This window comes from Gymnogyps californianus, chromosome 2 (assembly GCF_018139145.2).
Source record: "Gymnogyps californianus isolate 813 chromosome 2, ASM1813914v2, whole genome shotgun sequence".
NCBI classification, from domain to species: Eukaryota; Metazoa; Chordata; class Aves; order Accipitriformes; family Cathartidae; genus Gymnogyps; species Gymnogyps californianus.
Genome location: NC_059472.1, coordinates 139,753,175 through 139,825,263, shown reverse-complemented (window position 1 = coordinate 139,825,263; position 72,089 = coordinate 139,753,175). Strand labels below are relative to the sequence as shown.

Here is a 72,089-nt window from a genome sequence, read left to right as displayed (position 1 = left end):
AAAACATATCCCCATTTTAGCATAATATGAAACTTGATTTTCCACTTTCTTTACTACTTTGGGGAGCATATTTTACACAAATGAAAGCCTAATGAGCTGTTCCTAGTCAAAGGGAAATATTTTGTCAAAATTGCAAATATCCAAAGAATGTTATTTAGTCAGTCAGCAGCACCTTCAGAGATTTCCTGAGGAGTTTCAGTCTGCTTGAATATCTATTTAGAAATTAAATTGAAATTTTTCTTACCACCATTTCTATAGCAGAAATAAGTTGCAAAATCATTGCAGAAAAATATCTTTCCCTTGAAATTAACAATATTGCTTTCCAATTTTCAGCCATTGCTGATATGAGGTAACCACTTTTCAAAAAGTCCAGGCATTTTAGGTAGGATTTTATTTCACTGGAAAGTCTGATGGATCTTTTAAAAACTAATTTTGTATGATCACTCGTTAATTATTCTGAATGTTGTAGAAATCACAAATTCTGACAAATTTTTCAGGTCATGTAAACCATACATGTTTCTTGACCTGAAATTAAATATTTTGCTTCAGCTTCGAGTGTTTCTTTAAGGTCTTTGGTTTTGTATAAAGGAAATGAAAGAAATTTTGTAACCACAGAATTAAAATGTGTTGTAAAACATCAGCCTGGACTTTTTAGACTTCCATACTATTTTGTCTTTTTTTTTCAGTATGGACAGTTGAAGATAAAAACGTCTCAAATCAAGTCATGGAATATTTTTGAGTAACCAAATTTACGGTTTTTGTTAAAAGACAACTTTGGCTGAAAAAAAGTAATCAGAACCTACTTTGTTGTTTAAATCAAGCGCTGGCAAATGTAGCGTAAGCCCCTACAGCAGATAGGCACTTAGAAAAATTCTTCTCATCAGCTGAAATTTTAGTCAACCTCTTTTGTCTTGTTTGAAGGTTCTACCCACGACCATCAGACACAATCTGGTTGGTAAGCTTCATTAACATGGTCTTTGCAGCTTGCCTTATTTTAGCCACCTAAAATCCAGGTCTCAAGTCTTGGCCAGCGCCCTCAGCCTCCATTGCAGAGGTGGAGAAAGATGGATGTGTCTCGAGGAGGGATCACTCTCTCCTAGGAGAGGCATCATGAGACAGCTGTGTGGCTACATACCTGAGCTATTGCTTCTACCAAGAATACTGTCAAACTCAAGTAGTTAGGACGCAAGTGAATACTAATATAAGCACTGCAAGCTGTATTGATTTGACTTGTCAGGAGCCCTTTCCAGACCATCTATAACACAGTCTGAGTATTTAGCACTGTAACTGCATGTAATCCGGGAGATCTGGATCTGAGAACCAGCAGATAAAGACAGTTTTGCTCTGTGTGCGCATACGCCATGAGTTTAATGTTTGACTCTTCAAACTCGTAGGTAACCAGAGCATCCCCTGGCACGGCTGCCACTCCAAGCACTATGGATGGGTATTCAAAGAAGGGACAAGTGTAGCATGGTCCCAGGAGAAGCTGAAGTCAGAGTGCTCCAAACAGAAGTGACACCACTCCTTTTTAATAATGAAGGTAATTAAGCCTCAGACACCATAGTAAAGGTCATGGCAAATTCATTGCCATCAGCAAATCAAGTCAAAAGTGTTTTGGAGTCAGGCTGCTCCCATTGGTGCCAGAGGAGGTTTACCATGGCCTTCCCCAGAAGCCAAGTCAGGTCAGCGCCGAGCCTTTGCAAATTCTCAGCTTACCATGATGTGCTCTAGCTTAGTCACTGGATGGGGCAGGGATAGGAGCCACCAGCTGAAGTTTTGTGTCTGAGCACTGCAGCAGATGAGGCTGGCTGCTTGCTCTTGCAGCATGATACTTCACCCTTTGCTATGTCCTCTGCAGCACTTGGCTTTAAAGAGGACTTTTAGAAGTATTTAGAAATAGTTTTGGTTATGAGATAGCTTAGCAAAGCCTATGTCACAGACTTAATAAGGTAAATGCAAAATATTACCGAAGCTTGGGAGGTCTGTGTTTTACTCAGCTAGCCAGTTCATCTCCCTGGTGGGTTGGCCCCAGCCAGCAGATAAGCACCCATGCTGCCGCTCACTCACTCCCCCCACCCAGTGGGACGGTGGGAGAAATAGGAAGAACAAAAGCAAGAAAACTCCTGGGTCGAGATAAAGGCAGTTTAATAGGTGAAGGAAAGAGGAAAAAACAGTAAGCAAAGCAAAGGCAACCACTCACCACCTCCCACAGGCAGATCAATATTCAGCCAGTTGCTGAACATAGGCCACCTTGGAAGCCAGGTCCCCACCTCTCCTTCTTCTTCTGCCTCAAGTTTTGTTGCTGAGCATGATGTTACATGGTAGGGAGGTGAACAGCTGCAAAACACAGATCCTTCCTCAAAGAGTGTGGGAATTTCTAGGCACTTGTAACCATTACAAAGTAGAAAAAAATAGATACAGGGACAGATTTGTCCTACCTGTGATGCCTAGAGAGTCCTTTCTTTAGGATGATATTACAGACACGGGGATGTGGGTTTCCTTAAGGAGGATAACTGGATGAGAAGTGTTTTGTTTGTCCTTCTGTCAAAAGAGAAATGACTGTTTATTTAAACAATGCAATGAACCTTCCTATTCCGTTTCAGAAGAAACCTGGAGTTGCGACTACTTAAAAACCACTTTCTGCAACACAAAGCACCATTCCACTCACAGAGATATTTATAGAGGAAATTAGCACAACTTCTTGATAAATCTGTTGGATTAAAAAGTGATGCGGCTGGCAAACGCAGTTTCCCTTTTAAGCCGTTTGAGCATTTCTGTCATAACAAACATTGTCCCCAAATTGTGGCACCCTTTCCTCTCACAAATTTTTGAGTGGTGCTAGAACACACTCTGATATGATTCCCTTTCATTTCTGACACCGTTATGTCATTTTATGGATTTGCGCTGACAGCATTTCATTTCGACATCATTATAGCATCTCAACTGACTTTCCACACTGAGCACACCAAGAGAGTTTTGTGATGATACTATACTAAGAACAGTTAGAATGCAAAATAACCCTGCTGAAGAGTAATTATTATGCATGAACATGATCAGGTTTTCTTGCTTAAATTTTCAGCTGTTGCAAAGTTCGGTATTTTCTTTCTTTAAAAAATGGCCAAGAGATTCAAGGTCTAGGGAAATCTACCCTGAGGCTGGAGGATGTAGAGCCTGGTGGGTGCACAGCCTGCCGTTATGGCTAGCAAAGGTGGGCACAGCACTCACCAGGAGTCAGTCCATCATCTTCGGCCCCTCGCAAGTCAAGTGCCTGAGCTGGGCAGTGAGGTGCCTAGGTGCCTCAACTCCCATCACAGGCAGCAGAAGGAACCAAAGGGGGTTTGACCCATCAGTGTTAGACCCACCTCTTAAGACGTGATGAGATTTTGTTGGGACATGGTGGTCCCAACTGCAGAGGGAGCCTGGAGAAGTTAATTAGCCTCGCTGCCTAACTTTTAAACAGGTAAAGTTAGGAGAGTCTAGTTCCACCCAAAGGGGTAAGGAAAGGCAACTGGAGAAAAATACCATGGTAGGAAAAAAAACCCCAAACCCAACACATCTCTTTTTATGCCTCTCAGTGCTATGTCTTATAGATTGATGGCTGTGCAAGCCGAGGTGTGCAGTGAGTGAGCTGCCTCTCTGGTGTGCAGAGGAATCCCAGGTGACAAGTCTAAGCCAGGTGCCTCTCTGAGGCCTCTGTGATGAGGGGGAATCGATCCCCCTGGAGATGCTCTTGCAGTGACATCCACGCAGGCCAGTGGTGTGGCCACCCCAGGATCACACATCTCTCTGGCTGCTGTGGAGGGTGGCTCTGGGTCCCTAAAGCCTGCTGCAAAACCTCCACCTGCACCCGACTGTTCCCATGCTCAGATCTGCTCTAAGCAAGGAAAGATACTCAAGCTTATGCACAATTACATTAAAAATTAAAGAATATTAAGGTAGTGGCAGCTCCAAATACAGCAAACCTTGGATTTATCAAAATGTACAATATTCAAAAAGTCTTCATTCACCTCCCTTATAGAAGTGTGTTCTAACACAGGCTCTAATTACATCATCAACCACTTTTTTTTTTTTTAATTGGAACATTTGTGTTGGCAAGGATATCCAAGGCATGCTTAGGAAGTGAGATAGGTCAGTATTTTTACTGTCATTTTTAAATTAGTGATCCTCTCCCTTAGCTACTGCATTTGGTACAAGTAGAGTCAGTCATTTCTTCATGATCTTTTGCAGGCGTGGGAATTTTCTAGTCTCTGTAGTATGTAAGTGCCTTACTAACCTTGATAACATTTTTCCTCAGGTGAAACGAGATAATGAATAGCATTACCTCCCCTGTTTGAGATGGAAAAATGAGACAGAGGAGACTTGCTGCAGTCCAGATTAAAGTCAGCTCTTTGGGCTCCCACATCCACCCCACCAGCGTACACGCCACTGTCTCCACCTGTGTGTGGATGTCCTCAGGCAGATAGAAAAACAGGGCTCTCTTTTCTTCTCCTTTACATTTTGTGTGTGTTTGACAGCGTCACACTGTAATGAAGTAGTAGCTTGCCTGAAAATAGCATGTACCTGAAAGCAGAGAAGTTCCTGATGTGCTTTTAGTCAGTTAAATCCTCAGTTAAATGTGCCAGCAAGCCCTGGCTCTGTGGGACAGGGAGCAGGAGTAAGAGGAATCAGATGGGGAAGCACTGAACTGGGAATACAGCTTTTCGAGACAGTGGCTGCATGTTTCTTATTTTATATTTATGGCTCAGCTGATGCAGATCAAAAAAGGTACCTGAGGGCAATTCTAAATTATCTTATTCCAATGAGAAATCCTGGGTAAATGTGAAAGTCTGGAAGCATAGCACTGGAAGCTCAGCAGCCCGAGCCCAGCCTCAGTTGAGTAGCGCAGTTTCCTCTGTGTGCTTCGGAGAGCGAGCAGCAGTAGGATGTATGACATGAGTGTGGAGTCTTGTGTGGGAAATGGGTATGTCACCTGTAGCCGGACTCATTAATAGTGTTAGGCTTATATTTTGTCACACAATTATTTTTTTTTATAAGGGATGACATTGGAATATTATTAAAGACAAGTTCTGCACTGCGGATGGCTCCTGTATTTGCAAGTGAGTTTATCTGTAAAACAGCAGGTGATGCTGCTGTGATCCTTAAACATGCCTCATGCGTCTTACAGCCCAGAGGAAACCGATGCCCCACGGGGCATCCTTCTGCTCATCCAGTGGGAAGGTTTGGTGGTCTAGACAGCCAAAGGGGTCCTCAGTTACAAGGTCTCTCTACCTACAGCATATGCCTCATATCTGAACTTGGAAACAGCCACAGTTCCCATCCATAGCTGTGGATGCCCCATCCCTGGAAGTGTTCAATGTAAGGTTGGACAGGGCTTTGAGCAACCTGATGTAGTGAAAGATGTCCCTGCCAATAGCAGGAGGTTGGAGGTGATGATCTTTAAAGGTCCCTTCCAACCCAAACCATTCTGTGATTCCTCTCTGTGCAAAAGTCTTCCAGGCCAGAAAGGGGCTTTGGTGTTTCCATGAGCAAGCAAGAGGACGAGCCACTTTCCTTGTAGCTCCCATAGGCATTGCAAGGGAAGAACATCATTTATCACAGCATCATCTCAGGTTATTCCTGAGCTAGTTAAGCTTAAGGAGAGAGATACTTGTGAGATGGAGCTCGTCCTTTCAAATCCAAGCCCGCGCCTTTCAGCTGCCTCACCCCAACACAGATGTGCTGCGCCCAGCCTCCAGAAAACCTGATTCATGGCTTCATCCACAGCCCATTGCCAGCAAGCAAAAGATTTCCATTGACTTCACTCAGTTTTGTGGCCGGCCCCTGGGACTCAAAACACATTGCAAAAGGCCAGTTCTCTGCTGAATCTGTCAAGGGTCTTCTGTGTTGTTAGAGCCAGTGGAGCCTCAGTGGTTGCTGCCAGCGAGGTCTGGCGCGGATGTCGCAAGCTGACTTCACCCTCCGTTCATCTTGTGCTTCTTCTTTAGCTTGGGAAATGAGCTGTAATTGAGAATGCAGCTTTTTAGATATCAAAGCTCATTTACATTCATTAGGTTTATGAAATGATGGTTAAAAATAAAACCTAAAATGATGTATCTTGAGTTTTTGCTGATAAAAAATACGTCAGATTTTCTGGAAAACCCTACCTCTGGGATGACTGCCAAGTGTTTGCTTCTCTATTGCTACCATATTTTGACCTCAAATGGAACTTTCTAATTACATCACAAATATTATTATATCATGCAAATTAGGAAGCTGTTAACATAGTCCATGATAAAATAGCTGAAAAATAACAGGCTGCAGCCACTTTTCATTACACTCTGAAGGTCTAAAAAGTTCTGAAGTATAAATCCTCAATTCTGCCTCTTCAAGTATTGAAAAGCAGATTACCTCACAGCAAAGCAAGCTGGTTACTTAAAGAAGCTAGCTAATCCATGAGACATTATTTCTGTCCTCTTCTGTTGGCATCTTTTGTAATAGTTTATTAACAATGATTTGTGTCCTGTTGAGTAAGCTGTGTTTGTATAACACCATTGGCACTATATTAGCTGAGACCTAGGGTATTCCGGCTAGTTAGTCACAGCTATCAAATGCTTGGAACTTAATTTTCACTCTTTTCTGGCTAAGCATCTTTAACAAATATTTTGCTGCAGGGTAGAAAAAGTCCTAAATAGTCAACAGCATTGTTTGCAGGACTGGATATGCATTTGCAGCCAGATGAATATGTTTGATGTGCTCTTGCGGTGGAAACACAATGACATCTACTGGCCAATGCAGATGGCTGTAGAAGTGTTTACAGGAGGATTATATGCAGAAAACAGCGCAGATTCAACTCTGAGAGGAAAGGGGATGTCATCCTTCTGAAAGGAGGGATGATAAATCAGAAGAACATCCACAGATATCTCAAGTAATACAATAGAAGTTGCAAAACAGAAAATATAAGGTATTTTACTTATGTACCACTTGTTTATTGTTAGTTGAAAAACAAACAAGCAAAACACTGGCCAAATCCTCTGATGGTGCAAAGCTTCGCTATTGTCTTCAGTACTGGCTGTCAGATGAAAATAGGAGTTAAAGCAACTTACACTGGGTGTAACCAGCTGAAATCCACAAACAAGATCCAAAATGCAAACACGTGCCTCCTTTGCTCTTGAAAGAGAGATACATCTAAGCAGGAGTTTCTGATATCCTAAAATGACACAGTCCTGATTTCTGCACCGCACTGCTATTAGTGCATTTTTCTCTTAACATGATGCAATCTCTATAAGTCTTGTGCAGAAAATTATACCTAATCAACCCCAAACGCATGGTGCTCCAGCAGTAAGGTATTTCTCTTGCAGATAGTGTTATTAAAAATAAATAAAGGAGGCAATCAAAACATGTCTGTTTCTGAAAATGTGAATGCTAACGATAGCAAAGAGAATAAATTTCCTACCAGCTCACACTTCTTATGTTCAAAGTGTATCATTTTGAAATCCCTTGTCTTCCATCAGCTCTGCTCCTATAATTTTTAGTTCTGTTGCCTCAACAAGATGATGCAGTTCAGCAGAACCAGCACCTCCAAAAATCATCATACTTGCTTTCTAAAATGGGTAGGCTGTGCCAATTTACTCAGTGAGTGGCACTGGGTTGGAAATGTTACACAGCTACGGTATCAGCGTAGCATCCAGAAGTGGAATATGCTGTGCTGAAAGGACGGCTTTGGCTCCAGTTCATGAAAGCAAATCAATCCAGAGCTGAGGGCTACAGCACGGACTAGATCCAGTCCAGGGTTGTACAGGCTTTTAGGTGGTGAGAAGAACATCTAGGCTGTCCAAAAACATTGTGCATGGAAGCAAGAGCAGCAAATATGAGCAATGCGTTGATATAAAGCTCTGCATTAAAGGCGGTCACCCTAATCCATGGAGACCTGAGTACCGTTGCGCATTGATTTTAGCGGGAGTGAAGAATGTGCTCAAAGTGAAGCATCATCTTGTAGGCTCTGTTTATAACATCAGCAAGCAGTCCAAAGCTCTGTACCATTTTGTGTGTTACTCCCTCACTTAGATCTCATCCCTTAGAGAGGAGAAGAGGGAATGTGAGCAAAGGGGTAGGGATTTGACCCTAATGTCACAACCCCACTGCTCAACAATGGGCTTTTCACAGTGCTGTTTGCAAGGAAGAAAAGAAAAGGGGAGGAGGGGAGAGGGAGGAGACAGAAGGAGAAAAGGCAAAACACAGAAAAGAAAAAAATGGTAAGGTGTTACTAGTTCAGTCTGTGATTATACAGATCTAAAAATTGTCTTCCTCATAGCAATAAAACAGAAATCTGTGAGGAAAATGATCTGACAGTCAAAATATTACGGAAAGTTCTTACCAGACCATATACAGCAGATGTATCCTTCTGTACATCGGATCTAGACATCCCCTGCAGGGGATGCAGGGATGCTAGCAATGGGACAACTGTGGGCTGGATTTCCCTCTTCAAATAATTTCAGAGCATCAGAATTGGCATTTGATTCCTGACTGGCAGCATTCAGGATGCAGTACAAAACAGGAATGTGTATATCTGTGACGCTGCTTGTTTGGATATGACATCCTGGGTTTTGGTTCTGAATGGCTATATTGTATTGAGGAAAAAAAAAATCAAGAGCCAGAAAATGTCTTCCATATTTTCTGATATGTGTAACTTCTTTAAATAGAGCTATTATGGATGTGAACTTTCATGTTAAACACAGTGACACCTAATAATGAATAAAAAATAAATCAGATGCAGATTTCTGGGCTGCTGTCCTACGTTACCACGCCATCCATGACTTCTGCAAGTGGTCGTGTATGTTAGTGATTTTCTTACTGCAGTAACCAACCAAGATGCAGCCTGAAAACTATAAGCGTGACACTTGTGTCCCTGTTTAGTGCTAATATAAACCTTCTGCCTTTTACACTGGCAGGTGGGTGCACATGTGCATGTGTCCATGGGTGCGTTCCACAATAATTCTGGGTAATAATCAAACACTCTGCAGAGTCCCCCTAGTTATTCTCTTCCCTAGTTTGACTTTTACTTACATTTCCCATGTACTTGGTTACATAGGAACTGTTAGGAAAAAATATTTGTTCAGATAATAAAGGGTGGGTTTTTTTTCATCCAAACCCCAAAAATCTGCTGAATCTCTTGACCAGCAAGAAGACAGTCAGTGGTAACCTTCGCTCACCCTCCGAAAAGCATTGCATTGCCTGGGTTATTTGTTTAAAGGGGCACTGTGACGTCAAACTGGGACCTAAAGATAGTAATTGTAAACACATTTTTTTTTAACAAACCGAAGACTCGTGGAGGTATTTCTATGTTTATCATTTCCAGTGGATACAGGGGATTTTGGTGTATCTTTATTACAAATAAACATCTTCCACTCAGCCAATGCATCCCAGACAATGCAGCCTTATGCTCGTGCATGGGAGTCAGGGAGAGAAAATGATGAGAAATTCATTACTTAAATCTGAAACAAATAAACCCATTTTGTTTGTCCGAGTTGGGAGAATGAGGAAATACAGAGAGGCAGTTAAATACTTGAAAAATATTCATGAAGTCTCAGAAAATAAAGGTGGGAGTGTTAAGCACCCTGGTTAAAAACACAGATGGAAGAACATTTGTCCTCAGGTGTGCCAGATCACTGCTACTGCCAGTTAAACAGCGTGGGGAGGGGCCTTTTACATCATTTTCTGTTTTCTTGTTTTCAATATGGAGGTCTGCTTGCATATGTGGATGCATAAAGATGTGTCTTCTTCACATACATGTGTAGAGAGAAACCAGAGAGCTTTGCATGCACAGAGCTGTAGGCTCCATCCGGACACACTTCAGGAGCGAGCCGGTGTTATTCATCTTTGGGTGCTCACTTTGAGACATCCTGGAAGAACCCGCTTTTTGGGAGCACAGAGCCTGTGCCATCCTTAGGACACTTAATTCAGACCCTAGAAGTGATGAACGCTTTGTTTCCAGCTGTAGAGTATTGTCTGTCAAGCCTAAAGACAGAACTCCTCCGGGACAAGCAAAACTGGACACGGGAACTCCCCGGGTGAGGGGCGAAGCCAGGAGAGGGAGGTGAGGCTGCTGAGGCTGCTCTGCTCTTGCCTTGACCTCTTGTTGGCCCTGGGTAAATCTCTTCATTTTCTTTAGCAAGCAGGCAAAAAGGAGACACCTACTGAGGAAGGGATGATTACTAGGTAGTGAATGAGCGAACTGTGGAATGGGTAAACACCATAGCCATGCTAATTATTCTTAGCAGTTTTTAGTCCTCATCTCCTTTTAAACATGCTTTTTCGCCCTGTGGCAACACTCAGCTGCCTTCCTCTGGTCCTGCAGTGTGGCACAGTGCTGAGATTTGACTTACCACCATCTGGAGGTGAGATGGATGGAATACAAAACTTCTGTTTTGCTAAATGACCAAACACAAACAGCCGTCTTTGACCCCTTCCCATCCTTCTCCACCCTGAAAACACCAACCAGAGAACGGAATAGGATGCATATAAAATATCCTTAAACTTGTGAGCATCTCCCGGTAGGTGGTGTTCGTATGACTTTTGAATGTTTCAGCATATCTTTAGTTCTCTTTGATTCTTCTGAGGTTATATGGGTGGTTACTGGCAGAATTATACAAATACAGTCTTCACAGCTCAGCAATCCTTGGATCCAGATTTGGAGTTCAATGTGGGTGGCATAGGAGTAAATGCCAATAAGAAGGCTACGACAGGGTTGTTACTTACAGAAACTAAATGACTCAGTATAGAGCCTTTGCAAGCTGCAATTAAAGAGCCAGAAGAATATTTTGTAACTACTAAAGTGTAAGGGGGAAACCTCATTTTTTTGTAATGCTGTTTTATTTTCCCTCTTCAATGAATGTTTTAATCTTGCCTTAAGACATATTTCTGTTACTCAACGTCAATCAGAGACAATCAGTATCTTTCAAGTCTTTTGCTGCTAGGGGTATTTGCAACTCTGCTGCGGGAACATCTTTCAGTTCATTTTAGGGTTAAGACTTCAAACCTCAATAACTGCATGTTCCCTTTGTCAAGAGAGCCTCTGCAGTGTATATAGAAAGATTTTACTAAATTTCCCATAGACTTTACATTGGTTTTGTATGGGTAACTTATCACACGATGATGAGGTATTGTCCAAAAAGTTTTAAATAAAAGCCATCACGTTGACACAGTGTGAATTAATACAAAGTTGTGCAAACCTCAAAGACAATATGAGCTATTGGCTAAAGCACTGAATTGAGACCCAGGAATGTCTTAAGTTATTGTCCTGTCTCTGCCACTGTCTTACTGAATGCTGGCTTTGCAGGATGTCTCAGTTTCTCAAGTTTTCCATCTGTTGAATGGGGATGTAGTAGTCACAGGCAATCTCGATGTAGCTGAAGGCACATTTTGAAATGCAAGCATGCAAAGCAATCGGTGAGTGTCAAGTACACATGTGGAGGGTACAGTTTATATTGTGGGAAGTACTGGGATGAGTTACCAGAAAGAAAAAAAAGTCACCATATTAAAACCCTTAAAAAATCTGATTACAAAGTAAAACAGGCAAATACGGTTTTGGTACAATACTTCAGACCGCTACAATAACAAAACAGTTTTGTGTGCACTCGTGCATGTGTGTGTATGTGTGTCTGGGCATACATATGTGTGCTTGGAGGGGCATGTGGGTGTATGTATATGTATATACATTTATATAAAAATAGGTATACGCATATATATATGCACACACTACTGGTGTGGCATACCTGTGGCATATCTATTAGTTTTCTTGTACAACAGCACATGTATCATACAGGCAATAGCTGAGCAGGAATCGAAAGCGTTTACTGACAGCAAGAAAAGTGATTTGTTTTCTAGGATCAGAAAAGCAATTTTTGACTTTGTTTTCCTCTTTTCAGTAAATCAGTAGTGTTAAATATTTCTAAACTGTCTGTTTACCATATTTCAGTAATGTCATTTGGTAAGCTGAAGAGCTGAGCTCAGGATCAGACCGATATATACACATATTTCGCAGGATTCATACCTTCAGATTTCACTGAGCTGTTCATGAAAAAACAAGAATCAAAAATTGCTATAAGCAGTTTCCACAGAGAGGGAGGAATGACCCCAAATTTGCACCGTGAACTGTCCTGCAATCATTGTCATGACTGAGTTTTCAAGACAATCATCATATCCCAGTGGATTTCAGAGCATATTAAATGTAGTCCTTCCTGGGAAGGTTGAAAAGAAGGGTTATTATCTGAAGACCTGCTAGACCAACTGACTTCAGACCTGCATGGATAATGTTGCCCCTGGCTCTGACAAGGTATAATAATTTTCAAAACACGTCGGAGATGCCTGTGGATTTTAGAGCACTTTGAAATCCAGGTCTTAAATGAGAAGTTTTGCACCCAGGGCATAACTTTGAAAACAGAGTGCAGGAAGACAGCAAATGAGTCACAGCAAAGCCCTCTGGAAGTTGTGAAGAGCACAATTTTGATATATGAAGCTGAACAACAGAAAGGATACAATTCTTGTCCTTTTGAAGAATTTCTGAAGTATTGATCCCCTCCAGTACAGCTCATGGTATGCTTGTGCTCCTCCATGCATAAAAAATAAAAAATGATCCCTTGAAGACAGTATGACTTGCCAGATATTAATGCTGGGATATTTTTTAAAGGTGGGCTCCATTTCTTAAACATCCTGACATTTGAAATACAGACTGTACCCTAGACCTGGATGGGATTTTCCAATTTCTCAACATGACGCAGCAAATGTTTGAATTTTAGAGCTCACAGAAAAATCAGCTGTCCTACAGAATGCTGTTTTCACCATAAACTCCAGAAGTACATCATTGCACCATTAAACACTTTGCTTTCAAGACTCATTGTCAAGGATTTTAAAATATACATTATTTTTTCTACCCTATTAATTAGTATAAAATATTATAATTTATATATGGTGAAAAAAACCAAAATAGGAGAATAAACGACGCTATGGCACTTCGTAGTTGCTATCTCCCATCAGTGGAAAGTCTCCAACATTTTTCTTTTGAAGAGACTGTGACCATCCTACTATATCTGACACGTTAGACCGAAACAGTTGATAATTCTGTTCCTACAGCTTGCTTTTGCAATTGAAGGGCTTTGTGCTTTCTACAGCACCTGGAGCTGCTACTGCTCCATAGCATACAAGAACAAATTATCATTCAACATCTCAGTGTAAAATCAAATCTCAAAGAAGTAAAAAACCAAATGCCACTTTCACAAATCAGCAAGGAGTTTGTGATTGCTAACTTACTTGTTTTTCAGTTCAAAAATTACTCTTGTGGCACCTTGTAAATAACTTTTGTTTTGGTTTAGGAGAAGTGCAAAGCCATAATTCACAAAGCAAACAGCAATAAACTCATTATTAAAAACCATATTTCACAGATGTGATCATTTCAATACTAAGAAATGCAGCATGTCTTTTGATCACTACCCATCCTGCCTTCAGGTGGTTTGGGAAGGGGGCGGAGGGAGGAATTGATGAACAGTGATAGCACTGTTGGATGAAACGGGTTTAAGGAACCTCGAGTATTTATGTTAAAGCTACCTTTTTCTCATGTGGTATCCTATAGTTCCATCCTGAATCTCAACCATTAATACATGATGTTATATCAAGAAACCACAAAGGAAAATCCTGACTACCAAGAAATGTAACCCCAAATATTACCAGATCCAGTGAATTATAAACCCAGGATGAGTAACCATCCACATACCCCCCAGCCTGCAGTGCGGTGCTGAATTTCAGGGTAGGGAACACAACAAACAGACACAAACACTTACAGAGCTACACAGTTTCATGTTGGATTTGTTTTCCTGATTGATTACAACATCAGAAACTGGATAGAGAGATGCTGTCCTGGTTTCGGCTGGGACAGAGTTAACTCTCTTCTTAGTAGCTGGTACAGTGCTGTGTTTTGGATTTAGTGTGAGAATGATGTTGATAACACTCTGATGTTTTAGTTGTTGCTAAGTAGTGCTTATCTTAAGTTAAGGATTTTTCAGTTTCCCATGTTCTGCCAGGTGTGCAAGAAGCTGGGAGGGAGCATGGCCAGGACAGCTGACCCGAACTAGCCAAAGGGGTATTCCATACCATAGAACGTCATGCTCAGTATATAAACATGGGGGAGTTGGCTGGGAGGCGCAGATCGCTGCTCGGGCATCGGTCAGCGGGTGGTGAGCAATTGCATTGTGCATCACTTGTCTTTTCTTGGGTTTTATTTCTCTCTTTTTGTTATATTCCTTTTCATTACAATTATTATTATTATAATATTATTATTATTCTTAGTTAGTAGTATATTTTATTTTACTTTAGTTATTAAACTCTTCTTATCTCAACCCACAAATTTTACCTTTTTTTTTTCCTCCTCCCCATCCCACTGGGAGCGGTGAGGGGGAAGTGGCTGCATGGTGCCTAGCTGTTGGCTGGGGTTGAACCACGACAGATACCTATCCAGCGCTTCACATCAAAGGTGATGCCAAGTGTTTTAATGCAAGGCCAGTTAAGTATTCCAGTACTTGGCCAGTATGTTAAATTGTCCTGGACAGACTGGATGCATTCAGAGGGCTATCAAAGGGCTAGGAAGACTCTGAGATGGGAAATGTGCTTTGCTGATAGCATATTGTTTATGCCAAAACGATGAATGACGTTGGATTACGTGTGCTTCATTTTAAACAGCAGACAATGATCTGGATTTGTGAAACGCTAACAGTTTTATAGGAAAGCCTTGAACCTGAGAATCCATAGCCTCTGAGGAAGGTAAAAGGAGAAATCCAAACACCCTTAAAGGATGACAAAATTCATGTTTGGCTTCAAATTTTGTGGCTCAGCTCTGATTTCTGCTCTGAAGTGTGCAGCACAGTCTGGGCGCTCACAGCTGCACCTCCCATGATCAGTGCAGTCAACTGCTTCGTTTGTCTCCCAGTGGGAGGGTATGGGCTCTCACACCGGTATGACCCACAGGGCTCATGCTTCACTTGTGGCATGTAGTCTGTCATGGATAAATCTTAAAAAAACAAGAAAGGATTTCCAATTGATCTGTGATTGGTTTACTTGGTGGAGGGAGGGAGAAAGAGAAAGCATAGTCTTCTTCCCAGTCCCCTTTGCCACAGTATTGCTGCCAAAACTGAAGCAGCCACGCAGAGAGCTGAGGAAACTTTTAAAACTTAATTAGGGAAGAAAGCAAACAAAATAATACTATGGTGTGTTTACTTAGAGCTGCAATGCTGCCAGAGAAACCACATAGCTTGCATTTGTAAGCTATGCTTTTCATATAAAACATATTTAATTAAAACAGGAGACAGGACAACAAACTTTCTTCTAACTTCATTTAGACACATGTTTATGTTGTGTTTTAAATTCCCCTTGGGTTAATGTGAAGCTGGGCTAAAAGCTTAGAAGTGATGTAGCCTAGCTAGTTTTATTCCCTGAGTTTAGACTTCGGGGCCCGATGGCGTGTCATCTGGAGCTCCCAGGATCCATGGACACTGTTGTTCAGAAGGGGCTCACTTGTGCTCCCCTCCTGATGCTCCAAGGCTGAGATATGGTTTTGCATTCACACACATATGGTGTTTTCTACAGCTTTTTAAAATACTAATTTATTTAGTTTGGCCATCTTCTCCCTTGTTCTGTTTTCCCCCTCTGTTACAACCATCAACATAACAATTTCTGTGCTCTTTTTGTGTTCTTCTGGAAGGAATATTAATGGATTTGTGGAAGCATCTTTGCATGGCTTTAAGTTTTACAATGACTTACTAAGTAGACCAGGAAAACAAAGCTTTACCCATGAATGGCACACACTTTGTATTATATTTGAAAATACAAAACATGCTCTTTCAAACTGTACTTATGTGAATTAACAGGAGAATATTGCATCTTCTATAGAATTTTAATGTGGTTGAACAGAACAGCACATGTGGCAGAGTAACCAAGTAGATTAGTAGGGTATTTACCAAAAAGATTGTTCATAAAAGGGGAAGACACACAGTGATTCTAAATATTGACATTTGCAATTTCTGTTTGAATTTTCAAAAGTAAAAAAATTGTTTTGTAATATAGGCAATCTTTTGGGTGTTTTCTTTGAATGTTGAAAATAATAATAGCTTAAGGACAAAAAAGATTTCCAGCTCACAGTCTGATTTGGCACCACTGCTTATAAATGAAGGTGTAGGATTTTTCCCCTAAAAGTATCTTTCCTGTCATTACATTGAGTTTTGATGCTCTTCAATCATTCTACCCAAAATTTTAATTTTGGATCAGTTCACGGAGTTGAACTCTTTTAGAAAATTTCAGCTGAATAGTAGAAGTTTCTGAAAATGAGATTAGAGAAAAACCCTCACAGGCTCTTCGCAATCCTTCTCTTTCTTTCACAACCATTTACCTGAGAAGTGGTGGTGCCTCTATGCTTCGAAATCTGGCACTGGACTAGGGAGAGAAGAGTTGCAGAGAGGAAAGTGGGGAGATGGTGAGCAGGAGAGTCCATGCATGAGCCTGGCACTCCTCCAGCGTGAAGCTGCCTACGTTTGGGTCGCTGCAAAGCTCTGCTCGCACATGTTCAAGCAGAAACTTGATAGAGTTTGGCAGCTAAATTCTCTGAAGATTTCCAATACACTTGGCATCTTTCAAGACTGCAGGAGGCAAGCGGAGCTTCCTCAGGAATTGCTTCGAGTGTCAAAAAAAATGTGTTTTGGATAATACGGATCATATGCTTCAGATGAAAGAACAAGAAATCCTACAATGAATGAGCAGCTCAAGCATAAGTTGAACCAAAGCAGAACTTCCTTTTAATGTCCAAAAGCTATCAATGTGCCAAGCATGCAATTGACTGAAGTCCAGAAACAGCTGGCTGTCTCTCCCTTCCAAAATCATCATGTACTTATTTATTTCATAAGAAATACTTTCTATTATTTGGTTTCATCCTGCTATGAGATGCATACATGAGTACTGGAAGCCATCCTGATGAGTTACACCAAACAGCATTTATTATGGCATCTTTTTTCCTCACTGAAATGGAGCTTTGGAATGAAAACCATCTGTCCTGCTCTCACTACCATGCCCTGCTGACCAGCCTGGGGCACACCAAGCACAGCCTGTGTGAAGAATGCTCGTTTCACCTCGGCCAGACATGGACAGGCAGTTGTCTCTGCAGCCAAGGGCAAACATGGCTGGTATCTTCATCAGCCTGTATTTCCCCAAGCCCTGGGGAAAGAGCTGGTCCATTTTTTAACAGCAACCATGTATAATAGTTTACATGTCCAACTTTTTGGTGGGTTTTGAAGCAAACCGTCCCATGCTAGGACTGATTTTACTCCTGTTGAATCAAGGACAAATCTCTACTCCACTTTGACAGAGGCAGAAGCACCCTGTGAATCTTCAACTACCCGTAGCTTTTCCTAAGTTGTTTATGAAACTATTCATTTTGCAGTTGTTTTCCACAAAGGGATAATTCCGCGTCATTTTAGTTTACGAGGCACACTGGAAGATGCCACAGAATATTTAGCAGGCAATTTGTGCCATCATAACAGATCTTTGGCTTGACTTCTGAATCAGGAAAGTCTGCCTTGGTCTGGAATAGTATGCAAAAAGGACTTGTCTTGAATCTATTTGAATATTTAGAGAGTTTATAAAAAACCTCATAGTTCTGAAGTAAGAGATGCAATTTTGTTGTGATCTGCACAATGCAAAAATAGGAAGCATGGGACAGGACTATATGCTCTTTTTTTTAATAGCAGGAAATTAAACTGTACTTTAAAATTTACCCACAGTTTAGGGAAGAAGGTTAGAGATTATCCTGTTTTTTTAACAGACGACAATACAATTTAGCTTTGTCAGGACTACCAACGGTTCTGGAAAGGAATATCACGTCATTGCATTCCATATTTAATCATTTATTTTGATTCACAAAAAGAACTCCTCTCAGGATGCTCTTGATAATTTTAAAAATTACAGTAATTATAACAGCTCAATAAATACTTCAGCTTCATCTTCTTTAGTCAACACATTATCAATAAAAGGAAAAAATAAACATGGAAATGTTCCTCCAGTCTTTCTACCTTTGCAGTTAGGACTGTAGCAAACAACATGGCCACTCTGGCAGATTCACAGGGTCAAAATCTGTCTTCTACTTTTTATTGATTTGCTGCTAGCTCAGAAGGATAGCTAAGCAACTACAGCACTTTGCATCTATGCTTTACCCCAGATTTCTTGTGTATCCTTGGGAAAAGGCTGAGATGCTACTCACACAGTCCCTGCCTTTGTGCTGCCCTGTGGCAGAGCTGATACTGCCTCCCCAGATCCAAAGGCACTATGGAGTATGCCACAGAGATACTCTGGTATCTTTGTAGGATCCACTCTGATTTTAGCATAACTAATACTGAGCCAGTGCTCAAAAGTCCAGTTGGATACAGAATAATCCTTTATGGGGTATCTAAATCACATATACCCCAGTACATACTTCTATCGACAGCTGAAAAGAAGTAGGGATTAATTGCCTCCACCTGCCCAAAAGAGGTGGGATGAATCCCTCTCCTGAGGTGCCTCTTTCTTTGGTGCAAGCTAAGAAGTGCTCCCAGGCCGTGGAGCACGAGGGCCAGCTGCACAGATGCTCCAGTGCCCTGCACAGAAGCAGTGCTGCCTGGAAGCATGGGCAGGTGTCTGCAAGAGTCAAGCGGAGGAGTTGCACTCATGCACGTTAGCCAAAATTGTGTCTGGACGCAAGCTGTAGCATAGATATTTTGAGTAGTGATGATTGAGAGGTCATTGTATGGAAATCATATGTCTAATATCTTATTATAGCTTAACGAGTTCTGACAGCGAGTCCTTTTGTGCCATACCCAAGGGATATGGCATTCAATTGCCTCTGCAGCCTCTCCACATTCCCTGATAGTGCAGAGCCCTTTGAGGACTTTGGGATATAAAAATTATTAATGGGCAAAGGCTGACAACTTAGCCTGTTATCAAACAGCTTGCTGAGCCTACAGCTCTATCTTCTGCTCCATGGGGAATTTACTGGCAAATTCCTTGCTCCTCCAGCAGCACCTAGGGAAGGCACAAGGAGGAGGCTCAAGAGCTGTAGCTGAAGCAGCCCGGAGGCGCACAGATGCTGCAGGAATCCTCCTCTTATGCTGGGCAGGAACCACCTGCCCCAGAGGATGGGCAAAATGGCTTTTGGTCTCTGTGGACAGAAAGACAAGGTGTAAAAAATGTTGAAGGTTACAGATCCAGCTGATGCATCCTGAGCATTTGAGCCACAAAGCAAGCGCCCAGTAGAGGGCTTAAGCAGGCCACTAAAGGTAAAGGACGCCTAAAAAAACCCATAGTATGGATATAGCAAGGAGAAAGCTGTCACCGTGCAACGTTAGGTATGATGGTCATTATATTAAAAGGATTTAAATAAATTCTGTAAATGAATGCACCCTCAGATAATTCAGTGGAATTGCATCACCGCAAATAAAACTGATAAAGCAAATCAGTTTTTTAGCTTCACTCTTTTAAAGATTTGAACATATTGAAGGACACAGGGGTAGACAAAATGCATAAAGTCCAGAAATCCTTCCTCAAAGAAATGTCTGCAGAAAATACAGTTTGAAAATATAGCAAAAGCAATCAATTTGAGGCTCAGGCCTCCCCTGCCAGGGCCTGTCCGCCCACCCTGAGAACGTCACAGGCACGGAGAGAACTGGAAACTGCCAGTGAGAAAAAGTGAAACTATAACTGTTTTATTTCGGTAACTTTTGTGTTACTGGCAACTTCAGTTTTCCATCACCGAAGTGCTTAGGAGAATAAACAAACATCAAGAAACGGTAGTGAGCAACATAGTCTGTAGTTTGCTCTCTCCTCTGTTGCTCACATATAATGACTTGGGCTTTTGACAAGGTAGTACATTTTTATGATATTTCTGAGTATCCTGGGAAAGTTTAATGCTCCCTGGGCCTATGGAAATGTTTCCTTTTTGTTTTGAAGCGTCAATGATTTGACTGGCTGGAAGGAGCTTAACAGGCACCCATGATGAGGCAGGACTTTTGCCACTGCTGCCACCGCCTGATTTTAAGACTCTGCTTTTTTCAAAATATCCACGACTGTTGACATTTGAAGATTTTTCCATGTGGGTGGGTTGGATGTGATGTTAAACAGCTGAAAAAACTTTATGAGAGAGCTGGGGAGTTGCAGCTCGGGCTGTAGGTGGGAGGTAACAGAAAGTGGGACCTCGGCGGTAACAACATGGTGGCGCAAAGTCCCAAGCAGCCCCATGGCGGCAGTAAGTACGCCTCCTCCCATCTCTTAATGCACCCATGCTTAAAAATGCGGATAAATCAAATTTAAGCGTATGAAGCTTGGTTTTAGTGGGCTAATTCATTTTTGCCAAATTCTACCCAGGTATAAAGTGCACAGTTTGTTCTGGTGGTGAAAACCAAGCTAAAAATTAGCTGTTTTTTAAGATTTTTATCGCGATCCTTGCCATCCGCACACATCTTTTTGAAACAACGTGAATTGCTTATTCATCCTCCATCTATTTTAAAAGTAATATTTGCAACTGAATTTCTTGGCAACGTTTTAAACACTGTGCAGATGAACACGGCGCAGGTGAGTTTTCTGCAAAAAGCAGGCTCTGAGTTTACTCGGCATTATTTTCTGAAATAGAAAGCGGAGCTTTAGTTTCCAGACGCGCTTAAACTCTGGCAGTCACTGAAAACGGCAGCCGCCTCACTCCTCCCGCGGCCAGAAGAGGCCCGGCCCGGCCCGGCGCTCGGCCCCCTCGCCCCGCCCCCGGTGCGGCCGCCTCAGGGCTCCGCCGGGCCCCGCTCGGCCGCCGCCATGCCGGGCGGTGCGCGGGGTCTGTACCGGCGGATACTGCTGCTGCACCGGGCGCTGCCGGCCGCCCTGCGGGCGCTGGGGGACCGCTACGTGAAGGAGGAGTTCAGGAAGCACAGGGCCGCCGGGCCCGCCGAGGCCCAGCGCTTCCTGCGGGAATGGGAGGCAAGTGCCCGCCGCCCCGCGGGGGTCTGACAGGGGGGCCGCCTCCCGAGTCCGCGGGCCCGTCGGGTGGCTCCGAGCCCGGTCCTCGCTGCCGGCGGGCGCCGCGCAACCGCCGCCTGCCTCCCCCGGCCGGGAGCGGCGGGGCCCGCCGGTGCGCAGGGGAGGCCCAGGCGCGGCCCAGGCGCCCGCCCCGGTAAGGGGGACCGGCCTCTCGCAAGCCGCCCTTTAGCCGGCGGCCGGACCCTCGCTCGCCGCCTCTGCCAGCCCTGCTGTTACCTGGCGCTCGCTGGACTTCGCGTTCTTTAAGGATACGTGTCGTAGAAAGGGAGATAGAAAATGCCCGTTAGCTCCTTCGCTGCTAATTACCGCTGAGGTGTCGACTGCTGGCTCCTGTGCTTGGAGTGTCTTCCTCGGGCACACTCCCCTGAAGGGCGAGCTCGTTACAGAGTTACAAAATTCCTTGTAATTTTACATCTCTGGGCAGGTTATCTTTTATGGTTCTTATTTCCTTGCCTCATCTATGTGTGATTAGAACTGTGCACACACAAGTATATATAACAGAATGACAACAATTATATAATTAGCTATATATACATATATAAAAATATATACACAAAATTATATGTATAATTTATAATAATACATTAGATAAATGTGTATATATATATTTATAACTACATATATAGCTAATTGTATAACTAGCTAAATACATAGGTGTAAATAGCTTCCCCATGAACTTGTATTTAATTTTTGAGTGACATTTTTTCAGACTGTTTCCTAAGGAAACAAGTCTTACGTGAACATTGCTTCTCTGCTTACCCCCACCCCCTGCCTGTCCCCCTGAACTTAGTGGCTGGTTTTACCAACGACAGAAAAGCAGATTGCTCACAAGTGATTAGGATGTAACGAGTTTCATGAGCAGCAGAGGAGGGAGACTCTTGAGGTGCTTCCCCCACATGCCTGAACTCCAGCAGATGCCAACATGTTAATAGATGCCAAAAAATCCACACGACAGGCAAATTCTATAGACGCTTCATGGAGGAAAAACTTCAATTAAAGCATAAAAACAGCTGCAAGAGACAGATCTATAGACAAGCTTCCCATTAATTTTCATGCTCATTGAACTCCTGGTTTGGTAGTATTTTTGAATCTCAAAACTATTTTCCTTTCTGTGGAAGAAAATTGTATTCTGCTCTGCCCTGGAAGCTGGTTAGCCTTGGTAGCGTCCTGTGCCTCCCGGTTTACCAACAGAAGAGTAACGGGGGGGAGATCTGACCCATCCCTTCTACCCGCTGTAGCTGAAATCTTGGGGGTAAAGCAGCTCCGTTCTGCTTGTGCTGGGGCATCGGGAACCAGCGGGGAGAACGCTGCCTGGTATTCTCTCCAAAGGAAAGGAATAAGTGTATTTTAATTGCCTCTTGCCAACTGATAGATCCTGAAATCCGGAAAATTTGTATCTACCTCTCAAATGCCTGATGCTATTGTAATTCTCAGTTGCTGTTTACTTGATATTGCCAAAATGTTTCCGCATCGCTGCTTCCAATTTTAACATGAGCTGAAAAGGCAAGTTACAGGTTACTATTTTCAGTGCTAAAATCTTCCTTAAAATAGTTTTAGAAAAGGAAGCAAATGCTTACATTGAAATATCTTTAGCCATTTCTGTGAAGTAAACAAATAGTGAAAATATTTCTCAGTTTTAAAATGTTTTAAAAGTAGATTATAGGGAAAACTGGGAAAAAAATTAGACTACAAGGAACAGAAGTTGAATTTTGAAACCTGACATTTAGTGCTATTAACTATGATATGTTCAAGGAAAGGAAAGTAATTTAATAACTGTTTTGAGTGTGTGCGTATAAAGTACTTTGCAAATATGTCTCTCTTCTAACAAGATGCTGGGAGACATTAGCAAGTAGTTAATGTGGCTCTTCTCATCTTTAATTTTGGTTTTGTTCTGGGATTTTTTCTCCCCCAAATAATAATCTGTTTCAAGGGTGGAATTTAAATCAGACTTTCACATTTTTGGCCTGTGGGACTCACTCTGCATCTTAGGCTATGCTGTGGTTCCAGGTCCCGTGACCGGGAAGACTTGAACTAGATAACTGAGGAGGGTGGACTGTAGATGACTTGGATTAGGTAACAGAGAAAGATGCTCTAATTCATGTTGGAGTCCTCTTTGCACCCTTCCTGGGCAGCAGGACACTCTTTTAATCAGAAATAGGCTGGAGGCTCTAGAATGGTTCTTGCAGAACACACCAGCGTACCTGTGAAGCGCCCAGTTCTTGAAGGGCGTATGAATTGCACAGTTAGCAATGTGTGAAGCTGTGATATGCTACTTCACATATATGAACCGTAACTACTTCTTGCCTCCATAACTATTTTTATTAAAAAACCCCCAAAACCAACCAAACCAACCCCAAACAAATCACTGTAACATTAATACAAAATGATGTTTATATTCCCTGTTATGTTTTAGCCATTTTTGGGGGAAAAAAGCAAAGTTACAGCTCTGTTAACAGTATTTTGGCATGTTGCACGTCAAGCACTGTTCTTCCCGATTTGCTTGTTTGTTAAGGTACGTGTATACCTTACTGTATGCACTTTAGTGTTGTCAGTATTCAGCTTCCATCTGGAAAGGTTCTTTGCTCATGTCTTCTATTGCATGCAAGGTGTCTAGTACAGAGTGGCATGATGTCTCATGTTACAGAAAATTATTATTCATAATTTTATATTAAAATAGTATATCTTAATGTATATTCACCAGAGGGTAAAGATTATGGATATGATGATTGCATTCATGATGATTGCATCAATGTTTCTTGACTTTTATTCAAAGTCAAGAATCCTTATTCAAAGTCAAATCCTTATTCAGGACTTCAGTATGAAGTATAATCTTAATAAGCCACCCCATATGCTTTTTGAATGAAAATTTCCAAGGACTACTTATTTTAACATGAAACTACTTGACTTTTGTTAAAACTCTTCAGGCTTTTTTTGGATAGTCAGACCTTCTGTGTGTGCTTGAATATACTAGTTCATAGTCTTGTGTTTGTGGTATGCTTTCTTGTCCTCCAATTTGATTTGTATTTGCTAATAGTTTAGTTAACAGGCCTGGCATTTTAATCGCATTATGGTTGTGCCAAATGATTTTTTTTCCCCTTGGTATTTAAATCATGCTGATTCAAGGGAACTGGACATATTGATTGTTTATCAAAGAAAACAAGCTGAGCAAATTCCCTTTACTTCTTGTGAAACATGGTGAAAAACCTGTAGCATTTTACTGTTAAAAGCTTTAAAAAGAACTATTAAAGGAATCTTAATTTTACAGGACATTCAAGCAACCGTAGCTTCTATACTGCCGCAGTTCTTTAATATTAGGTTCTGTTCTGTGGCTTTTGGGAAGAACCCAAATCTCAGTGCAGAACCTGAATACTCAGCCTTATTCTCAAACAGGGGTACAGGCATTTTGAATATCCTTACAGTCCACAGAAGCACAGGTGGAACATTGAAGGGAGATTTCTAAGATTAACTTTAAAAAGAAATGGGGGAAAAAAGAGGTAAAAAGGCTCCCAAATGATATTGTCTTAGTATGTGAATGATTTGTATTGTTTTCACATAAAGGAGATGAGAAGGGATCCCTGTGTTTGCCATGCATAGGAATTGAGGAGTTTAGTATTAGAACCCAACCGCGTAGGTGGCTAATGTCATTTTATGGGAAACCTAAACTGACCTGTTTGCGTTTACAAAATAGGGAAACTATCCTTTGAATATTCTTAGGAGAGTTCTTAAGTGTATAAGACTGATAGAGATAGTCTGCAAGTATGTATACATTTATATAAAAGTAGAACAATGTAAATTTTGCATTTTTCCTATCATTGGTGTTGGATCGATGGTTTGCGTCTTGAAACCTGCTGGAAGGTATTAAAGGGGGATACAAAGAAAGCAAGCTTTGTTGTTCAGGAATTATGGTTGTTCAGGTAGATTCAAATTAAGTATATAAATTATTAATATATGTTCCTTTCTATTTCCTAAATATTTAATATTTTAATTAAAATAATTGATACTCATTTACAGGAGACAGCTGATATAATTAGATTGATAGTGATTATTACCTTGGAATGCTATTGAACTAATGCTGACAGATATGATAAGTGAATTAGTTCAACAGTCTTCTAAATCATATGGTAGCTGATGAGAATGCTTACTTAAGAATAGGTAATATTAAGCTAGTATTGATTACTTTATTCCAGGTTACAAATGATATGATGTAGAATATTCAACTAAGTAATTTCAGTAATCATTTGTTTTACATCATTTAAGTTAATTCTTCTTTTAATTTTGAAAATGACCATTTCATGCTTAGCTTGTTTAAAAAGCCTGACCCTGTAGATGGGAAGGTCCGGACTATCTTGAGATGAGCAGAATCATTCTGCAGAATTACATGACATTTTCTCACATCTGATAGATTGAATAAATTGCCTTTGAAATGCTTTGGCCACTCTTGAGTCTGAAAGCCTTTTTATAAGCTTTCAAATGAACTGCGACTGATTTGGGAGCTGGCATCTGCTGTTGTATACTCAGAAGAAAGGTGACATTTTTTTCATTCCTGCTAACAAGTCTAGGCATTATATTGGTAAAATTAAGGCAGAACTCTGTCTCTCTGTCTGGGGAACCTGGTCACGTAGCCTCTCAAGAATGGCTAATTTTTTTAAGTCAGTATGATATTTGATATGATACAAATAATTGTCATTCATCAAATTTGTTTTCAATTGCCCATGTCACTTGCAGTATTTAGTTTGCTGGGATGATTGTGGGGTGGTCTCATATTTCCCAGGACATAGTTGTCCTGATACATCTTTTTCTGCTCGTGAGTGGATACACTTACAGAATTTTTTGCTTCTTAATTCTTTGGGCTAGTATGATCTTCCCTCCCCTTCTTGATTTATTTTTAAGCTTCTGGCACTCAAAAATAGGTTGAGATGTTGAAAGGAGAATTTGAAGAGCAAATAGCCAAAGAAGGTTGGACGGGTGGAAGAGGAAGCAGTGGCCAGTACTGAAGTCAGACTGGGATGGGAATGGGACATCTGGGTTGCCCTTTGTACTGTCTTTCAGTGAATATATAGGATGTGTAGGTCTCAAATGGCTGCTGACTTTCTGTATTCTGCTCTCAGTTTCAGTGAAGTACATTATATAAGTGATCTTTTCTTTGCCTGACAAAGAAATACATTTTTTTGGAAATGAAATATGACTTTAAGGTTTTTGCCATTTTATGACTTTAATAAAAGTTGTGAAATAGGATTTAAGAGTAGTATTTCATTGTAACATTACCGGGTACATTGGAATTTGCTTTTAGTGATTTTTATGGCTATCTGGATGAAAACCTTCTTATTAAGAGTAAATTCCTACTGAGACTTAGGTATTTAGCCCCCACTTAGGGTGTTCACTGGGTATTAATTTGTAAGAACTAAATTGGAGACAATTTCCTCTATTTTCTTTGATATTTCTCAAAAGGCAGGAAAGAATTTCTCGCATTTCTGAGAGCCGTGGAGTTGTGGCTGGTAAATTGAAGAACATGTGGGATTCGGGTATGACCAGCCACAGGAAATCAGCCTGCTGCTCTGACCTGGCGTTCCTGGTGGCCTGCTTTGCTGTAAGATTTGAAGTCTACCTGTGTAAGATGGCAATTTTGCCTTGGTGCACCCATGATTTGGTGAGTTTCCTGAACCAGCATTCATGTGCAATTGTCCCTTTGACCAAAAAAATAAAGGCAAAGGTTGACCACATGGATCCCTATAGCAAAGTTTCACGGTAATAACGTCCTTTTCATATTATGGCATCACTTCCATCCTTTCAGTGCTCCTTCAAATTTGGGTTTAGAAGCAGGAGCTGGTGTCTGCTCCTCTTCCATGGAGAATCCAGGCGGTCTGGGAGCTTTCTCATGCAGAGAGCCTTGGGGTAACCTCGTGGATACCCGCTGGCTTGTGCGTGGTGCACACCCATCATGGGAAGGGGCATTCAGTACTTCCCGTCTGGAGAGCAGCGTCATTCTCTTTCAGATTCATCTGCCCACTGCTAGGGCCAGTGATTTCCTGGGGGTTTTTTTCTGTGTACATATTGGTGTGGGATAGCATTTGATCAACTTCTTTTGTTTAACTTTGTTATGTGTAAATAGACTGCATTTTTTTTTTTCCTGTTTAAAAAATGGTATGGTCTGGGGTTGATGGAAAATAAGACTTAAAGGCAAATGTGAGATTTGGTTTTAGACCTTTGTTGTATTTTCCAAATTGAAAATTTCATACGCTGTGGCATCAGTATTCTCAATGTTTCTGTCATGTTACTATGCCGATTATCTCTATGTTATCATATCTATGATTGCATGTAGCTAGGCAGATGGCTGTCCTGATAACTGTGCCTGTCTGCTAGTTGAAGTTTTTATTTACAGCTGTTTTGACACAGCAGGAAATAATATCTGAGTCATTGGGGTCACATCAGACAGTAATGTCAGTCACTTGCATGTGCCAGTCACCTCAGGGTATAATGGCACGGTAAATTCCATTGAAGTGATGAAACTTTGTATAAATACGTGGTGTGCAAATAGGTTTATAAATTTCAGATGATTTGATCATTGCATGTATTTGTAAAGTATATAACATGCCTTTGATATTTAAAGTGTGGCATTAAATCCCAACTGAAATTTGTTGGCAGAGTACAGCAATTTTTATTAGTTATAACTTAGATTGAGAAGTTTAAATTGCTGTAGAAGTAGGGTAAATCTCTAATATGCATAACAGTTTATTCCTTGCATTGAGTAGCACTGGCTTGGGAAATGAGCAGGGCATATTTATGTTAATGCTCTCAGATTCAAAGACACTGTAGAAGTTTTGTGTATACCTGCTCATGGATACTTTCCTAATGAGTACAGGTTTGTGACAGCCAGCATGTGATTAGATCTCTAAATGTGAAAGTAGGAATGGTCAGACACAGTAGAAGCAGAACCAGCAGTGGAATATTTACAGAATTGTCAGTTTAAAAGGTAATTCAGGTTTCCATCTAGTGGTGGTATAAAATTCTGTCCAAGCCATACGAGACACAGCATATGCATAACCATGCTAGCTAACATACCGTAGTACTTCTGTATGTGTTTGAAATTTAGGAAATCAAAAGCCTTTATTATGTATAAATTGTATACGTAATAGCACATAATTCTCAGGGCCTCCGGATTTTTTTAAGCTAGAGCTGTAATGATCAGGAATCCGTTGTTTTGGCAGCGTGCATTCAGATCCCTGAGTACTCTTTGAATCTAACAGTGTATCTTATTTGCTGCAAATTAGCCTGATTCTGCTTTTTCACTGTTCCTTGACAGCCGTTTCAAAAAGCTTAACTCAGTACAGGTTACAGAAAGAAAACTGATGTCTTAAAAAGTTGTCTTTAAGTTGCGTGTGTGCAAGTATGTGTATTGTTAGATTTCTTGTTTGCTCTTAGACTTAAAAAAAAAAAAAAAAGGAAAGAGGAGGAGATGGGTGTTCTGATTGCTTTGGCCCCATCTTGATGTTCCAGCACTGTCTATTTTTATTATTTAAAGTATTTTACAGTAGAATTTAGCGAACCGTAGCAAGTTAGGTTTTCAGATAAAGATAATATCGAGGTAACTAATCCACAAATCTTTTGAACTTTGTTGTATTTTAAGACAATGTAGTGGGTCAAACTGAGTAGGAATTGGAATTGCAAATTTATAAGGATTTCTGCATGTTTGTATTTTATTGACACCTTCCTTCTAGCATTTGTTTGGTACTTGTGTGAATATTGTCAGTTTGTAGTGTTTTGTAAGCATGGTAGATTTTACTATGTTTTCAGTGCATTTCCACTATCAACGCTATAAACACTGCCAACTTTCCACAAGTGCTATCAAGTACCATATTTTGTAATTACTGCAATAATATTATGAGTGCTGTGATTGCGCATACTGTATAGATGTGGTTTTCTGTCCTGTGTAGACACAAAATTGATATTTTCTGCGAGTTAAAATGGAATCTGGAGCACATCTGAATAATTGTTTTGGAATTGTTCTTTTTTCTTCTTTCAGCATAATGTGAGGTGTCCGCACAAGTAGCGTTATAGAAATCGGAGGATTTTTAAAGCCCCAGATGTGTGTATCACATCTGAATATAGAGCTGTACTTAGGACACACTGATGTGTTTGGACCTGCTAAGGGATGAAGGCTTTTTTATACAGTTCACTAATATTAAAGTCAATTAATCAAATATGTTTTTTGCAAGAAGCTGAACCTCAGATTTTGACTTCATAATCTTGTATTTAGTAGCATCTTTATCAATCTTCATGTTGTTTTAGCCGTCTTTCATAATGCCAAGAGCTTTGTCTGTTTTAACGCTGAAGCTGACTGTATTTACAACCGTACATCTTCTAATTGATATCCTGCTGTTTGCGCAGCTCACCCCTGGGAATACACTGAGCAGAAAATTTCTGCTGAAATATTTTTATTTCTGTGTCTCAAAGCTGCTAATTTCAAACTGCATTTTTTGAAGGATATGATTTGGAAAACATATTTAATCATAGTGTCTAATAAAATGTTTGAATTTATAGGTTTTTAAAGGTCATTTCCAGAAGTAATGTTAATGAGATATTTCTAGTGAAATGTTCATTATACTAAAAGTAAGTTAGAAGTGATACTAGAAGTAGCATTCCTGAGTGTTGGTTCTTAGGCTTAGTGATATGTGGGGAGCTTCAGTCCTGTTAGTATGCTCCTTTTTCATTGTTTCAGGGATATTAGTGAGAGACAGAGCAGACTGAGGCGAAAGAGAGCATGATGCACTTTTTTTTCCCCTGCAGTAACTAGCTAAATCTGTAGAATACCTTCTAAATTGATCTTGCACCCATCTTTCAAGACTGGCTAGCAACTGATCCTTAAAATGTAGGTGCATATTCCCTTGCTCCGTGGGAATTCCTGAATGACGTAAAATTGATACACTAGTTTTATGCTATTTTATACTTCTTTTTTCCTCTTCCTGAACTATTCCATTCCATAATGTAGAGGAAATGAACAGATCATTAGGTCACTGCAACATTCTTTTTTTCTTTTCTTTTCTTTTTTATCTTTTTCTGAATCTGAACCAGAAGAAGCCTGGTGGAAGGGTTTGAACTTAAGTCCCCATCACCGTTGCTTCTTTGGAGATGTTGTGACTGAAGGTATTGAATTGTGTTGGTAGTATTGATACCAGCATGGAAGGAACCAGAGCAATTGATTTATTTTCTCTGGACCACCAAATACCATTTAGCTCATAATCAGTTTCTTGCTTTTTACGATTGCATAGCAGAAGCATGCTTTGTAATTCAATTGAGTTTGTATGCTATCTGTATTGAGGGAAGAATTCATATTACATTAGCAGTCTTTGAAACTTCATCACCTTCTAACTGAAGTCTGTAATGCCCTGTGTAGTCTGATAGCTGATTTTTGACTTGATAAAGTGTCCTTCATAAGGTTGCAGTTTTTGAAGTGTACACATGATGGCAGCAAATACTTAAATTGAGAAGGCTTGTTCCTGTACTAGAAACAAGTAGGGTATTGAATTTTCTAATATAAACTAGAATTTTCACAGATTCAATTTTTGTTAAATTATTTATTAAAATACATATTGAGATTTGTTAATGTGCTGCTGCAGATTTTGAGAAGGCTTTTTAATTAAAAAACTGTACCGTGGTTTCCACCTGGTTTACCCATAATGTTTTCATAATGTGCTTTCTGGTTTTGATTTGCATTGGAGTGGTTCGCTACCCCAGTAGCGAAATGCAGCAGCTACCCTAGTAGTTTGCAGTATTTAGCATGGCTACCCTTTGGTACCCTAGCAGGGAAAAGGGCACCTACAACACTCTGTTATCCCTCAAAGTGTTGCCCTGGCACTTCTCGTTCCCCAGTGGTGCTGAAGTTTGCTTTTCTGAAGCCCATTTTTGTTTTTCTCTATTGGAGAAGTAAATCTGATCTCTCTGCAAAGAGATCTCGTATATTCCTCTTTCACGCTTCCTTTTTCGGAGTGCTGATCTCTCATTTTGTGATGATTTTTACTCAAATTGCTTTTCACAATTGGATTTTTAGATGGGTCACACCTGCGATGGAGAACCAGCCTAAGATAAACACCCTGCACTAGCCTCCACGATATTTAAAAAATTTAAAAAAAATTGTAATCACATTCTAGGAACTTTATAGACTGCCAGTGTGTGACTCTACATCTTTCAACAGATATTGGCATGGTAAAAGTCCCTTTTTTCCTACAGTTGGAAAGTTCTTGGAGTTCTTCAAAGTCTTTTTCTCATAGTCTTGTGATTAAACGGTCCAACCTGATAAGTTTGCTTCTTTCGTTCCTCTTCAGGCTTTTCTCTGGCACGTTTATCAGCTTAAATACTTTCTTCTTCCTGTAGTCCTTAATAGATGTATAATTTTGACATACCGTATAGTATTTTGTTCTTTATTTTTCCCTATTGCAGTCTTTCTTTCCAAGTTCTCATCTTGTAATCTAGATCGGTAATGTAAATTTTCCAGCAAGCATTCCTGGCCCAATGAAATACCCTTAGTACCTCCATCAGTGATCGTGCCTAGGCTACGTCTTGGACGCTGTACTGGCACGTGCACAGCAGCTCCGTGGTTTCCACCTGTAGGCTTCTAATGTCGTGGGGCTGGAAGGGAGCTGGGAAGTGCTGTGACCAGGTCCCCAGTGGAGCAATGAGGACACCAGGGCTGGGTCTTTCTGTGAGCATGGCTAGTGTTTACCAACAGCAGCCTCCCTTAATTTCTAAAAGTCTAACAACTGGATGATTGCTGATGTTTCACATCAACATTGGATAATGGTAGTCGGATAACCAGCTGGTTCTTTAGCCACAGATCTGATGTCAGATGTCATATATTATGACATACATGATATAAAAGCACACCTTTGCTTGCTACTATGGTATTAGGAAGGGAGATAATTATCACAGTAGCTTTCTGCTCTGGTTTCGTCCGACTAACCTGGCAGCTGAGAAAAGCCATTACAAAATTCTGATTAGCCACAGTAGCCCCCAGTAGAGGATGCCCAGAGGAGATGGAGCCTCGGTATGTAGACACAAAAGTCTTCTTTTAAAATTGTACTTTATTTTATTTTTTTCATAAGGGATCTATTGAGTTTTAAAGTGATTAAATTTTTGGAAGCATATAGTAATAGCCCAATATGCATATTTTTTCCACCAAAAGAAAAACTTTATTATTAATAATGCCTCATTTTAGATGCTGTTGCAAAGTACGTTGGTATTGCATGGTGCTGTTAAGAGTAGGAAGTTTTCTTTAAAAATGAAAATATAGTATAAAACCATATTTATTCCTACTTTCATTCCTGGACATGGGTGAAACATTTAAACTGAATCTCTTTCGCTTTTTTCTGTCCCTTCCAAAACGAATATGGCATGTGTCAGTCATCCGCCATGATATTTTAGGCCAAAAAGCTACAGTCTGCTACAGTTACAGGAACTATGGCTTATAAGAATAGCATCTCATGGAAAGTGTAGGTCAGCTTTAGGCTGTGGTACAAGCAGGTTGCTCTAAAATTAAGGATATTCTGGTTCATGTTGAAATGACTTGTTCTGTGTATGAACTTCATTTACAGTAGTTTAAATTTGATTTAATGCTTAAAATTAATTTCAAGGTGTACAGCAAATCACGATATTCTGTTGTTTTCTGGGCCTCTTGAATTTTTAAATTCAGTTGATTGTTCGCAGTGAAGCACACTAGCGAGCTTTTTAACATCCATTACGGTGAGTCATTGTAAGAATTTATTTGAGACCCATGATGTGAAGAGTTTTAATTAGATAACAAACATATATTATGTCCTTAGTGGTTTACAAAGATGAGATCTTGTATAGCTGCGGGTTTTTTTCACTAGTTCTGCTGCTGATTGACTAGTGAAAAGAAATTTCATAGGCAGTGCTAGCAATGTCGTTCTGGTTCACGGGCAGTTCAGTACCATCACTATAGCTGAAAGGAGTTACATTGTTAGGAAAAACATCATCATCCTATCAGTCAAGAAGCAAGTGAAAGTTGCTTTGTGAATAATGTGAACTCTGATTTTCCTTTTTTTTTCTTTCTTTATTTTATTGGTGAATCTGATTTTTGCGGAGTGCCTGTCTGCCAGCAGATGCCACTCCTCAGCAGCAGACTAGTTTCCCAAACTTGACTAGATAGAGGAAAGTAGTTGTGGTAGACCTTTGTTTTTAGAAACATTGATGGCACTTTGCCTGGGATTGTCTTTGTTTTCCTTGATAAGAACAACCTATGCTATAAACAAAACATTTATATTTTACAATGGAGCTTCTTAAAGTATTGTTTCCTGCTGATGCATTAAACCCCAGGGCTGGAAAAATGGCAGTGCATAGAGTAAGATGCCTTTCTTCTTCAGAGTTTTGTGTAGAGCAGTATTTTAGTTGAATAGAGGATGACCCAGAAATCTTTTAGGACTCGGGAAGCTTCATTATGGAAGGATTTTGGGTGGTTGAAAGGTGTCTGTATCGGGATTGCTGAAAAGGTGTAGTGAGGAGGATGACTTAGAAGCCTGAGTCTCAATGACTTGCAATAGGACAAGTCCTTATAAAACCTTTAGGCATATTGAAAAACAACTGGCCAAGTTGTAAGTGCATCTGCCAAGAGAGAACTAAGAAGCCGTGCAGTGAAAATAGACAAGGGAATCCTGGGCAAGAATATTCTGTTGTTTGTCTTTTCTAAATTTGGGAAAGACATTATCCTGTGATTAGATGTTCTGGGACATGAATAATGGCATATTGCTATCTCCAAACTTTAAACTACCATCTTTTTAGCAGCTGATGTTTTGGATGTGGGCGAGGCCTGTCTTGGCCTCTGTAGACATCTGCAGTAGAAGACTTATTTTGGTAATTGGTAAATACTGTTGGATGAGCAGACCCTGGATTGAGGTGATGGATGCCGTCTTTCCAGCCTCGACACCTTCCATCTGTATGGATCCGGTCTGCCAGTAATGGAAGGCTTCCCGGTATGGCTAGCGAGTTGTTGATTTTTCACGCACATCCACCTATGTGTATTGTTCTGAAGGGTTTAGTTTTATGTTCCTGTTGAGAGAAGATCTGTTAACTATATATATATTTTCCCCCCTCCTCCCCCCCTTTAAAAATAACGCGGACCATTTTCTTGTTGCTGGTGGGAAACCTGTGATGATCTGGGGATGCCATTTGAACCCTGGAGAATTAACTGTGAAAAAAGCCATCTGTGCCAGTATCATTGCATTCCTGCATGTTTCCTGGGAAAGGGCTCATTTAAATTGTAGTTTGGGTTCTATAGTTTGGGTTTTGCTAGAAAGGCAGCCCAAGAACCTGCAGGATTGGAGCAGACCATGTGTCAGTTTAGATATGGCCCTTGCCTGTTTGCTGCTGTCTGGTCCTTGCTGCTGGTTTTACAACATTGATAGCTCTTGATTTTCTGGAAAGGCTGTAATTGTAAGATGAAAATGTTTTGTTTTGCCCTTTTTTTTTTTTTTTTTCAAATTTAACTTTCTATGTCTGAGATGTTTCAAAACTAGGATGTTTTAATTATCGTAAGTGTGTGTTTTTCCAGTGGTAAAGATTAATTTCTGTGGTCATTTATATTCAACTTATTCTGAATGGAAGAATATAAAGGGATGCTTAAAAATGTTTTAGTCCAGTGGAGAATAGCAAAACAATTAAAATGGAAAGATTAAGGTGGAAGGTCAGCATTGACAACTACAGGTTCTTCTCCTGAGTGTATATTGTCTGATTCCAGATAAGTAGATATTAAGCTGTTTTGTAAAAAATGGGGAAACGTGGAAATAGTATTTCTGAACTATTCTGAGTGGTGTGTTCATCCAGCAGTAGAGGTTTGCTGTGTATTGAAACTCACATCCTAAAATAGAATTTAGCTAATGAATTGGTCAGAAGAGGAATGTTACCGTTAACTTTTTGAAGTTGAATAAACTCATGATTGTAGAGTGATATTTTGTGTGTGTCTAGCTTGAAAACATATTTGAGAATTTTTTATCAGCATTTGTTCAATAATTACCAATAACCTGTTTTTGTAAAGGGTAATATGGAATTGTTCAGGGTTCCAGACCTTGCTTTTATATTCATCAGCTCTTGCTAGGAAATTTTATATTCTGCCTTTTGTTTTATTTTTATAATTTTCAGGAAAAAGTTTTTCTGACTTCATTTGACATTACAAGAAATTTGCTTCTCTTTAGGACATTTTCCCTAGCATTGACTAGTATCAACTACCCAGTGTTAATAGGTGTTTCACAAACTGAATTTTCTAGATGTTAACTACTTCTAACCCTTTAGGATTGTTTTTTTCTGTATACGTGTATATATAGATAAGCACTATACATATATGGTGTATTTCAGGGATTTGACACCATCTACTTCATTGAGTATTTAATGGTTTTGACCTGCAGCAAAGCATGTTGAAATCATAAGGTGATTTAATTGGATTCTTCTGAAATTGCAGCTGTGCCGGACAGTCTTCTCAATGGACAGTAGCAATGTTGTGCTGCCTCCTGTAGGCATGTGGTTGAGTCGTGGCCACCTAATTGGTAGGATCAGTCACAAAAAATTGGAAAAATTTCCCTTTTTTTTCCTGAGTTCATGGTGGCAGAATTGTCTATCATTGATAATGTTGATAAGTCCTTTAGGTTGGAAGGAGACCAGTTCAGTTTTGATGCCAGTAGAGGGGCAGTGAGTGAAATTTGAAGGAGCAAAATGAAGTGTAACAAGATGTTGGCTGCCTGGATTATGGAATAGTTCCTGAAGGAAACAGAGATCCGTCTGAAGAGCTTTTAGGTTAGTAAGAAGGAAAACAATCTTGAAATTGCTGTACTTCTAGTACAAAGTATGTTGGACAAAATAATCAGCATTCCAACATGCTGCAGTTTGTAACACTGTTAACTGAGACAGAGACAGAAGTCTGGAGGGAGTCTGTTAAATGCTTTATAGTTTTCTTGCTGTTTCGTTTTGACTTTGCTAAATTGACATACATCGAACTTTCAAACTCTGTTATTGAAAGTATGCTTGATTTTGTTACTGAAAGTATGCTTGATTTTGTTACTGAAAATATGCTTGACTTTGATTTTGTTATTGAAAGTATGCTCGATTTTGCAGTGACTGGCCTTTTTGAAGACCACTGGGTACTTTTTGCAACATACTCTACAGAGAACAAACTTGAGGAATTTTGTTGCTGTATTGTCATTGATACTTGGAAGGTATTTCTTCTGTTAATAAAATAAACATGTACAACAGAATATGAGGAATACTTAGTATAGTACTAATTTTTTGGTTTTTTTACTAAGTAGAATTGAAAATTTGCAAATAGAAGGCAAATTTATATCTTGCTTAAGGAAGTAAGATACTTTTTTGTTGTATTCAATACAGCACAGTTTTAGACGGTAACTTTTATCTAAACTACTCATAAGTATATCTTATGGATGAGGCAGGAAACTAGATACGCAAGGAAAGACAGGGAAAATAGAAAAAAGAAAATAGTGGATATTTTTAACTGGAAATAAGTTGAGGCATTGCTGTGCAATAGTAAGGAGGAAAATAGTATGGTTTAATGAGCCCACCAATCTCTCGCTATTGCTTACCTCGCTGGGAAGCATGGAGAACTTGCTGTAGGTGAAGGTGAAGTTCCTTTCAGCTCTTTTACTTAAGTATGAAGGTGAAGTCATTCATGTTATCAGAGTATTTGGTTAAGAGAAAGGAGTCTGAATTTTACAATTGAATAACGTAAGCATTTACCTGTTTGCATCGAAGCAAACCTTTGTATTAATTCTGCTTGATAACATATTGCTAAATCCCATCCCTTTCAGACGGTGTACTCTGCCACTCGGAGTCTTCACAGGCTGAGTGATGAGGTTTTGGAAAAAACTATCCCAATACAAAAACTGCACATCACAGAGGAGATTCTAAGCCAAAACCAAGCAGTGTGTGAAACAAGCATTTGACTTGGGAATACACCTTTTGCAGATCTGTTAGTTTGACTGTTTGGCCCCACCACTGCTGGGCTAAAGCTGTGTCTGTACTGCTGAATTGGATGTGTCTGGGCCTGCTTTGCAGCTGACAGTGGAACAGCCCATGTCCATGCTGTTAAAGTCTTACCCTCCAAAGCAGGGTGGCCACATCCAAACTGCATGCTGGGAGCAGTTCCTGGTCTGTGCCAGCTCACCAGCTGGGCCTGGGAGTTGTTTGGGAGAAAGCTGGTTATCCTTAATCAAAACCTGTGCCAAGGACTGTGGCACCAAGCTCCCAGGGTGGGTGGTTGAGGTCTCAAAGCGTTCCCTGGCACTGTTTTAAGTCATTACTGCAGACAGAGCTCTGACTCCTCTGCTGTCAAGTGCAAGTGCTGCTTTTTTCCTGGATTCTTTCTCCCTTACATTATCAGATTCTCATCAACTGCTAGATTTATCTAACTTTCTCCAAATCAAGAGTCGTCATCTCTGGATCCTGTGTGCAGATCTGAGCCGTTCTAAGAAACAAGTTCTGAACTCTCTAGTGCTATTCTGTTGCTGGTCTGGTAAAATAAAGGGAGACTCTCTAGGCCTTTATGAAATTGCATATCAAAGCTGGGCGGTATGTCTGTACAGCAGCAATTGTGAATGTTCTGCTCTGAATAGGTGGAAAATATATTCCTGGAAGGAAAAGAAAGCAAAAAAACCCCCTTGCTGTCTTTCTAGCCAGGAGGGATTGCCAGACATGTGTCTTGTTACTCTGCATCCTAGATCTGAAAAATGTTATTTGAATACTACTGTTTCCTTATAATTTCATTTCTGCTTCAATTCAATGAGAGCATTCACTGGTATTAACCCTTTCAGTGTCAGCTTTTGTTGATATTTGCTCTTTGCATTGATAAGGCAAGTAAGCACACTTTCTCCTCATTCCCTTTTACTGACCCACTTCTGAAATGTCATGGGCCAAGTTTAAACTCTCATGGGCCACAGCAGGTGAGACTATGACATTGTGAAGTTCATTGTGTGCAGTGCCTGTAAGAGGGTGTTGTATGGGTGAAGAGCAGCCCGAAGAAGCTTTTATATTGATTTTATATTGAGACACAAGTCAGCCATATAAATTACATATGTGGCTGAAATGAGGGTTAATGTGCTAGACAGTATGAAGTGTAAATGTGATGGAAAGACTTTTACGGCAATTAGCAAGGGCTTGGAAACCAGTATTATACTGGTGTGAATGCTGTCTACATCATTATTAATTTTTATTGTATTGTTTTTAATGGATTGTTTGTGCACTTATTTGCACAAATATACACTTCTAATGCACAGTAACAAGTACAGGTAGGAATAAATTAAGCATATGAGTTTGTGCAGATTTTTCTTTTGAAAATCAATTCTGTGGTATCCAAAAGACTTAGTTCCAGTCTTTCATGGCATTACAATTTTAGGATGCATTAGCTAGATTGATATCTAACAGTGCTTCACTTGAATTTATTTAGTAGTCTAGCAGAAAGCATGCAACAGTGTGTAATGGATTTAATTGCAGTGTGAATGAATTGCACTTGGAATTTGTTTTATTTGGCTTTGTCTTTTTTGTCACCTTCAGATGTTCAATTCTGTTGTGTAAGATGAAGTTCTCATGACCTCTTACACTATTTAGCATATTGCATTTGTTGATTAAAGCTTTTGGTACAGTGATGCATCTGTCGCTGGCAAGTTACCAGGTTACTTGCCAAAGGTTTCCTTTTTCCCAAGTAATGGGACTTTTTTGTTTTTTTTCATTTGTGATTAGATTGCTTGTAGGAAGCATTTTTGAGGGAAGATAGGATCCTGAAGATATTTCAAATAGGTATGATAATTTTGACAGCAATTGTGGCAGAACTTTCCCAGGGAAATTCTCCACCCACCTGATGAAATAAAGCATTACTAAGCTGGGTTCTGCAAAGGAAGATGTTTTGCAAAGCTGTTATTTGTAAAGTCACTGCTATAGTGGATATAGCAAGCAGTTCAGTGAAGATGAGGAGATCTGTTGTATTTTTCTCATAAATTAATATAGTAGAATACAAATGGTCCCATTGCTTCCCCCCCCCCCAATTGGTGTACAGTCTTGTTTTCAGTGTTGTCCTCCTCTTTTAAGAAATTAAGAATTCATGTTAAAATGTTATGTTTTGACATAGAGAAGATAAGTTATGTTTTGTTCTGGTTTTCTAGGGCAGCAGTCAATAGTAAAGGCTAGTCCTGCACTATAACAGCAGGTGGACTTTATGGTTGAATTTACTGTAGTGCGCATGCCTGCAGGTCAGAGATCCACAGGGAGCTGGGATGAGCTGGGAAGCGCAGCATGGTCAGGACACCAAAGCGATGCCTGGCCATGGCCCTGGGACCAGCCTGTGCAGATGCCTTCAATGTCTAGCCCATAGGGACAGTTCAGCAAGCAGCCCACAAGTGGGTTTTGGTGTAAACAACTGTTTAGTCTACCCATCTTTTCTGTGATAGAAATGGGGCACGTGCTGGGATGGTAGAGGAACCCTTGCAATCTGATGCCTTCCTGTGCAGGGCCAGTGCTCAGAGCTGTGACCTGCTGCATCTGCGTGCTGTGCTCACCTGCTGCGTCTTCATGATACTGGTGAGCGGGAGGAGTTTCCACTACATCACTAAACAGATTTAGTTTGACTAGTCTAAGCTCTCCCCTGGACTGGCAGCTTCACAAATGCAATGGGACTGATGTTACTTGGAGGATTATTCCCTCCCCCCCCACTTAGCGAGCATGATTTTTTGTCAGAGGCACATGAAACATTCTGCAGGACTACAAAGCATGCTAATGTTCATCCCCTCCTTAAGACTGAAATAAACCCCTGCTCATGAAGACCCCATAATTTACCATCAGTGTGGTTCAAGGGGAAGCATCGCTGGGTGGTAGGTGATGTAAATGTTATTAAAGATTATTCTGCTGGTGTCTTCAGGCAACTTATTTGAGAGTTTTTTCCTGTTTACTGTCTTGGCCTAACTCTATAGTGAATCCTGTGACTAAATTAAAAAGCAGAGTAGCTTAATTGGGAGTTTACCTTAAATAGGTAGCTCTAAAAGCCATCCTGCAGAGGGGTGAGTGAGACAAGAAGTCATCCTGATTCTTATGTAACTGCCTACTTGCAGGCAGATGTACACAAGACTTTCTTTTCCATATTTTCTTGGCTAGCAAGCAAAATTCATTAAGACATATAAACAACTCAAAAGTAATTCAAGTTTTTATTGTTCATATAGCATTACATTGCTTTCAACGAGTCCAGAGTCATTTTAAAGCCATGCAAATGTAAGTTGAGATAATTCCTTAATGTTGAAGTCTTGAAACACTAATGAAACCTCTTGAATAGTTTTAGTATTCTCTGACTGGTAGAAACCTTGAGGCAACCTATTTATTCGCATCATCAATGGATGGCAAGCAGAGATTTTTTCTAGAACTTACTATATAGTCAGTTTGAAAACTCTTCTCTTCCTGATCATATACAGTAGAAAAAGGACTTGTTTCTTAATACAGTATAAACAAACAGTGCAGCAGTTTGACATTGATGCTAATGATAAAAGTATCATTGTATTAGCGTGGAGAGAGCATCTGAGTGGATGTGGATGTACCATACCAAAATGATTACATGGTACCACTTAACTCAGAGCAGAGGTAGTTTATCTCTGGGCTTTTTGACATAGAAGTGGAACTAACATGCTACACTTTCCATTCTTGGTATCTTCTCTACAGGCAGGCTGCTTCTGCTCCAAATGTTGATGCTTTACCCATAATTGAAACCATGGTACTCGGCTGTGAAAGCACCTAGGAGGCTGGCAGCCAGAGCACAGAGCTAAGCCGGCTTGACCAATCTTAACGTGGCACATTTGTGTTTCTGAAAGGTTGCCTTGTTATTTTCTTGGCTCTGGTGTTTTTGCATTCTTTTTAAGATGCTTTCCTTTAAATTATTGAGGTAAATTAACTTCTATTCCAGTTCAACATGTATTTTTGCTTGGGACTGGACAGCCTGTGGTAGCACAGAGAAAAAGGAGAGGGTCTAGGTGGGTGAGAATTTTTAGGAATAAGTAGGCAGTCTGGATTTTTGTTGTGAAAGCTTACGTTTTTGTTAACTGAGTGTTCATTTCAAAATGAAGTATGTACAACTCTCAGCTATTTGACTTACTTGATTTCCATCCCTTTATTACTCCCCTACCCTGTTTTCCCTGTCATTGATTTGCTAATTCAAAGCAAACCCCCTTTAATAGTTGGAAAACCTCCTGTAATAGCAGAAACAAAAAAGAAGGAATAGGACAAGATTTAGGTGAGTTAATTTTGAAGTATTTGTTGTATAGAGTTTACAGGAGAATGTGTTCAGGCTTGAATTTAATATGTATTTGATCTCCCCAAGAACAGTACTGAGTATTTTGTGGAGTTTTTTAGAAGTGCTTTCAAATTAACTGTCTCTACAGTACTTTATTGAATTTTGAAACTTGTTCAGCAGATCAGTGAATTTTCCTTTTTCCTTTTGTACTTAATCCCTCCAGTCTTCTGTGACAGCCCAGCCCATACTTGCTGTATTGTGACAGCAAATCACAATAAATCCTATAAAAATCCTCTTAAATGTCAGAGCCATCGGATAAAGGGATAAATAGATAGTGACTTGCAGATGATTACAGAAGTTTCGGGGTTTTTCAGATGTGGGGGCTCTTACATAGTCAGTAGAGATGCATGCTCCTTTATAGCGGCTCTTGAACACACTGATGACACATTGGTTTTTTTCAGTTAACTTCTGTGGCTACTTCTGAAGTAGTTCAGAGACTGTATAAAAATCTGCAAGTTAAAAACCCTTGGTAAGATACATAAATTTGTAGACTAGAGTTTTTTGATCTTAAGAACTGCTAAAAATATCAGCACAATTTTAGAATTATGTTATCACAATATTTTAGGAAAATAAAACAGAGTAAGGAACTTTCTGTTGTAATTTTGAGAGCAATAAAACTAAAGAAGAAGGAAATGGTGATTTGTTCTATTGCTTGGAGGATATGGAAGACTTTTTAAACAATTTATATTATTAACTTCATTTGACAGAGGTACGTTTATGTTTCTACAAAATGTATGTCTGGACTAAAACTTGAACGTCATTTAGCATCTTTTGCTGCAGCAACAAGAACTTTAAAAATTTGCACTGGGTCTAGCACAGAGACCAATGAGTTAATCTTTTTTGCCTTTTATTAAGTACTATGAAGTACATGTTAATTGCAGTAATAAGCCTCCTTTCCATAGAGTAAGTTTACAAATATAAGTATGTTGTTAGTTGTCTTAAGGAAAATGTCGGTTACATCAGCATGCGTTTATTTTCCTAGAGATGCCTTATTGCTGCTATTTAAAAGCAAGGAGAACTGAATTGTAACCAAATGATTGTGGTCAAATATACTGACTTATTTCTATAGAGTAGGACTTTCAAAAGTACCAGACTGAACATCATACTTATCTAAGTTACACCCTTATAAGAATTCACCTGTGTTTCCCACTAGCAATATTTTTTTATTTTTGAAATCATACGAGTCCACCTGTATGTAGGCTTTCTTTTATTGATGGCCAGTCTCCTAGGTAGTGCTCTATGAAGAGCACACCTCAAAATGTTTGTGCCATGTTGAAGAAGCAGGTAGATAAACTTTAATGACTCCTTGCTTGTCTGTTTTAAATGCCTCCACAAGCACCCAGGTAGGGCTTGTCTCTCTCCCCTATTACTAGAGCGACTGTGGTAAGGCTGGCCAAGAAAATCAGCCTTTGACTCAGTATTTTCTGTTGCCAAATTTGCTTTGCTAAATGAGCATCCCACATATTGTATTGGAACAGGAATGTAGAATATGTTCACTTAAAACTGGGGAAGTTTCTGTCTGTTTGTCCTAAGGGATGGATCTGACTTTAATGACCTTCTGGTCTGTTTATTAAATATTGCCCAAGACTTTTTACTTAATTTATTCAAGCACATTATTCTTCTACAGGTCCATTAAAGTAAAAAATTCAGTGCACCCTCAGCAGAAAGGTTATTTGTGGTGTCAAGGAAATCAATGCAAGATGCCTATTAGCAGATTAAATTTTTGTTTATACTTGAGGTTTTCTTCGTTACTGTATTAGTTTAAGGTTTTGGCTCTAATGAGTATATAGGAATGTGAGTAATGGAAAAATAAGAATACCGAGTCTCTTTTGGATATATATGTACAGTTGAAATGCTTCATTGGGTATGAATTGAGTAGAAGAACATGCATGGAAAGTCTTTCAATTGTCATCATCTGGGATATGTAATCTTTTGCATGTTCTTAGTTAGTATCTAGCAGTCTGGAAACTAATGTGGTTGTCTTGGAAACAGGCTTTATTTTCCTTTTGTGAATATCTAGATGTGAAATGATTGTCTTCCTTGAAAATCTGGAAGTAATACTTCTGAAAGAAATAACTGCAAATTTAAGATAGTTGTCCTCTATTTAAAGAATTGATACGGGAGTCTGTAAGTGATGTTTGCATTGTGTGCTTTAATTATAGTTGTGTGATTATGTTGCTAAAACACTCTTTAGGTTTTTTTAGGTAAAACGCCTGTACTTAGTGTTGATATTTGTCTGGGAATTATCTGCAGTGAAGCACTTTGCCAAGATTTCCTAGCTTAATATTTAAACAGAAATATTACAGTATAACTAATGCATTGAAGAAGTTAAGTTCCTAAAAACAAACTGATACTATCACTTCCAGTCTTTTCCCTTGCCCTGCTTTAAATTAACAGCATGTGATAAAACCTTGAATATTCTGTGAGATTGTAGCATAATATTTGCCAGACAAAACATCAGCAGTAGACAAAAGTGCACAGGAGAGCTTTTTTATTAGCCAAAGAGCTGCCATGCACAGCATAAAATGTCAAAGCAAAATAGAAACTGAGTCAAGAAATAACCATCTTTCAAATTGCTGAGGATTTATTAGGATTTGTATGAAAATATGAAACAATGTTCTTGAAAGAAGTTTAACTTTTCTGGTCTGTAGCTTATTTGTCCAGTCACAGCAGTCTTAGAGTTTGGTATTAGTAACAGTGTAATTTCATCATAATTTTTACAGATGAAGGTCCAGACTGAATAATTTTCCATGTTTTGTTCTTAAATTGTTAACTATATTAAGTTCTAATGGGATTTTTAATATATTTCTCTTCCAAGTATTTTTGTCTCCAGTACCAATTTAAAAGACTCTCAAATACTGATATGTACTTCAGAGAAAAATACTTTTTTTTATTCTTTCATAAAAGAAGTTTTTTTTTTCGGTGGAGCTCACATTTTGAATGATACAACCTGTCCAAGGGAAGAGAACCATCACAGGATCTTGTCGAGCCATTGGAACCCATTCACGTGACCATCTCTTTCATTCTACCTGCCATCTCTTCCTTCTGCCCCGTTTCTTGTGCTGCATTTACATTTCAGATTGATCTCTCTCTTCAGAACTTAATTGGTGATTTTATTTTTTCTTAAATGTTGTTTTTCCTTCAAGTATGTTCTGAGGTTTTTTTTTTCCTTCCTTCTTCCCTAGAACGAGATCAAGCTTGCTATTTAAGGCTTGAGATGAAGCTTATTAATGTAAGTGGAGAGGATCTTAAAGACTATGGTTGTTATCAGATGCAAAAAGCTTTTAGTGACCTAGATTTTGGCCCTGATGTACGATACTGATGTAAGTATTGTGCATCCAGAAAGAAATAATTAATCACAGCTTGTTCCACAAATGACAGTAAAGTCACTCTGATGTACTGTAATGCTGTTGTGCTCCATTTTGGAGTTAATAGCATTTATATATGTTTACCTTGACGGTCAGGCCGCACACTTCCCACTTTCACCTCAAATTATGATCTCATAAGTCTTACATGAAAAAAGGACATTAAAATAGCATGTTATTTAAGCTATAAACAAAGCTGAGTTAGTCCTTGAGCTTTTTTCACATTCCTCTAAATAAATGTCATTTCTTCCAGTTAAACAATATTAGTAAACTGTGTTCAAAAAAAGTAGTCCATTTTATACCTTCCTGATCAAATAATAATTCTCCATGCTGATTACTAAGTATTACATAATTATATTCCCTGGCTCCGTTTTAGCTGAACAATTTTTCATTCTCTCCTCCCAAACTGCAAACAAGCAAGCAATCAAAAAAAACCCCTGTATATGGTAACAGTTCTGTATAGTTACAATACGTGCATCATTGTGTTACTGTGATCACTACCCTGAAATTTGGTCGATAATCACATATTCTAGCATCCTTCCTGAACCTCCTGGGAAAACACGATATCGTTAAAGTTCTCGTGGCTTTTCCTTTCAGATTAACTTTTAGAAAACTTTGAAGTTTTCTGGTTCTTCCCATTCTTTACGATCCAGTGACTTTGTCCTGGAGAAATCTGTTTCACCTCTGTGCGCTGTAATTAAAAATGGTGACATGGTCTTTCATCCCCAGAAATTAAAATATACATAATTCAAAGTTTTCTAAGGATAAAAAAGAACTACAATTTTTTTTGCATCGTGTGTTTCACTTCAGGATGTTGCTGAGTCTGACTTTAGCAGCGTTACCCAAAGATAAAACAAACTCCAGGGGAGAGATTATAGATTCATTCAAGGAGAAATGGTATTTTTGTTGCCTTTTATAATTAAAAAAACACAAAACAAAACAACTAATGAACACTTTCCTTTTACCATAAGGAAGGAAGGAAGTTGATTGAAGCCAGTCATCTACAGCCACGGAGAGAGAGAGAGAGAGAGAGACAGTTGCTTTCGCAGTGATGAGACCCACATCTCTGGAGGACAGTGTATCCAGTCGTCACATCATGTCTAAGACAGAAGTTTCTCTCTCCAACACTCAGCACAAAGGCAACCTACAACTCTAGCTTCACTTAGACATGTAACATTTAGATGTAGACAATCCCATTGCAAGCGCTAGACTATCCCCTTGGCTTGAAATGACCTCTACAGATCTTTCCATCTAATAACGGACTGAAATACAAAATAGCTTATCCAAGCTGCTCTTCACACAACTTGTTTTTAGAGCTCCTCATTAATTACAATTAAGTATATTTGTTAGAAGAGGGAGAATTTTGTTTTGCTAGCATTGTTTTTCTCTGGGGGTAGGAGATGTATCCTGTAGTGAGGTGGGTTCTCCACACTCATGGTCTTGAAGGGTACTTGAGGAACCAGTTTGGCCTCTGGCAAACCATGTCATTTTTGTACCTTTTGTGTTTTGCATTTGCGATTACATGAACTCTGTTTGTGGGCTGCTCTGCTGTCCCTGTTTTTCCTTCCCTTTCTGGAGTGCCACTGTAGTGGCTGCCTCAGCAGAAGGGCAGGGACAGTGGCTGTGAGTTACCAACTCTGGTTTAGCCCCACTCTGGGATTTTTTTCTGTTTGGGGATTCCTCAACTGCCCTGCTCAAGAGGTGGTGATGCACAGGGGGAGAACAGGGATCTTGTCCTGGGAGGAATGCAATTTGCTTTAAAAATTTTATTTTTGTTCTTTCGCATAATGTGATGTTTTCAAAAATTTGTGTGAAAATGTCTTTCCTTTAATTTCTGAGAAGAGTGCTTTTTTTTGTTTTAAAAATAAAGTGAGTAATGTTTCAGCTTTAATAAAAATAAAGTACTCTTTCTGATACCCTTTTTGATTCTTACTTATATGTGCTTAAAGTTTCAACTTAGTGTTCTTATGACTGGTCATATAAGCTACTCAGTCTGTTTTTTAAGTGTTTGTGTTTTTATACATAGTAAACCTCTGAACAAAATGTACCTATTTAATATGTTACATCCTAACATCTGCTTAACTGAACCCTTCTATTATTAATGGAAAATATCAAGGATGGCTGAAATTTGAAATGTAACAGAAATGGCAGATTTTTTAGCTTGTTTAAGGCATCTTATTCTTTATGTCTAAGAGCTGTCAGAAGGTGGTAAACAGATCTCAGAACAGCAGCATTTATAACCGAATTGCTCTCATGAAATATAGATAAATCATTTAACAGAAAAGCTAATTAAATCTGCAGCCTATAGCATAGCCACTGGTATCCTGTCCATTAGCAACCCTGGTGCTTCACTCAAGCCAAAGAGCTTGAGTTTACAGTATGTTGAATTTGAGTGACAGAGGTTTGTGTGTGAATGCAAAGAGGATTAGAATATTATTTAAGTGATATCTCAAGATGAGCAGTGGTGAGCACAGGACCTGAAGAGCATTTGCTTGCTTACCTCCGTTGTTGCAGCCTTTGCTGGCTGCAGCACCGTCTCAGGTCTCTGACTTTGCAGCTATGGCTATCTTAGCCCAAACCACCCTGTTGAAGGGCTGTTCTGTGGCTTTCTTTAATGTGCCTGTGCTGGGGAATTCTTCCTGGTTTTGAAACCGGATAACTTAGTGTTACTTTGCACAACTCTGCCTCTCTTAGTAGATACTAAACATTTTGTTGATGGATTCTGTGCCGTGACATTGGTAATGAAGGAGATGCTAGAACAGGAAAACATGAGGAAAAACATTGGTTTCTATCATAAATAAGCTTGTCGCTAGTTTTTTCTTGTATATGCCTGTTAAATTTATAGCATAACCTTATTTTTATGACAATCAACTTTTTGGTAATGCTTTATTTAACTGGAGCACAATGCCATTTTAGAGGCCTTACTGTGGCCTCAGAATGCGAGTGTGGTCTGCTGCACCAGAGCTGGAGTGTCTGTGGATGAAACATTTGGCGTCATATGTTTTGGATGTTGATGTTTTCCAGGGTTACATGTAAAGTCCTATAGCATTTTCAGAAAGAGAATAATCTTTGAGATTTCCCTCTTGTGCTCACACTACAGTTAATAAATTTTTTTTTGGCAAAACCACTGAGCAATAACCAACTACATCCTTCAGGCTTTCAGCAGGAGCAGTGTTAAGCCAGTGCTGAATGTTCGTGCAAGTTCCTCTTGCTAAGAGTTGCCTCTGGTTTGCTGTTACACGTGTGATGGATGCTCAGGTGATTTAAATGTCAGAAGAGAAAGTTGTTTTTTCACCTTCTGTCAAGACTTGCAGTAGGAGCTGGACATCTTTATTCCCCAGAGGTCCTCTGCTGTGCTGGGTACCTCAGAGCAAAATTCCCATCTTCATTCTGTTGCCCTTTTCCCAGCAATTACTATTTAAATTTTCCACATAAGAAACTCTGATAATGCCAGCCATATGTCATTACCTGGTATCATTCAAATACCATTTGATGGGTATTTTCAAAAGCAGCAGGAAGGCTTACTGACCACCCTTTATAGTATATTGACTTTTCTTTTTTAAGTGATCGTAGTGTGTCCTTTACAAAAACAAAGGTGGTTTGAAATTGTCTGATAATACGTTGTTCCTATTAGAGGTTGTGTGACTTCACATAGCTGTTTATTCAGATTAGGTAATTTATTTGACAGTAATTGTATTTTATGCAATTTTAAAAATGTTTATGGGCTATTTTAAGTGGTCTTATAGAGTGAAGTGTAGGTTGTTATGGCTTAACGTGTATGCGGGTGTATGAAAATATCCACTGAAATTGTGTATTAAGCTGAGCTTAAGTGTGGTAGAATTTTCCTGGGTTTGTTATTACATTTCTAACTATACTTACAGCTTCAGGTAAAATATAGGAAGATGCTCTGGAATTTCATGAGATGTACTCCCATTTTCTATAAAGATTTTGTCTTTTGCTGATACTCAATTAGTTTAACAAACAAACCAGTTTTGTAGTAAAAAATACAGTAAATCAGTTACAGAATTCTGTTTGAATGTGCATTAAAATAATTCATTCAACATATCTCTGCACAATAATAAGAACAGGTTGTTCCTTGCTGTGCTGTTCATTCACAGTCATTTCTTCATGCTACCGTCTTAGCAGCATGTGTTTGATTTTGCTCCTAGTAGCAGCAGAAAAATTTGAAATACAGCAATTTAAGTTACCTTCCAGGGAGCGATGAGGGTGGCCTGTCAGGCCATGCTTGTTTTTTTGATGTCACCCTAAGAAAAATCAATTTAAAATAATTTGATAGCGTTTTTCAGTGCCTGACTCTGTCCTGTTTGTTTAACGTGTCTCAGAGTAGCAGTTTCTGATCTGGCCCCAGTAATGTTGTTGTTTATCAGTGTTATCATTAATTTGGCTGCAAGTGGAGATAGTCTTTTTGAAATGGATGAAAACATCGGCTTTACACTTAAGGGAGATTAAAATTTTAGACCTTGCCAGAGAAAACCTGGCGAGAAAGTGAATCGTACAGGTACTTACTGTGAACAGACATATCTATCCTGACTTTTTCTATCTAAATGAATCTTACAGAGATTTTTGGATTGTCTAAAATGTAGCATTGTACATGTTGAGGAGGACACCAAAGAAAATAGAAATGATGATTACCATTCTTCCCAGTGAAAATAGGCAAATGGGCTCTTAACCCATTTAATCTTACGATTAAATCATAAATGCCTATCAGCATTTCATATTTGCGTATGAGATAAATGTCTATCAGCATGCACTGGACCAGGCAGGACATCTGGCAGTCAGGGAGTGGGGCTTTTGGTTGTGTGGTTTTTGCTTTTATTTTTGTATTTAATCCTTTCTCAACTTTGAAAATGACAAGGCTGACACCCTTTCTGTAATGTGTGGTATTTTAAAACCTCAAATGTCACCCATCCCCTTGCCCTTTTGATGAATTTGTGCATTCTGTGAATGCTTATGAATCAGAGAGCAGAGGAAAACGGTGTATTCGCTTCAGTTAGTGAATTTAAATAAAAACCCCTGTGGTTATTGATTACAGCAAATACTCACCTTCTGTGTTTCTGTAGAAATCACTTGGAGGTTCAAGTATTTAGTCATGTCATAGGATTTTAAGAGAGCCTAATGGCTGAATTCAGCTTGCATGCTGTAGACGCCAACGTGATCTGTGGGCAGAACCAGCATCTCTAAGGAGTGCATGAGAGCATTCAGGTGAGGCATCTGCCTCTCTGCATTGGCGATACGGAGAGTTTTGGGGTGTCTCTGCGGTTGCACGTACTGTTGGCAATGCAGGGACCTGGCCAGTCTGCACCTTGGACTGTTACCCTCCTTTAAGACTGGGATGGATACTGGGAGGAGTAGAACTCTGAGGGTGTCTGTGATATGGATGGCCAGCATGCTGGGATCGAATACTGGGTAAATCAGCCACTTTTTGATGGTAAATAGTCAGGAGAGGTTGTCTTGACTTGGACTTGATTCTGATCCTCTTTGTTTCTGGTGGCAGTCATATACAAGGGGCAAAGGCTTTTATCATTCAGCTGGTGGTTTGGTTTTTATTTGGTTTTTTTTCATGTAGGTGCCCAGAAAGTGTGCAGCTGGTGTAGACAGAGGATCATTGCAGTAAGAGCTACTTACAAAAGAAACAACCAACCAGCCTAAAAAGCCCGAAGGTGCAGAGGTTGTCCCTTACTGACCTGCCACACTTGACCATCTGTGCAAGGGAGGAGAGCACCTGTGTGCCTCTGCAATCCTTGTGTACGCTGAGCCTGGCACTGCGAGGGTGCAGGTTTACTTGTCTTCCATTTTGTGTCTCTTGTCTCTGGTTCTGTGAGCAGAGTGTGAACCGTAACTGGAATAAGATGCCCTTGAAAAATCTGCCAGGGATTTGTGTCATGGTTGACAAAGGAGTTTTGTTATATTTGGAAGATGTAGTTATATGTCAAATAAAATGAAAGGCAGAAGCGAAGTAATTTTCCTTGTTAGGGAAAGCCAAGCAAGGGTTTATTTCAGTTCTGCTGGTAGGGAAGATGACACTAGGAAATAGTTAAATTCTGTATGTATTAAGTTCTAATGAAAACTAGAGCATACACAGACATGCTGCTCCTCCTTATTGCCTGAGAGGGACTGTGATCATCATATTTTGTGACCAAAGGTATATTATTGAAAGAACAAATGTTAGCTTGTTTTTTTGGTGTTTTTTTTTTTTTTTGATTACACTTTTAAACCTATTACTGAACTTTGGAGTTCAACATATTAAAGTTCATGTGCAGTTAGCAAAATGATGCATTTTCTGTATAGAAGCCGAATCTTAAATTACAGAACTAGGTACCAGCAAATTATGTAGTACCTTTCCACAAATCACTGATCACATAATAACAGTATGAATTTCTGAGGGAACAGTAATGTGTTAAACACTTAAATATTCCAAGCTTTGTTCGTTCTTCATCTGGCATCACAGGCAGAGAAAATGAGATATGCCATATAGTTGATCTTTTTCCAGTGCTTTTGTAAAGGCTGAAACATATTTTCTTTGGTGCATCACTGCCTTTTGGTAAAATGAGATGAGAAAGTTCCATTTTCTGTCATGAGCCAACCAAAACCCAGCATGTTTTCAGGGTCCAATTTTGAATTTTTGTTCACGTTACAAATCGATGTGAAACCACAATTATTGAGGCTTTCTGGCACGTACAAAACATTTGTTCAGCTAGAAGATGAGTGGGGGAAAAGAGCCAGTGGTGACATGTCCAGATGGGAGCACGTTGGAGTGCTGCGAAGCAGAACACCTGGCATCAAGGAATGGGGAAATACAGTCCATCGCTGTGTATCTGGATGCAGGGCATCTGTGAGAGTGGGCATTGCAGCTTTGTCGAGGACCACCACTGCTGAGATCTGGATTCTTTAACGCTGATGCTTTGTGAAATGTGATGCTTTGATGTTAGATTAAAAAAAAAAATATAATACTGCAGACTCTTTACCAGTAACTAATTTGATATTTTTGGAAAAGATGATCTTGTAGTCAACCAAGTTTGTAAAATTGTAACCGGTCTTTAAATGGACTTCAGTTATATGTAGGTACCATAGCCGGTGCCTGCAGCGGTAGCCCCAGGCTGCTCCCAGGTGGTTGATCATTAGTGGTGGGGAGGACTTTTCTCCCACTGTGGAACCTGCACTAGTAGGACTTCGCATGGAGGGGTTCTCAGGGTTTGTGCATTTAGGTCAGGTCTCTTGATAAGATGTGGAGAGTTTCACATTGCTTGCTTTCAGTATTGTTTCTGAATTATATGCTGTGAATGTTGTTGTTTGGTATAATGAGAGTTTCTTTTTTTTGGAGTCCAGAATCAATACTGACTGGATTGTTCTGTGCAGAAATTTGAAGATAGAATGAAGTGGAATAGTTGATGTGTAACATGTCGGTGTGTTACTGATCTGCTGACAGCTTCAGAGATCACATTTGTCCATCTGCCTTGATAAGAAATTCTGTAAATCATGAACTTGAAGACTCTTTAACCCATTATCGTTTTTTATCTTGTTGTTACTGTTTGATTGTTCAGTCATCAGGAAAAAACTGTATTTAGTTCCTTCTAAACCCTGGACCAACTCTATTGTAAGGTAATACCGCTGAGGTGTAGGATTACTACAGGGATTAACTGTAGTGTCACTGTTCCTGAATGCGTGTTTAATGTGAAAAGGGGAGAGGTGATGTGGGGAAGAACCTCAGTATTATGAAACTTGTTATTTTTCTTATTAGGTAACTGTAACACAATGTGCTACCACTACAGATATCTCTATTAGAAATGAGGAATCAGTTTGGTTCAGAGTCTGTATTAATAAAAATTTACTTTTGTTTGCCCCAATTTGTTTTATCTATCTATTTTCTTTAAATAGCCATGAATTAAGCTTTGCAGCAGGACTGGTAAGATCCTGCTGACTTTAGTGAGGATTGACATGCTCCGTAAACAATGTACTGTATTTTTGTTGGTAAATGCTGTCGTTTTGAAATTTATCACATGCTCATGAATAACATTCTTCCTTCTCACCCACTTCTCTGGAATTATTAGACATACAGCTGAAGTAGTGGCTTTAGTAACTTTGCTGGTAATTGGATTAACAATTCAGTATGCAATAATGAGGCTTCTTTTAGCTGAAAATTGGAAATTAAAATAATGCTTATATCTCATTGCTATAATCCTGTGCTTTTGAATACTCCCAATATTTGATCCTTTATTTAAAAAAAAAGTGTTACCATGTAACACAGTCATCATTCTTATTTATTCAGAATATAGTTTTTTTTTAGTTCAGTTTCTTATACTATATTCAGAGTTGTGCTTGAAACTTTAAGGGTGCTTTAAAGGATACCTTACTAAAGTAGGAGAGAAACCTATATTTTTTCCAATAAAAATGAACTTTTGAAATTAATTTCTTAATTGTGAAAAGTTCCTCTTAAGAAAAATGAAAGTTTAGGCTCCCTTCCAACCCAGTGTTTAAATGTGTGCTTAACTTTTAAATATCCAAGTAGGTTCACTGACTTCAGTTAAGTACACACGCCATGAGGCTTTTGACAAATTCATTCACTGCAGCTTCTTCGAGAGCTGCTGCAGCAGGGCTGGTGCTGGGCAGAGGGAGCCGGGGAGCACGCAGGATCCATGCTGATGGGCTTTGAACTCAGCGGTGTCAGTGGTAGCACTGCTAGCTGAATTAAATTTGTAGAACCGCTGTCCTTGCAAAACCTCGAGTGTTGTAATTTAGAAAAGTCGTAATGGTCAAAGATTGCTCCAAAGCGTTGAGAACGCAATTTTCCAGCTATGCTCACATTACTGGTATGACCTGTTGGCCCCTTCCATTTCTGCCCTTGAGAAAGTTTTGCTTTTATAATGGTCCTCAGCCTGGTATTGATGTAATACATACTGACTGTTTTGCCTATCCACTGACATAAATGCTGTTATTTAAGTAAACGTGGTCCAAATGCTTTCTGCTACAACAGGATTGAAAGTAAGTCTGAATAAACTTACTTACGTTCAAAACAGTACTGAAAGAGGGATATCCTTTTCTTTTTTTCCTTCGAGGAATGAGCACACAATACAGGGGTATCTGTCGTTGAAGCCCCCTCTTATTCTCCCCTAACTTTTAATTTTGCTAACTAATTTCTTCCAAAACTGGCAGAATGACAGAAGTCTCACAGTTGCTGAATTCCTACTGCCTTTGGAGCACTCCAGGGATGGGTGCAAATGACCTTATTAGTTCCCAGAAATGCAGAGTGGTTAGGCAGAAAGGCTTTAGGACATTTGTCTAATTATAGACTGCTTTTTCTAATACATTGCTTCAAGAATATTTAATACTTTTCCAGATGTATCAGTTTACAATGTGAATCCTATTGATATCCTGCTAGATAGAAAACATATATTTTAATAGTGATAACTACATAAATATATTTGATCTATAATTAAATTGTTTTGTTTTCAGTAGTAGTACATGATATGACAGAATTAAATTAATGTATGTGTATGATTTGCATTTTAAACTAGCTACATAACATTGACTGTAGATACTAGAAATGTCTTAATAACCTTTCTTATACAAAGTGTATTTTTTTGTCTTTTGGTGTTGATTAATAGACTGTTGTAGAAGATTGAGTAAGAGTATGTTATTACAGTAAAATGATATTAAAAAAAGTTGACCTGAATCCTGCATTTGTCATTTTTTTTTGACCTTTTATATTCTTTCCTCACTAGAATTATGCAGCACTGATACAGCAACAAATTAATGAGGACAAACAAAATTTGAGAGAAAAGACTGTATATGGAATCCAGCTCACAGAAGAAAAACTTAATGACTTCCGTGATGAACAGATTGGACAGCTGAAGGAACTGATGGACGAGGCTACCAGACCTCATAAAAAAGTCATCATTTCTAAAGACTCAGATCACAAAAACTAAAAGGTTTTAAAAATCGTTTTAATGCATACAGAAACATTTTGAAACTTCCTTTTCCAGTTGGACTTGAATGTGGTTTCTGTGGAATAATGGGCACTGCTGATGCCATAACTTGTCTGCAACGGGTGTCTCTGGCTATTTGGCTTTCTATGCAAGAATAAATGTTAAAATGGAATAATCACAACAATTTTATGTTAATTGCAATTTTTTTTTCTCCTAATGGAAGGTGGAGACTTAAAGAATTTGGTAAAAGTAAATTGACATTTTTAAAATAGGAAGTTTTATTTTTTTTATCTTGGCACCATAGGGCGAAACATCTTTCTGTTTGTATATCATCCTCTGCCTTAATGGAAAAGATGCAATTAGCATGTTTTCTGAGGTATGGTACTAGAGTGGGTTTGTTTCGATGGAAAGAAATGAGCAGTATTAGAAAAACATACTGCTGTTGAAATTGAAAGTTGGTTTTCTTCTTGAGCTTTATTGTGAAATGTGCTTTAAAATAAAAGATGTAGTTCATTATTAAATTGACCTTAAAGGAACCACTGGCTTATGAAGAAGATTCTGCATTTTTTTCAAAGCTAGGCTCAGATTATTGTTAGCATCTAAAATTTTTAGAAACCATTCATGAGTTGGTTGTGCTGTAGTTAGAATTCAAAGGCTCTTTAAAAGCTCAGTATACCGTATTATTCAATATTTTATATAGACCAGAATTTGTAAACTCCTCAATCACAGAAATTATCCTGTTGATAATACTGTGTGACAAACATTAGTAATTTATTTGTAATAGGTTAAGTCTTCATCAGGACAACGCGTGCCTGTTGTAACACTCATACTATTGGGACTAAAAAAAGTTCTGGTTTTTTATCTGTTAGGAAAAAACACACCCCTTTCTGTGCAAAAGACAGCTTTCATTTCGTATTCCAAACCTAGTTTTATATTACTAGTTTTGTTCTATTTCTGGACCTTTCCCTGTCTGTTACCCACAGCATGTTCAAGACAACATAATTTCTTTCTTCTTGGGGGATAACAGCTTTGACAAGTAAGCACATTTCCATCTGTCTCAAGTTGTAACAACATGCTGTTTGCCAAAGCTACGCTCCTGGATCCTAACGGGGCGCCATTTGGGGAGCAGCCTGTTTCTCTCTCCCTTACCTCTCTTCCCAATTCTTTGCTAGGATTTTAGGTTGCAGGTTGCTCATTTCTGTTAGAAGTTCGATTGCAAGACTCCTGTGTAAGGAACACTTACGGTTGCTTTGCTACATCTTCCCCTGGCAGCCCCAACCTCTGTTGCTTGTGCTGTAGGAACATCCTTTAGCCTCCAGGGCCTAATCCAAACAGGATCGAAGGGCAGAGATGACATCCAGACTGCAGGGCTGAGGTTCACAAGTCCTGGTTCTTGGTGCTTCAAGGGCATGGTTGGAGAGAATGGCAGCTCCCTTCTGGCCTGCTACGTACCTAGGTCTTGCCCCAGCATCAAAGTGGGAAGCGGATGGGGTGTGCATGCAGGAAGCTTGAAAATTGTCTCTGATATTGCCATTCACACATACCTAAAGCTTTTTTCTTTTTAAACTTCGAAGTCTGTAAAAATCTAATCCAACTCCAGAGTTTAGGGCATAAGGATGTATTCTGTTGCACTTCCATCAGATGTAAAGTAACGAGTAATTTGCACCACTAGATCTACTCAGTTTTAATACCAAAAGCAATGTTTGGGTGTTGACAACAGAGTTTGTTTCCACTCCTTGATTGCTAGTACATGTGTGCCTACTTCCCGGTCAATATCCAAGTTGCTTCAAATTTATTTCAAACACTGCAATTTAGAGCACAGTTATTGTCATCAACACATTTAAAGAAACTTGTTAGTTCAATGAAACTATTTAAAGTACTTGTTTTGCATCTGTCTACTCATGTATGTACCTAGATAATGTACGTTTCTAGAGGCTAAATTAATTTATAATGAAAAATTGCTATTTGATGTGAAAAATTTAAGCTTATAATGAGACCTAAAGTGAGTTGGAGGTGAGGGTAAACATCTTCCACAGTCTCTTTCCTAGTAAATCTGAAAACTTTTTTCTTTCATTCCCGATGGTAGCTCATATTTTGTACAATGTTTGTATTCTTGTTTAAAACAACTCTTACAAAAGCCAAAATTCCACAATAGGAATGAAACATCTTTAAAGATTGCTGGCTTTAAGACAGCCAGTGCTAATACTAAGGCATGCTCTGATCCGAGCAGTGCTTACGCAAGTGGCAGGCACGAGTGGCCCCACAGAAGCTTTGCAACACCAGCACCACCATGCGTTAGTGACATTCTTTGATTTACAAGCGTGGTTAATGGCAGCTAAGTTGAGGAAGACAATGGGCTTCTCATCCTGTCCACAGAAAGGTAGAGTGATGAAGATGCTTTTTCTTCAATTTTATTTTTTTAAGGTATAGGATACTTTTTGTGGGGAATTTTACACAAGGTTTGATGGATGATGAACAGAGGAAAGCATCCCTCAAAATTACTTCAAAACTACAAGCAGCGTGCTATTTCAAATGGCAAAAGAGTTGCTTAGAAAAAAGATACTAATCAGCTTACAATGAAAAATAGCTATGATCACTTTAGAAATGAGTACAAAGTTTTAAGCTGTGTTCTGTGTGTGTTGGTATGGATTGCTGTTATACAACTAAAAGCTGAAAAGCTCCTACCACCCTTAAATGACCTCTCTCCATTCAGCTTATCCATTAAGAAAGATCCTTTGTATTTTGTTGATCTTAAATCCATTTGGCTCTTCTAGAACTGAAAGAGAGTGATAAAATTAACTGGTTAATTTAGCTAAACCTTATCTGTGGTAACACTTTATGTGATCACCTGGCAGCTGGTAGGAGTTGGAGGGAGCTGAAGTTTTAGACAGCTGGAAAAGGCATGAGCTGAAGTCTTATCAACAAGCACAATTTTTAGAAATCTGTCTCATTAAAAATTGCCAGTTTTGATATGCAAAATACAAAGTTATACATCTTAAAAAGAACAACTAAAAATGTCATTCTTTCAATGTTTTATTATTTCTATGATGTGGGTTTATGCTTTTTTAACTGGCTGTCCAGCAAGAGCTATTAGAACGTGATGTTTCTTGCTTAAAAATAAATTAATAATTTAACATAAAAATAAATTAATAATTTAACATTTTGAAGGTAAGATTTATGAAGGATTTTAATTTCTCAGCTATTTGGACTTATTTAATCTTTTTGAATTATTAGTGGACTTTCTATGTCTTCATCTTGGATATGTATTTATGAGAGGCTGGTTATTCACCGATGAGTCAGTGGCCAAGTTTTCATGGGCTTCTAGGTAAAAATATTGAAGAATTAGTGAAGGAGCAATACCATGCCTTTCCCTGCCTGTTATCATCTATATTAACTTTTACTATCTGTAGCCAAACTAATAGGAGAGGGAGGGCTGAATCTCTCAGCAGACTGATTTACTCCAAGCGTGAACACAGAGGGTCCATGTGCCTTTGAGGAAGGGTGAAAGTTGAATCACTGTAAAAGGCATCTCCCATTCTAGGGCAAAAGATTTCTCTACATGCCGTCCTGCTTAACTGTTGATTTTCAGACCTCTTGGAAAGGGTTTCAGGGTAAATCCTTCCTGCTGGAGGGTATAGATGCAGCAACACAGGTTTTGCAGGGCTTGTTTGATAACGGAACTGCTTGACCCACCTCCTACCAATCCGTGTCCCAGTGCTGGACCGGGCTTGGTGCACCTGCCAGCGTTTGGTACCCAAGAGCCTCACGGTGAGGAATGGTGGTACTGGGAAGCCTTCCCCTTTGAGCCACATTAGGAAGTTCCCTGGAAAGACTGATGCAAATCAAATGGCTGGTGTTAGAATTGACAATAATTGCATTTGTAAATGATCTGCTCTTGTTCATGGAGGTTACATACCTGCTGCAAAACCACTGGCTTTGGTAGGAACACTTTCAGCAGTTTCAGTGGCCACAGCTCTGCCCTGGGAACAGACTTGACAGTGCTGAGTCCTTCCAGCTTTTCCAGTGGTTGGTGTCTACTGATTAAGGCACATGAAGATCACAGAATTTAATTTTATTTGGATGCAACCATTATATAATACAAAGTATTCTTTGTTCATTGAAATTAAGAGCTATAAGTCAATGTACAAATTCGACGTGTAAATGACTAAGAACTGAATGGTTTTGCCACTGGTAGCAGTGTGTGTTATGAGTAAATGTCAGGTGTTTTACAAGCCCATTTAAACGATATATGATCCTATGCAACGGATACTTAGGTCTGGGGAGTTCAGTGTTTAATCTGTTCTCTAGCAATTTCAAAGCATGTACTTGAGACTATATAACAAGAATCCCTTATTTAATAAAATGACCTTTAGTTACTGAGTATCTGTCAACTTGTTATAAATGCTGAGGAACATTGAGACAAGTGTGTATTACTACTGTAAAGCCCTTAATAAGTAGTTTGTTGAAATACCACCATTTGCAACACCATTTCCAGCACAGATGAGCCTTCTGTTTTATGCCAATTACGCTCCCTGAGGGATGAAGTGAAATTTAAATCATCTGTTAAGTGAGCTAACATATTTACCGTTTTTTCCCAAAAGGTTCCTATTTCTGGTTTTGACTGGAAAAAACAACTAGTACAGAATCTAAAATAGTGGTATATGTTTATCCTGAGAGATTAACAGCAAACCCAGTAAAATATGTAGAGGAAAGTAAGCTGGCAGTACTCTGTTGGGGTTGTACCAAAGGCAGGATATCAGTTAGCTTTACTGTGGTGGAATAATGTACAGAATCTATAGCATAGAAAGTCCGCCAGAGCAATGGAAACTGGCCATGCTCTTCCTTTGAACAAGATACCCACATCAAAACTAGGATGGTGCAGTCAGGAATCAGTGAGTAACCCAAGCAGATGACAGAACATGGTAGATCCTTCCAACAGGCTTCACCAACCAGACTGGGGTTTAAACTGCGCGTGGCCGAACCCAAGGCGTGCTGTCTGCCAGCATCCAGTCCTAGGCATGTGGCCCTGCTGGGATTGAAGAAAGCTGCTAAAAGAGTCTGAATTTTCCCTTTTTGGGCGCTGTAGAGAGGCAATAAGGAGCTGCGGACCAATTCAGCTGATCACAGTCCATGTTTCCTACTCACAGAGGGATTCCCTTCTAGTACATCCCCTCTACTACTTGAGTACAGGTTAACAATATCGTGCTGTTATTGGTGAAGTCGCCTTTGATTATGATCCAGTAAGTTAAAAGAACTTTTCAAAGCTGAAGAAAATACCTGTTAATCAAAGACCCAAAGAACTGATTTGAGAATTTCTATTTCATTCTATTTAATTTTATAATGTGAGCACATGCTACTGGGTGGTGGGAAAGTGGACTTAACCTAAATATCTTAAAATGACAGTTTCTTAGCCTCTTGGTCAAAATCTTGCAACCCTTTACCACTGGAAAACTCAAGATGGTATTGTACAGTGCTCCCAGAATGTACCCTCGGGTACAGTAAAAAGGAAAACTCATTTGGGGCTTTTCTTTACAAAAGATGAAATTCAACTCTTCTGTTTTGTTTTTTCTTTTGAGTTAAATATGCCATTCCTATCCAGTTCAGCTATTCCAAATTAACATTGACAATTGGAAAATCAGCTTGGAAAAGAAATCAAGTACATTTTTTATGTGCATTGAGGTACAATAAGGTTTGTTCAGATGTGTCTGTATTTCAGCCTGATTTTGTTGTCCTCGTTGTACTGTTAATTGCTGGTTGCATACCATGGGACTTTGCTTGGATTGTGAGAGAGAGGAAATCAACACCTTTTATACAGATGACTTGGATGCCTTAATGACATGTGACTAACACGCGTTGCTGCAGCGTGGGCAGGAGCATGGCTCATACAACTGCACATCCGCAGCCCCTGCCCAGGAGGCTGGCAGGCAGGGAAGAGAAGAAGGTTTAGGAAGAACTGGCTTTACAAACAAATAGAAAGGTCTTCCAAGCACCTCTTGGTACTTTAAGGCATTTTCCTCCGGAGGGGCCTCTGCCAAGCACTAATCCATCACGCAGAGTGCCAAAGCCATGGCAGAGGTCTTGGTGCCAGAGGTTGACTGGGACTGTGGGGTCCAGTCTTCCTCAGGCTCAAAATTCCCCAGTCTGTCCTGGGAAATTCAGTTTGTCCGTCATAGGTTCCTTCAATTTTTCTCCTGAGCGTTCAGCAATTTTGGCATTTCATGAACACACACGAAGTATCAAAACCGCGTAGCTGCAGGAGACGGTGGTCGGCGATGGCTCTCAGCTTCCCTGAGCTCGGGCACGCAGCACTGCCTGCGTGCAGCGTGCACTCTGCATAGCTGCGGTGGGTTCACAGCAGTAACCTGGGACAAGGCAATTGCTTTGATTTTGGTGTAAATATAGGAATGAGGCCCCATATTCTCAGGGGAGTTAGTACAGTGTTGCCTTCCTGATCCCACCGTGGTGGGACAGTCAGTCTGAGGAAGAGTGGCACTGTATAATGTTATGTTTTCTCCATCACTTTCTTTGCCCTAGGTGATTTGTGCCACAGGAGTGTGCTTTACTGCATAGAAGCCCTACAGAGGTGAAAATGCGATTTCCCAGCTGCCCTTCCCAAGCTCCTGTCTCGCATCCCGGAGCTCCGGAAAGCTGCTCGGGTCTCACTTGGCGCATGCTACTCACCCCAGTAGCCTGCTTTTAAAACTCCACAATGAGCAAGTAAGTTAGGAAACATTTTAACCTCTCGCTGGGCCTCAGGTGAGACTATAGGCTTGGAATTGTAAAACTGAGGAAGGAAAACACTTTTCATTGTTGCTATGGAGACTGGAGTTTATGTAGTAATGACTTGTTCTGTTTCCCATCTCCTTGATCTTATACCAAAAAAAAGAAAACCACAAAAAATCACTGACCAGATCTCTGGTACATGAGGTTACAATTTGAATGACCTCTCAGCAGTATTGCAAAGGAAAACAAAGACGACAGGAAAAGGAAGAAAAAGTCTTTGTGGTAAGAGAGTCTCTTTTTGCAGAGAGTGAACTAGGAAGAAGCTAGAGAAGGAACTAGGGCCGTAGTGGGCACAAGAGCGACCACCTGTTGCAGGTCCTTGGGAGGATCCAGTGTTCCTCATCCAAAGCCACTGCTCCAGCCCCTCAGCTCGTGCACTCTGGTCATGATCAGACGCTCAGAGAACAGCGTGACGCTTTCTAACAATAAGACCTACCCACATTTTCTCTATAATCCCTGTCTTTGGACAAGAGGGATATGAATTCTGGGACTTTACCTTCTCCTAAATGGCTGTGGATGGACTTCCCTTGCTAGTCCACTACCTGAGGCAAAATCTGCTGCAGGAACTGCATGGCAGTGTAGTGAGGCACAAATACATACCTGTTCCTTGTGGGCACATGATCAGTATGGGTGTGATGACACTGCATGAAGTCTGTACCCTGCTCTATTGCAGATCAAAGCATCAAGTGTGTCTGATCACATTGCCACAATAAATAGATTATTGCAGTATTTCCTTAGGCATAGTTTTGAAAGCAGCTCTAAAACTTCAGAAAATGACACATCTTAAGCATAATAGATTGTCCTTTCAAAAAAATGCCACATCCACACCAAGAAGTGAGACTCTGCCAGACTACAGCTATTTTGATGTCACAGGATGTAAGCCCTGGAGCAGAGGCACAAGGCATCCCTGACACGGTGGTCAAACAGGTGTCGGAGCATCATGGAGAAATACTTTTGGTTTATAAGCGTTGAAGTCCTGTGCTGAAGCAGCAAAGAAGGCAGCTGCACGGCCGCATCCCTAACTGTTCAGATCCATGCGCAGCCTCTTCTGGTTGTCATGATTCAGGACATACCTGAATCCCTGTGCTTTCCCACAGGGATGGGTGTGTTAGCCCAGAAACAGCAGCCCACCAAGTGGAGATGCTCCAGGACAAGTAAATCAGATGGAACTAGCTTCTCCATTTTCTCTTCTTCTTCTCTGTTCACATTGGCTCTGCAAAGCCACATCTGGCTCCCAAATCAAGAGGTGCCCTCCTGGCTATTTGTAAACATCTTCTATAGCCTCCATGCATTAAGAGCAGCCAGGCTGAGGGTGTATGGACTTCTGTACTGACTGGCAGTGATTTAAAGACTGGCTAATGGCTTTCAGAATCAAAAAAACCCAGAAGTGAGATGCCAGGGGACACATTATAGGAATTTACTAGTTTGAGCCCTAATCCCGAACTGTGGTAGGGATTTTACTAGATCTTACAATAAAAGCTCACTAAAAGCTATACAGTGAGACAAAGCAAGAAAGGAATATTGACCTGGAATGCCAAGGGGATACTTGGAGTTAGAGGCAATCCTGTAAAAGCTGTTTAGATGTTATTAACATCCTATGATGTGGATAGTTATTTTGAAACCAATATTCAGCAAGTTTATAGGCCAAAATATAATTCCCCCCATCTCAAAAACTGGATAAGCTCTAAAAGTCCATGTAAAAATCGATCTCAAAGGGATAGTAAAGCAGCTCCTGAGAGAACATCTAGAGAGCTGGAAGGGGGATGTGGGAGAAGTGCAGGAGGTCCTTCAAACCCCAGAGTGTCTTCAAATGCCAAGTGCAAGTTAAGAAATTGATACGATCTTGAAGTCAGTTGTTCTTGCCTCTCACTGTGAAGTACAGTGCTTTTCCTCTGTGGTACGATCCAGGGAGAGCAGGTCGCACGCGAGCTGGACCTGCTGTCTTTTCTGCTCTTACCTGTGACAAATCTTTGTAGCTCACAGGTGACCAGGGAGTCAAAGGGGCTTCTGAGAGCAAATCCCAAACTTTGCAGGATGAAACCTGCTTTGCTAACTTTCCGTGAATTGTGATAGTTAAGCTGTGGCATGAATTTCCAGGTAAGTAACTTCATCTTGACCCAGCTTGTTTTCCTGGTTATTCCCATCAAGCTGGGGTGGTGGTGGTGGATTTGTTTAATTCTATGAAGACAAAATTACCCTCTGGTATGGGAATCCCAGATGATCAGCTTTGCTGTTCTTCCTATTTCACTCTGCTTAATTCATCTCTTTATTACCATAAGAACTACTTGATGAGTTAAAAATTGTAGCTATTTCTTTTCAAGTTCAGGAATAATTACAAAAACTGATGGCAAGGGTTCTTAACACCACTATAAAAAAGTCCCTATAAGTAACTAAGATGTTAGAAATCTGAAAATGCCTGGGCTATACTCCAGAAAAAAAGAAAAAGGCTTAGAAAATGGATAATGTTATTGCTTACTCCTGAACATAATATATGTAGCGAGATATCTGTGCAGCTCTTTGCATGTGTCACATGAACCTTACGTGTGATTTATAATCACTTCTGGATCTCATCATTACCACATAACCCCTTCTATTAAAACAAACTCATCACTATGTAATTAGTTATGGTGTAGTCATTTGTAAGAGCAAAACTTTGTTCCCTGCCTAAAGGGAGTTGGGGAGAGCTGTAAACATGAAATATCAGTGCTACCTGTGGGATTCAATTGCTATTTTCCAATAGCTGTGATGTTTGACAGCATATTGCTGTAGCACGGATGTTTCGGGAACATGAGGCATGATGCGTAGCCGTGATTAAAAGCTAAACCACACGCTCTGGCTTTCATTTGTCTTCTTTCTAAATCAGGTATCACTGGATGTCGCACCCTTGCAGCATCCTTGGGGGCCCAAAGGAGTGCTTATGCTGGTGGGAGCTGGGGAGCGTCCCCATACAGGAAAGGGGGACCCATCCCTGGGGCCATTCCCTGCGGTCCCCACTCCTGGCACCTCCCCGGGCAGTATGACCGGCTTCCAGGGGGTCGGGGCAGCCACCTCTGTCCTCCACATGGCAGGGAAGGGCACTTCTGGCACGGCACAGAAAGCCACTGAGGGAAATCCTAATGCTGTGCTGCAGGGATCTGCCCATTGCCTGCAGGGTGCTGAGGTTTGCACTGCAAAAGGTTCACTTCTTCCCCGTGTAACACACCAGCGAAGCATCTCCTGACCGCAGTGGTGTGCCCACAGCTAGCCCTTACCTTCCCTCGGGGGGAAAAAACTGGAAAAAACTGAAAATTGCATTAAACCAAATGCAGTCCCAACTGTGTTCTGACTATGGTTTTTCCAGTCCCAAGGTGGCATTTCTTTACCAGAACTATTTGCTTTTCAGCTGAAAAAACTGAAAGACTGGCTAGTAAGAAAGACAGTCCTTAGCTCTGCCCCTTTGCAGGTAAGCACACCCACTTAAGATTTGCAAACCTGCTTAAGGTCATTAAAATTGATGCAATTTTACAGCAATGTCTGAAGCTTCGGAAAACTCAGGACCCACTGCACTGGGCTCTGCACAAAAGGTCGCCTCTGTCCAAATAAGCAGAGGCCTCCAATGTCGCTCCAAGAGATCTGTGTGGCTTTTCTGACTTGTTTTTAACATGCCACAGAGGGGATTAGAAAGGAAACTTTGTACCATCTGTCTGTCCTGGACTGCAAGTGAGCCTTTCTGGAAATTACTCGAACTCTTTGCTGTGGACTGGCTGCTCAGATGTTGGTTTCCTGTGAACTGTTCGTCCATCAACTCAGGACCCAATATGCTATTGCTGACTCTCCTCAGGCATTTACAGATCACAGATCAAAGCATTTCCAGGTTGCTTTTTTCAGCCTCAGGACACTGCATAAGGCTTGTAACACCAACTTTTTAAAGAGAATGGCCTTAAAATGCCACATCTTTAAATAAAAAATGAATTTTTTAATGAACATTGGCAATAAGCCCCAAAACAGGCTGGTTATTTTATTTTTTACAGAAACAGTTCTCACTCCCTGAGCCAATGGAACGATCTATTACTTATCTCAGAGCAGGTACCAACATCTGCTGTGTAAAAAGCACATCTGCTCAGCAGGGGGAGGGGAGGAGACAGGCACAGAGATCGCCCCTGGAGAGCATGGTAAGGGGTGAGGATAAATAGATATAAGAGGCTGCGGAGGGTGTTAAGAGGCACTTGGTACAGCTGCTCTCTGGGCATCCTGCAGCACGCACCGCTCCCCTGCCCCGTGCCATCCCTGGTCAGCCTCCTTCAGCACAGAGGAGAAGCCTTCCTGAGCTCCAGGAATGGGGCTCGTCGCTAGACTCAAAGCCTCTGCTGTAAATATGAAGGCTTTTTCTGTTCTTTCCATGACATTCTGCCCAGATTGCATGCCATGAAAATTCAGAGCTGTCACAGAGCCTTGGGGTGGCAGTCTGGGGAATACCTTGTCCGAGCAAGGTTTTAAGTGCATCGTCTTCCCCTTGCCAACAGATGGGACAGACAAGTCCTCCTCCTAGGCTTCGGACCACAGGCCTTGCAATGCCTTTGGTGTGCACCGTGCTTTGGTGGCGTTCGGGAGTGGCTGTATGAAACAATTTATAGTACTTGGCACCTTTCTATGAAATATTTATAGACGTACTATATTCCAGTGAATTGTATTGCTGGCTCATGCAATTCAGATGATAAAAATGCCCTTTGTAATCTACGGAAAAGGAACCCATCAGCACTGTAGATTTGCAACCGGCAGCGTCATCGACTAGCTGGAATCCAGGACATGGGCAAGCACCATTCCTCCAATAAACCCCTGTCGTGGTTTAACCCCAGTCAGCAACTCAGCACCACGCAGCCGCTTCTCCCTCCCCGCTCCCAGTGGGGTGAGGAGGAGGAAAGGGAAAAAAAAAAGTAAAACTCGTGGGTTGAGATAAGAACAGTTTAATAACTAAAGTAAAGTATAATACTAACAATAGTAATAATGAAATATAATAATAATAATAGCAATGAAAAGGAATATAACAAAAAAAGGAAGGGGGGGGAGAAGAAAAAAAAGGCAGTGATGCACAATGCAATTCCTTACCACCCACTGACCGATGCCCAGTTAGTTCCCAAGCCGCGATCCGCGCCTCCTGGCCAGCTCCCCCCTGTTTACATACTGGGCATGACGTTCCATGGTATGGAATACCCCTTTGGCTAGTTCAGGTCAGCTGCCCCGGCTCTGCTCCCTCCCAGCTTCTTGCACACCTGCTTGCTGGCAGAGCACGGGAAACTGAAAAGTCCTTGGCTTAAGAGAAGCGCTACTTCGCAACAACTAAAACATCAGCGTGTTATCAACCTCATTCTCACACTAAATCCAAAACACAGCACTGTACCAGCTACTAAGAAGAGAGTTAACTCTGTCCCAGCCGAAACCAGGACAACCCCAGATACAGGGGAGAAGGTGGCAAAGTTCACCTGCGCCTGCAGAGCCAGGCTCCTACTGCTTGTGTCACTGATGGAGATGGTTCAGCACCTTGGCCTGAGAACAAACCTGGACTTCCAGTCAAAGCAGCGACAGATCGCAGCCGAGGAGCAGCATCGCTCACCCTCGCGCAGCTGGCATAGAAAAAATCCAAAAGCCGCAGACAAATAAATTCACAGTCTCAGGCTCCTCTGCTGGAAGATAGAAATTGCAAGGATCCATAATGTCTGTCTAGAGGCAGGAACAATATTTCATTTGCTTAAAGGGAACCTTCGCGTTCCCTGAGCACACGCATAAATGTTGGTGCAGAAAAAAACCCCACGAATGAGTTTTCATCAAAAGCAGAAATGAGCTATGAAATGGTGTTCAATATAGTGGTGATTTTCTCTTTTCACTGCAGGACAGGACTCCAAGGGATGCAAGACAGAAAGGCTTGAAATTAAAGTCTTCCTCTTCCATGGAGACTTTATTTTAGTTCTTCCTCTGTGCCTTATTTTCCTTCCTTGAAAGTAAGTCGTCGTGCCAGAAGCCCCTGGCACTGCCCTGGCAGCCCCCATCCCACAAGAAAAGGAGGTGGCAGTGGGTCAGTCTCCTCCTTGCTGCTCGGCCCAGGCATGCCCTGCTCCAAGGACACAGCTCTGGGGCAGAGATGACTTTGGGGGAGATGCTGGGTGCAGCCCCAGCCACCCCCCATGTTGGTCTGTGCGGTGGGGGGTGAGCTGCTTCCCTTTTGAGGAGACATCTCAGGGGACCTTGCAGGGATGCTGCAGTTGGTGATCCTCTGGTCAAAACTGCCCCCGGGAGCCAAGGATGTTTGTGCTCCTCAGTGCTCAGTCGGAAGCAGACCAAGCTCTTCCCACAGGTAGATTTGCTGGGTTTGGAGGTGTCGTGGTTTAACCCCAGCCAGCAACTCAGCACCACGCAGCCACTTCCCCCTCCCCCCTCCCAGTGGGGTGAGGAGGAGGAAAGGAAAAAAAAAGTAAAACTCGTGGGTTGAGATAAGAACAGTTTAATAACTAAAGTAAAATATAATACTAACAATAGTAATAATGAAATATAATAATAATAATAGTAATGAAAAGGAATATAACAAAAAAAGGAAGGGGGTGGGGAGAAAAAAAACCCCAGTGATGCACAATGCAATTGCTCACCACCCGCTGACCGATGCCAGAGCTGTGATCCGCCCCTCCCGGCCAACTCCCCCCTGTTTATATACTGGGCATGACATTCCATGGTATGGAATACCCCTTTGGCTAGCTCAGGTCAGCTGCCCCGGCTCTGCTCCCTCCCAGCTTCTTGCACACCTGCTTGCTGGCAGAGCATGGGAAACTGAAAAGTCCTTGGCTTAAGAGAAGCGCTACTTAGCAACAACTAAAACATCAGCGTGTTATCAACCTCATTCTCACACTAAATCCAAAACACAGCACTGTACCAGCTACTAAGAAGAGAGTTAACTCTGTCCCAGCTGAAACCAGGACAGGAGGTTTTTCGAAATATTTTTATGCAAACTGAAAATAAATCAGGTACTTGTACAAAGTCTCAAATAGCCAAGTTTAGCTGGTCTCTGATATAATCATCCAGATTAGAAACCAACCGTCATCTGGAGGGCATGAGTGAGCCCAGCTCTGTCTGTAGGGATCTCTCAGTGGGGATCTTAGGCAAGGGGCTGGCAGGTGAGGTTGGGTTTTGGGAGTTCAGTAGGAAGCTCTGTGTACTGGCAATGCAGCACATGGTGTGGCATGGAGGCGGTCGTCTGCTGGTAACGTTGACCAGGCTCTTCTGCTGCAGGCCATGCACCGTGACCTGTGGGTGTCATTGAGGTGGCTACAGCTCCTGAGTCCTCCTGGAACCCTGCTCCTCAGTGGACCGTGGCTTCGGTGTCGCGAGGGCCCTTGCCAGCCTGGGGAGGTGACAGCTGCAGCAAGGGCAGGCGGTGGGGTGCCTCCACCCAGGAGCTCTGGTGTGGTGCCCTGCCTGCTCCCACGCCTGCCTGTGTGAGCCGGGGGGGCATTACTGATGGTACAGCAGGGGCTGAACGAGCACTCCCCCAGGTCAGAAGCAGCGAGCCTCCTGAACGCTTTCCAATTTGCTGGTAACTCACAGCAGCCGGCTTCGGCTGGTTTAGCATTAATAGCAGCTTTTGCTTCCAACCGGAATCCCGTTACAAACTCCCTCTCTGAATCAAGCTGGTATTAAAGAAGAAACAATTGCCTTAGCAATTAGTCAAAATTAACAATGATTATAATCTTATACATTTAGAGCGATAAACAACTCACTTGAGGAAAGCAGCAATGGCAATGGAAAGGATTCAGAGCTCCTCCTAAACACAATTAATGGGGAGAAGGTGGTGGCTAAATGTGAGACAGAGGCGTCACGCCTTTGAGCAGACAGACAGACAGACACAGGTATTCATCAGAAACACGTGCCTGCTGCCGGCACAGTCTCCCCTTAGGACCTGCAGCCACCCATCTGGTTTGATTTCTCTGCCTGGTGCCAGCGGACGTGTCTAATTCTTTCCTCTGAAACCCGCCCTCAGCAATTGCATGGCACTTGTCTGTGGGTGACCCGGAGGTCACTGCCGGGAAACTCAACCCGTCTTGTTAACGGAGACAGACGGGCTGTCCCGCTCTGTCCTGGCCTCACCCCAGCACTGGCGGGCAGCCTCACCCCTTACGCCCGCCCGGAGCTCGCCCTGCCCCAGCCCTCTTTTTTGGGGGTAAGAGGAATTCCTAGTGCTGGGAAAAACCAAACCCTCGCTGTACCTCACCAGCAGCGCTGTGTGCCAGGCCGTCAGCAAGGTTTTATCTCAACCCACTGGGTCTCCCCAGCACTGTGGCTTGTGCATCATGGGGCTGGCTGATGCTTCAAGTCTCCTGGGCTGGAACCTTTGGTCTTGCGGTGGCCCTGCCTGTGGCCTTGGGCCATGTCATGCCTACAGCCTCCAGGCAGGAAAAACCAAACTGGAGTAAGAGAGAAAGGAGCCAAGAGTGGCAAGCGATTGTTTCGTTTGTTTTATATTTTCTGCTTCTTTCCTAGAGTTTTTTATTTCAGGGCAAAAGTGGAGTAAGGGATTAGATAAGGAGGAGCTGAATGAAGCGAGCTTGGATCGGGGGGACAAAAGAAAAAAGGGCTGGAAAAACCAAACGCGTGCTTTGTCGCGGGACTTCCCTTCCATACGCATGTCGAGGGCAGCATGCTGCTAGATCCACCAGACAGCATAGGGTACTCTGGGCAGCTGGGTTATCAGGGAATAAAGCTGTCTTCTTTTTGCAGGAAAGCCACCTCCTGTGTTGCACTTGTCCTGCTTTGGGGTATAAGTTCAGCCTTGGCAAAACCAAACACACCTCATAGCTGAGCGGGTTTTCTGCACCTCGAACTTGAGTGGTTCTGAGATACTGGAAAACATCACCGTTTCCTCCTCTCCGCGCTCATCTGAGTTTTCTCAGCTGTTAGCAGCATGAACTCGTAAGTGACATTTCCTGTAAGAAGGCTGTTTATAAACAGATGTGCAATAATTTCAGGATCATCCTTATTTTAGTGTAGCCTTACACGAATTTGTCTTCAAATCCTTTGGATGGCTATTTCCTCTTTGAATCCCATATAAAAGCACATGGTGATTCATTGTTAAAATAATAATCACTATACTGGCTGCACATAGTTTAATCTTTCAGCAAATAAAGAAGTGATTGAAACTTGCTATTATCAAACCAGACCAAATTTGTTCAGAAGAAAAAAAATAATTCTGTTATTTTTGTACAAATTGGTATAATGAGCTGTCTCTGCGCTATTATCTCTGAGCATTAACTGGCTCTATTATGCAGGATAATACTCAGAATAATTATTACTTATCTGCATGTACATACATTGAATAATAAAATAATTAGACCTTTTAAAACAGAGGATAGAAAAGATTCCATTTACTGTAATTCTGACTTTCTGATTATAAGGTTGGAATAAATAATGTGATACTTTATCAGTGTGTCAAGCCAGTAAATGCTGGATTTATAGATATCAGTACAGGCTGTGCATAAGGTATGTATTTTGTCAAACTCTAGACTGAGCAGAGATTTACATAAGGATGTGAAGGATCTGGGCTGTTGAAATTCGAAGGTGGATGAATGCTGCTGAGAACAGCACGCTCTTTCCAAGAACAGCGCACTCCTGCTGCACGCAACTGCATTTTGGTGCAGGGAGCCTTCATGGCCTTAGGCTTTGGGCTCTGCCTCAATCTCCTGTCTGTGTGATGGGGCAGCTTCTGCTGGGAAGACAAAAGTGGTAATAGTGTTAAAAACGGTGATATATCACTGTACAGAAAGGTAAAGAGCTCCAGGCCTGGTATTTCTTTGCACATGTCTGAAAGACGCACAGTGAGTCTTTCAGACATGCCCAAAGACGTCCCTGCTCTCCGCAGGAGAGGGGCGGGGAACCTGGATGCGACCTCCATGGCCGTCAGCTTGGGAGCAGGACCTGTGGGGTGGCGTGAGGCAGACCCCTCCAGCCCCAAAGGGCTGTTCAGAGCTGGGAACCAAATCACACATATGGGTTAGGGATTGTCTTTTAACACAATTGCAAAAGCGGACAGACCCTGGGGATCATCAAAGCCTCCTTATTATACTGGTTCAAATGAAGTGGAATCGATGAGAGATGGATACCGCAGAGGACAGTATTAAAATGTTGTAGTGGGGAGGTGAGTGGCACTTCGAGCTTCACCTTTTCGGCCGTTGCTCATTATTTTCAAGAATTACATTTCTATATGTCATATGCCGAATTCTCTTGCCTTCACTCACACTCCTTCGTGAGCAGGCTGACCTGAGCCAGGCAGGTCGTACGGTTATTCTTGGCCTGTGATTGATTTTGCTTCATTTGCTGTCTCAGGAGCGTGACCCTCCGACTTGCATATACACTGCATGATGGTCCTGAGGAATGGCAGTGGGTGTTATCCATTTCTCGATGGATAATTATTTTAAGGGGGGGTTTGTTTGCTTGCCTGTTTTTTTTAGGACACCTCAGGAATAACTGAACTATGTCAGATAATGAAGAGAAACCAATTCATCTCACGCTCTCTTGCAAATCCCAGACACTGGGTTAATCACACAAATGATTAGGAACTCGAAGCAGACTGGTGGAACATTTTAA

The 72,089-nt window shown here is 40.7% G+C and overlaps 1 protein-coding gene across 1 annotated transcript; it reads left to right on the top strand.

Annotated features, from left to right (window-relative positions):
- The first annotated feature begins 20,841 nt into the window (after positions 1 to 20,841).
- On the top strand, positions 20,842 to 55,230 carry SDHAF3 (succinate dehydrogenase complex assembly factor 3). Its single transcript, XM_050892150.1, has 2 exons — positions 20,842 to 21,003; positions 54,501 to 55,230. The coding sequence occupies exons 1-2, from the start codon at positions 20,842 to 20,844 to the stop codon at positions 54,702 to 54,704; spliced, it is 366 nt and encodes a 121-aa protein (XP_050748107.1). The 3' UTR covers positions 54,705 to 55,230.
- The last annotated feature ends 16,859 nt before the right edge of the window (positions 55,231 to 72,089 follow it).

What these genes read in the sequence shown, in the direction of transcription:
- SDHAF3 (XM_050892150.1), top strand. Translation starts at nt 20,842, where the DNA reads ATGCCGGGCGGTGCGCGGGGTCTGTACCGGCGGATACTGCTGCTGCAC. An exon ending in GCTTCCTGCGGGAATGGGAG is followed by an intron (nt 21,004 to 54,500) that starts GCAAGTGCCCGC and finishes TTTCCTCACTAG; the next exon opens with AATTATGCAGCACTGATACA.